At 34.2% G+C, this 72,089-nt stretch overlaps 1 protein-coding gene across 21 annotated transcripts; it reads right to left on the bottom strand.

The window, feature by feature from the left end:
- Positions 1-47,055: 47,055 nt before the first annotated feature.
- LOC116132453 (putative disease resistance protein RGA3) lies at positions 47,056-56,872 on the bottom strand. 21 transcript variants are annotated; one of them, XM_031418103.1, is made up of 11 exons: positions 53,945-56,402; positions 53,332-53,599; positions 52,717-52,866; positions 51,264-52,309; positions 51,124-51,173; positions 50,952-51,027; positions 50,740-50,831; positions 50,077-50,131; positions 49,674-49,745; positions 49,410-49,534; positions 48,803-49,337 (listed from the first exon to the last, which is right to left on the bottom strand). In XM_031418103.1, the coding sequence occupies exon 1, from the start codon at positions 56,324-56,326 to the stop codon at positions 53,945-53,947; it is 2,382 nt and encodes a 793-aa protein (XP_031273963.1). In that variant the 5' UTR covers positions 56,327-56,402; the 3' UTR covers positions 48,803-49,337; positions 49,410-49,534; positions 49,674-49,745; positions 50,077-50,131; positions 50,740-50,831; positions 50,952-51,027; positions 51,124-51,173; positions 51,264-52,309; positions 52,717-52,866; positions 53,332-53,599. The 21 variants fall into 21 exon arrangements, 19 of the variants coding, with proteins under 19 accessions (XP_031273964.1, XP_031273965.1, XP_031273963.1 ...); XM_031418104.1 differs by adding an exon at positions 47,056-47,247 and having other exon boundaries at positions 49,141-49,337; positions 50,740-51,173; XM_031418105.1 differs by adding an exon at positions 47,598-47,960 and having other exon boundaries at positions 49,141-49,337; positions 50,740-51,173.
- Positions 56,873-72,089: the final 15,217 nt, after the last annotated feature.

The following is a 72,089-nucleotide window of genomic DNA, read 5'->3' as shown; positions in this document are numbered from 1 at the left end:
GCAGTCAAGAACATTCCTAATACCTGAAGAGGACTAAGGATATATTCTTGGTTTATAGAGGAGATGAGGAACACACGATAAGAGGATACGTGATGCCGGTTTTCAAACTGACAGAGATGATTTTCGATCACAATCAGGTTTTGTCTTTTTTCTCAATTGAGCTATAGTAAGCTGGAAAAGATCAAAGCAAAGTATTGTTGCTGACTTTACTAGGAATCAAAGTACATTGTGCTGTCAAAAGTTGCCAAGAGGTAATTGGATCAAAGTTCATTACTGAACATGGAGTGGTTCCAAGCATTGTTGATCCACTACATATTTTTGTGAAGCAATGGGGGCCATTGCTTAGGCCAAGGAACCATGGTCTCATTAGAGATCTAAACACATTCTTAGATGTTTTCACGTTATCAGGAAAATGTTGAGAGTGGAGATGTGCAAAAGCAGAGTACCAGCCAACGATAACATCTTAGATATGCTTACTAAAGCTCTGTCATAGCAGAACCATGATAGGCACTTGGCTCATTGGTATTAAATAATAAATGATTGGCTATAGGTGCAAGTGGGAGATTATTAAAGTACGTACCACAAGCCAGTCATATTGTTGTAGTTGACTCTGTAGATCATGAATATTCAATATATAAAAGGCATTGATTACATTATGTAAATGTAAACCCCCCTCCAGTCAGGTATCCTCTGAATACCCTCCATGAGAATCCCAAGGAACATGTCTGGAGAACGAGTTGTATTTAGAAAAACTATAAGGATAATAATAATAATATCCAAACATGCATATAAATATCAGACAGGATCTAAACTTATAATTTACAAACTTTAAGAAATTACAAGATCAAAAACATATTATAGGGTGGAAGCTTCCAAATGTATTTCACAAATATTTATCATTTACATGTTTACATCAAGATAAAAACATCGAGATGATAATAAATCATCTCCCCTCACGTGTTGTCCCGCTGTCTCTAGCATCCCTCGCTTCTAGTCTACCTGCAAAGCAATCAACAATGAAAGGGTGAGCGCTAATCGCTCAGTAAAGAATGATCCGTTTATCGTTAACACATCACTTTTTTTTTTTTTTTACATCTAGGGATACTTCCTCTTTATTACTAATTCATAGGCTTTTCATCATTTTATCCCATGGCTATATAAACATCAATGTGTCACAACACATCACATATCATGACATAACATCTAAAATCATCTAACATGAGTATAAATCATCTCATGATGTAAATAACATCATAACTCTGTAATGCAACTAAATGCATATGAAACATTTAACATCTAGCCGATCGGACCTTTCTTAGCATCTTAAGCACTTCATATCATCTAGTCTCAAATTTCATCTAGAGCTCATATCTCGGGAGGCGTGCTTACGCGTTTTATTAGCATCTAAAGCATATATTCATCTTTCCTCAACCGTATACGAGGATATGCTTACGCGTTTTCCATCGTGTCTAATGCATCTCTGTCATGTCTATTTGCATCTCTAACATCTTATGGCATGTAAATACATATTTTGTGAGCTTAATACTTTTAATCATCTATGGATTTACAACCCATTTACAACCTCTTGCTCACATACATCATCTTAAAACATGTATTACATTGCATCTTCATGCCATTCCTAAATTAATCATGCATTGACATCATGACCATGTATATCTTTCAAAGATCATCTAACTAATGGGTAAACATTAGTACATGGCATAATTACAATAATACGTTATAATCAATTCATAATCATAAGAATTGATTTGTTAAATCTTAAACTTAATAACCGTTTATGCTTCAGGCCATTTCCATCCTTTTCTCAAACGAATTGGCTCTTGGCATAAACATAAAGTTATAGGTCTGTTCTTAGCTTTCTAATGCTTCAAGAATCATCTCATTTCGATTTTTATAACTCAAGTTATGGTCGAAATACAGAAGCAGGGTTAACAAAACCCCTAAGCCCATTAAATCCGAATTTTCATATTAACTATGCCACATCAATTCCTATTGACATTAACCAATAGGTTAACTTGTGGATCAAATAAACCTCCCCTTAATAGTCTTTAACATCTTAAAGAAAGTGTAAAGTCTCATTTCCATAATCATCCATTATTGCTATAACATTGTAAGCTAATGCAAACACACACAACACTTCTAATAGCAACCATTCACCCTGTGGCCTCCAATACTACAATTTTTGCCACAACAGTACCACACTTCATTTTCTTCAATCAAACTAACAACCATAAAACATAAAGAGCAATAACTTCATGTATAATGAATTCAGGCAATAGTAGAATAAATGAGTTCAACTACACTTGCCATCAACTAATTCTATCGCTTAAAGCCTTAATTTAAGGTTTCATAAAAATCTACAAACCCTAGCAACCCTAAAGTCATGGGAGGTTCTTCCTTCCTTTTTAAAAACTTCCTCCACAAATCATTTGCCTTTGACTTCTTTTACACCTTAATCCTACCTATATAACATTATACCTCAATATCTACCTCAAATCTTCAAATACATCAAAACTAAAGTTTTAATCCTTACCTTAAACCCTTCAATTGAAGATCCAAGGCTCCTATCTGTTCTCCTTGAAAAATTATGCAAAACTCCTTGAAAACCTAGAGAAGAAAGCTTATTTCATGGAAGATTTGAGAAAATGGAAGAAATGTGAAGAAAGCTCTCTCCTTTGGCTTGAACGAATTTCATCTCATTTATAGAATATTTCATTTATTTCCAAAATTATGCAATTGGCCCAATTATTTTATTGTATAACTCATAAGTCCTTAATTCTCATATAAGGGCATTTTGGTCATTTCACACTAGACATAATTATTACTTAATTGTGCCATAAATAATGAAGCCTACTCATCCTTGACTTTTTCAATGCTTTCCATAGGCAAAATAACCATTTGCCCCTAAGCCTTTATGGATAATTGATTCATACCTTCCAAATGATTGACTATTTTGCCTTAGTTAGATTTTATGCTTTTAACATAAAATAAACATTTAAAGACTATTTTGAGTTAGGAACATACCTTTGACATCTGGGTATTACATAACATATTTCAAATGTATGTATTAATATCTTTTTTTAAAACCCAGACTAAAGGGCAACCCGTTTTGCTGCCTAGGTCACGGGTCACCTGTAACGCCCCACTTGAGGTTGTTGTTATTGTTTCCTCTTTCGCCCTTAATCAAGTTGGTTTTTGTTATTATTGTTTGTTTAGTGTTTTTGTTGAATTGCCCTGAAATTGGTTGAAAATAGAAGAATCTTAGTGAACCAAGCTCGCCGGGGCGAAGAAGAATCTTCGCCGCGGCGAAGTGTGTTGAAACCAAGGGTGAAACTCTCTGGACAGTTTCGCCGCGGCGAAAGAGGTTTCTTCCGCCGCGGCGACAGGCCGAATAAATGTTGTTGAGTTTTGGTTATTTTCTTCCCTAACGGCATTTTGACCATTCTACCCCTAATTAGCAGAAAAGTGGGGAGTTAATTGTAAGGATTTTTCATGGAGAATATGTTGAAATAGGGTGAGTTGTAATGAATCAAAGGATATGGATGGAATTTCCAAAGATGAATAGGGCAAAATGGGAATGAGTGTGTTTATATTTCATTAAAAAGGATTAGAATCAAAGAAACCCCTCATTTTCTTCTTCTCAAACGCAACTCTCCATCTTCACTCCTCTCAACTTCTCTTTTCTTTTGATCAAGGATTTCCAAGGGATTTTTGAAGTGATTTGGGGTAGAAAAGCAACCTGAGGCTTCCTAAGGTAAGGATTTCTACTTAGTTGTGTATTTGGGATTTTAACCCATATTGAAGTTTGAGGGTCATTCTTTTGGTTAGATTAGAGGGAAAGTCAAGCTAAACAGTGAAAGAAGAATTGTGAAGTTTCCTCCATAACAAGGTAAGTAAAACCCAACCCAAGTTGAGATTCATGAATTTCTTGATTAGGGTTTTGATAGAATGATATGTATTGATGTGCATGTAATATGCCATGTATGGAGTATTAATGGAGATTTCTCTGCTTTGTGAATGTTAATACCTTGCAAATATGAGAAATGGTTGTTGGGTTACAAGGTAGTTGAGATGGATTTGAAGGGGTGTTATGAAACCCTTTTGGAAGTGTCTTGTTTGACAGGTTTTCATGGCTTTGTGAAGGGGTTTTTCCCCATTTGGATGGTTAAGAAAAGTTTTAGAATCATGGCCATAATAGAGTTTTATAGTGCACATGAGTTGTATGATGAAATGCCTAATAGAGGTTTGAGTGTGAGTAATGACCTTAATTCTTGCAACATTGCATGTTGGCATCTCATAAGTCTTGGTGAAGTTGAACCATTCATAGGCACTAGTTGTACATGGAAATGACCTAAGAAAGTGTAAGAGAATTGTGTGTGCAAATACCCTAGGAGTAGAGAGCTTGGTGAGTACAACTACTTTAAGGGTAGAGAGCATTGAGAAATACTCAATAGAATGAATTAGAAGAGTAGTATAGTTGGGATATGCTTTGTGATCATCACCCGACGTTATGGGAATCGGATCGATGCTTTGTGATCATCACCGATAGCCCTTAGGGATGGTCGATGCTTTGTATCGTCACCCAATGAGTATAGAATGGGGTAGATGCTTGTATCACTATCCGATTAGTTATTAGAAAAGTGGTTGATGCTTTGTGATCATACCAACAGTTAGTAGAAACGGGTTGATGCTTTGTGATCATCCCCCGATAGTGACTAGAGACGGGTAAATGCTTGGTGAACGTTACCCAAAATTCATAGGAACGGGTAGGTGCTAGGTGATCTCCACCCGATAGTTAAGAAGAATCGAGTTGGTGCTTAGTGATCCTCACTCGGTAGTCACTAAGAACGGGTTGGCACTTTGTGAATTCCACCCGATAGCCATAGAGATGAGATGGTGCTGAGTGAACGCCATCTGGCCGTACCTCCTGTAAGATGGGACATGGTATTTAGTATAAACATAAACAACTTAGAAAAGGAAAGAATTAAGAGTTACACACGGGGACAGACAGTTAGAGAGTTTTACTTACTGAGCATTATTTGTGCTCACCCCGTTATTTTCCTTTGTGGATGCAGGTTCTAGGTGATGATGCAGTCGGAGGGGCGTCGGCAAGCGAAGAGGAATAGCTACACTGTTTCCCCTGTTTTGTCTTTTAAAAATGCATTTTGTAAACAGTACTATTTGTGTATAAAAGACATATGTATTATTAATGAAAAGAAAACTTTGGGCCCAATTTTACATTGTTATTATGCATGCATTGTACTAGTTTTCAGTAGATGTTACACAACCGGTCTAACCGGTTAGACCAGCCGGTTGGACTAATGACATCAGCAATAATTTTATTTTTAAAAAATTGCATATTAATCCCTTAAATTTTAGTATATTTTAAAATTATCCCTAAAAATTTAAATTAGTCCCTAAAATTTTTATTTATTTAAAAAATACCCCAAAAAATTACCAATTAATCCCTTAACTTTTGACATATCTGCAAAACGCCCCTAGAAAACTATAAATTAGTCCCTATAAATTTGAAATATTATAAAAAACCCCTAAAACCTGAACCAAACTGGAGAAGTTGTCAGGTCCTAGTCAAACTGTCCGATCCGGGTTTTAAAACAGAGATTAATATATGCTCTTAGAGTGGTTGAACTGTGACAAGGGAATCAAGTAGTGATAAGTCCTAATTGTGAGATCCCTATGGTCACTTATGGTGGTCATTTTAGAAATGTTCGTATTCGAAGTATTATCCTGACCTAGGGCACAAATAATATGGTAAGTCTATCATAGCATTGAATGACCCTACCGAAAGGTAGTGACTGATCTTACATGTCAAGGTTGTTTGGTGACAACTTGGTGCGACACATGAGTGCTCATTATTCATGTGTTCACTGGACTAACCCATCAAGGGATTCCATATAGATGGTAACACTAATGTCCATAGGATAAATCCTCTAACAAATGGTGGTGTATGTGGTCTTTAGACTTGAGATCATTGGAGCATCGTGTGTACCTATTGGTGTAGTTTGAAACTTAACAAACATAATCATGAGAGGGTTATTGGTACGGGAGTGATTGGCTGCATCGAGAAGTACATCCCGACTATGGTGGATCAACAAAGGATTCATCAATGCTATGTACAGGAGATATTATCTCGATGAGATTCCAGTGAAGGACAACAACATTAGAATTTGTGGCCACAATAGAATTGAGTTGAAGCTCAATTGGTCGATTAGTCCAATAACCGAAATTGAACATGTCAAGGTGGTTTATACTTGAAGCCCACATCACTACTATGCTTCAAACCTTGATGTGATAATAGATGATGAAAGGACTTGATTGCACGGTAACCATACTATTGACAGGTAGCGATTACGCTAAATCCGAATTTGTTGGGTAGCCATGATGTCTTACTAGGGGCCAATCTTGGTATGTGTGTAATGAAACGATTGATTGGGTGTCGATCGTGATATTACACACTACCAGTATAATGAGGAGCCTTTGGGTCACACACATAAAAGGCAATCTAAAGAAGATAATATGTGAGGGGTATTTTTGTCATTTGTTGACAAAGGGGTATTTTGGTAAATCTTTCGAAGCAATTAAATTTGCTGGAAAGGTTATTGCCTGGATCAAATCCTGTATTGGATTTAATATGTAAGATTGGCTATTTATTTAAATATGTATATTATCGTATATATATTGTAAATAAATAACCCGTCAATATTTGAATATATATATATCGGTATATATATGTTTTAAATATTGAAAGAACTTTATTAAAGGATAAAAATAATAATGGCTCAATACCCGGTATATGATTTTATTCCAAAATCATAGACACTAATTATTTAATTAGTGGAAGGGCATAATAGTAACTAACCCTTCAAGGGATTTTTAGGGCAACCCTATAAAAGGGGACTTTTCCAGAAAAATTAATCAAATAATCTCTCATTCACTCCCTCTTGGCCGTCAATACAAAAGGTTCATTGAGAGAATTTTTCTCTCAATCCTATATCTCACTCATCTTCTTTGGACTACACAAATTACCTAGTAAATATTTTGTGTTGAATATCCTACACTTGGATCATGAGCGTTTTTCATTCAAATCCAAAAAAGAGGTGGAGCCTGCAAACCTTGGAAAGATTCTGAATCATTCATGGATCTTGATTGATTTATAGCATATGAACATCGTTATACTCATTTATGGATTTTAGGGCTTATTGTGTTCAATCGGTAAATTTTTTTTTTTCGTTCTGTTTATCTCTGATTAAAACAGTTACAGTTTGGTGCATTTGCCTTTAGACCTAGTATTAGTTAATTTTGGGTTTTGTAATTTCAATTTAAATAAGGCCTGCGTGCCTTGCCTTTCTTTATAATCTCTTGTAAATTCTTTCTCTCATCTTACTCCCCTCGCATGTAAATCGAGGTTTCTTATTATTCATATAAAGTTAAATTATAATTTATTTTAATTTAATGTAATGACGGAGAATAAGAAACGTTGGATTGAAGAAGGCATGTTTTTAAATTGAAGACTCCTCTTGTATTTTCTATTACCTAGGTTGGCATAAATATTCCTTTGGGCTTGAGGAATTTTGTTTAGTTAAAGTAATGCACCAACACGTTTATCTTTATTGCTTAGTTTGTATGCTAAGGGTGAATGTTATGGATATAACATGTTAATAATGATAATAAAATAATGAGACTAAAAGAAAAAGATATTAAGTCCTAGTCAACCCATTGTTCGTTGTAACCTTGTTCACATTAGCGAAGGGTACACTCCTACTAGTGGGAGGCCAAGTTGCATTGGAGTTTTTCCTTAATGGTGTTGGGTTAAAACTCAACTAGTAGTTTGGCTTGTTCAATCAATAAAGGTTGAAAACGTACTAGAGGCATAGTAGAGAAGTGCAATCTAATGATGCACAAGTTAATATGTAGTATCTACTCTACTGATCTAAGAGTTACACTTGAGGTCAATGGCAGGTGCCATTGAATTGTGTAATTGGTTTATTTGCCCAATTTATATTTGAGGATTAATGGTTGGTGCCATTAGCTGGTATAGATTGAGTTTGTGACCTACCTAAATCAACCCTTTTTGACTTGATTCGATCAACAAAGGTTTAAAATGGAATTTATGGGATCTTGGCCGACTAGGAAGACCAAAGGGCCTTCCCAAGTTTAATAGTGAGGGCTATTAGAACTTGAGTAAAATAGTAGGACCGTTTTAATTAATTAAAAGACCTTAATTAATTAAATCATAACATGATATTAACATGCTTTATTTTGCACTTGTAGACTCACAAAATGACTACCAACACACTGTCATTGTGATCGATTATCGAAAAAGGGAACCAGTTTGATGGTAATAATTTTATAGTGTTAGTGTAGGTGCCCCTGAGCCAATCATATTGTTGTATTTGACTCTGAGGATCATGAATATTCAATATATGAAAGGCATTGATTATATTATGTAAAGCATATTTCATATGTATGTATTAATATATGCCCTTAGAGTGGTTGAACTGTGACGAGGGAATCAAGCAGTGATAAGTCTTGATTGTGAGATCCCTATGATCACTTATGGTGGCCATTGTAGAAATGTCTATAGCCAGAGTATTATCCTAACCTAGGGCACAAATAATACGGTAAGGCTATCATAGCATTGAACGACCCTATTGGAAGGTAGTGACTGATCTCACATGTCAAGGTAGTTTGATGACAACTTGGTGCGACGCTTGGGTGCTTGTTATTCACGAGTTCACTGGACTGACCCATCATAGGATTCCAAATAGATGGTAACACCAATGTCCATGGAATACATCCTCTAACAGATGGTGGTGCATGTGGTCCTTATGTTTAAGAGCACCAGAGTGCCATGTGTACCTATTGGTTTAGTTTGACACTAGCCAAACATAATCCTGAAAGGGTTATCAGTATGGTAGTGATTGGCTATATTGAGAAGTACATTATGACTATGGTGGATCGACAAAGGGTTCACTGGGTACAGGATTAGAGTTTATGTAAGGGACAATGACCTTGAAATATGTGGCTAAAGTGGAATCGAGTTGATGCTCGGTTGGTCAATTGGTCTGATAACCGAATCTGAATATGTCAAGGTGGTTTATACTTGAATCTGACATTACTTATATGCTTCAAACCTTGATGAGATAATAGATGATGAAAGGATTTGACTGCACGGTAACCATACTGTTGATAGGTAGTGAATACGCTACTTCCGAATCTGTCGGGTGGCCATAATGTCTTACTAGAGACCAATCTTGGTCTGTGTGTAATGAGACAATTAATAAGGTGTTGATCGTGATATTACTCACTACTGACATGATGAAGAGTCTACGGGTCACATACTTAAAAGACAATTTAAAGAAGATAACGAATGACGGACGTTTTCGTCATTTGTTGACAAATGGCTATTTTGGTAAATCTTACAGAGCAATTAAATTTGCTAGAAAGGTTGTTGCTTGGATCCAATCCCGTATTGAATTTAATATGTAAGATTGGTTATTTATTTAAATATTTATATTGTCGTATATATATTATAAATAAATAAACTATCATTATATATATATTGGTGTATATATGTTTTAAATATTGAAAAATTATTATTAGATGAATACAATAATAATAGCCTAATACCCAATTTATGATTTTGTTCGGAAATCATGGATACTAATTAAATGATTAGTGGAAGGGTATATTTGTTATACTAATCAAGGGAAATTAGGGTGTGCCTATAAAAGGGGACTTTTCTCTAAATTTCCCTAAGAGCTTCATTTGGCCACCCAAGAGAAATCCTTGAGAGAGATTTCTCTCAACTTTTCTCACTCACATCATCTTCTTTAAACTTCACAAATCAAACTAGTATAGTGATTGTGTGTTGATTCTTGCCTTTGTGTGGATATTGTGGGTTCACTCCTAACCTTGGAATGTGAGCGTTTTTCATCGGTTCAAAAGCGGTGGAGCCATCAACGTGGGTAAGAATCTAAACCTTGTATGGGTTTTTGATGATCTATAACATGTAAATATCGTAACACTCATATATGGATTTTGGGGCTTCTAGGGTTTTAATTAGTAAATTTTTTTTTTTTTTATTTTGCTGCCTATTTCTTTAATTAAATCCTAACAAAGACCACATCCTAAAACCTCTAGAGTCTCAACATACTCGATCATCTTGAGCATATGAGGTCTAACTTTGGCACCTTTGTACATTTTTCACCCGAACAATTCACGTGACACCTTATACCTCTCTTTTTGTTGAAGAGTCAAGACCATGATGGATAAATCCATGTTCTCATACTACTTTTGCAGTTCGGATGTCATTGATGCTAACATAAGGTACGTTACACGATTGATATTAGTATGATGCAGATGTTGTGAATAAACGTCTATTTGTTCTTGGGTGGAATCATCATCAAGCTCTAAAGCTTGCTCCATGGTATATAATTTATCTTTAGACTCAACTACAAAGTGAAGTTGTCTATACTAGTCTATATGTTAGTGTTTTAATGAAAGATAAATGCAACGGAAAACAAAAATTTACTGATTAAACACTATAAGCCCCGAAATCCAGATATGAGTATAATGATTTTCATATGCTATAAATCAATCAAGACCTATGAATGATTCAGAATCTTACCAACATTTGGAGGCTCCACCTCTTTTTCAGATTTGGATGAAAAAAACTCATGATCTAAGTGTCGGATCGAACCAACGATATCAACACAAAGACAAGATTCAACACAAAAGTTTTACTAGATAATTTGTGTAGTCTAAAGAAGATGAGTGAGATAAAGGGTTGAGAGAAAAATTCTCTCAATGAACCTTTGATTTTCATGGCCAAGAGAGAGTGAAGGAGAGATTATTTGATTTTTAGGGAAAAGTGCCCTTTTATAGGGTCACCCTCAAAATCCCTTGAAGGGTTATTTATCATAATGCCCTTCCTCTAATTAAATAATTAGTGTCCATGATTTCGGGAAAAAAAATCATATACCGGGTATTGATTTGTTATTATTTTTATCCTTTAATAACATTCTTTAAATATTTAAAACATATATACACTGATATATACATTTAAATATTGACGGTTTATTTATTTACAATACATATACGACAATATCCATATTTAAATTAATAACTAATCTTACATATTAAATCCAATATGGGATTAGATGGGATTGTTACTATAAAATCGAATCCATTCATCATCTATTATCTCATAAAGATTTGAAGCATAGAAGTAATGTCAACTTCAAATATAAACCACCTTGACATGTTTAGATTTGGTTATTAGACCAATCGACCAATCAAGCTTCAACTCGATTCCACTGCGGCTATAGATTCAAAGGTTGTTTCCTTTACCGGAATCTCACCAAGGTAATTTCTCCTGTACATAGGAGTGATGAATCATTTGTTGATCCACCATAGTCCTGATATACTTCTCTATGTAATCAATCACTCATGTACTAATAACCCTATCAGGATTACGTTTGGTTAGTTTCAAATTACACCAATAGGTACACACGACGCTTTGGTGATCTCAAGTCTAAGGACCACATGCACCACCATCTATTAGATGATGTATTCCATGGAAATATGTGTTACTATCTATATGAAATCTTCTTATGGGTCAGTTCGGTGAACTCGTGAATAACAAGCACCCATGTGCCGCACCAAGTTGTCACCAAACAACCTTGACATGTGAGATTAGTCACTACCTTCCGATAGGGTCATTCAATACTATGATAGCCTTACCGTATTATCGATGCCCCAGGTTAGGATAATACTCTGATCATGGATGTGTCTAGAATAGCCACCATAGGTGATCATATGGATCTCATAATCAAGACTTATCACTACTTGATGCCCTTATCACGGTTCAACCACTCTAAGGGCATATATTAGTACACACATATGAAATATGCTTTACGTAATATAATCAATGCCTTTCATATATTGAATATTCATGATCCTCAGAGTCAAATAAACAATATGATTGGCTTAGGGGCACCTACACTAACACTATAAAATTATTTCCATCAAACTGGTTCCCTTTTTTCGATAAGCAATCGCAATGACAGTGTGTTGGTAGTCATTTTGTGAGTCTACAAGTGCAAAATAAAGTGAGTTAATATCATATTATGATTTAATTAATCAAGGTCTTTTAATTAATCCCTATTTTACTCAAGTTCTAATAGCCCTCACTATTAAACTCAGGAAGGCCCGTTGGTCTTTCTAGTGGGCCATGATCCTATAAATTCCATTTTAAACCTTCGTTGATCGAATAAAGTCAAAATGGGTTGATTTAGGTAGGTCACCAACTCAATCTATACCAGCTAATGGCACCAACCATTAATCCTCAAATATAAATTGGGCAAACAAACCAATTACACAATTCAATGGCACCTACCATTGACCTCAAGTGTAACTCTTGGATTAGTAAAGTAGATAATACATATCAACCCGTGCATCAATAGATTGCACTTCTCTACCATGCCTCTAGTACGTTTTCACCCTTCGTTGATTGAACAAGCCAAACTGCTAGTTAAGTCTTAACCCAACACCATTAAGGAAAAACTTCAATGCGACTTGGCCTCCCACTGATAGAAGTGTACCTTCGCTGACGCGAACAAGGTTACGACGAACAATTGGTTGACTAGGCCCATGGTGTTGGAAGGCATGAATTAGACTTAATATCTTTTATGAGGGTTTTTGTTTTTCTTTTGGTCTCATCATTTTATTATCGTTATTAACATGTTATATCCTATAACACTCACCTTTAGCATGCAAACTAAGCAATAAAGATAAACGTGTTGGTGCATTGCCTTAACTAAACCAAATTCCTCAAGCACAGATGAGTTTTTATGCCAACCTAGGTAATAGAAAATACAAGANGAAAAAACTCACTTTATTAGCCCAAAACTTGATCAATGATCCTAATCAAGTCTACTAATAAGGGTGCAAGAGATTGGGCCTTGAAGATCTTGCAATTGGATCCAATAAGGGTTCAAGTGGACTTTCCCCTTTGGAATGAGAATTGGGCCGAATGGGCTTACTTCAACACTTGGGCTTCTCTCTTGGTGGACTTGAGCTTCCTTTGTTGGGCTTGGACTTGGAATGGTTTGGGCCGAAGTGCTTGGGCTCTCTCTCCCCTTGGGACTTGCTTGGGCCGAATCTCCTCCAATGCTTTCCACACTCCACAATCCAAGTGTTTTAGGACTTGGAATGAAATTCTTTGATTCAACCGAATTAACAAGTGTTTTAGGACTTGTAATTCCTTGTCCACTCATGTTTACAAGTGTTTTAGGACTTGTAAACGTATCACTAACCATGGTGGAATACATGGTAATATGCATGAATGAAATGCATGTGCAATAACGCATAAAAATGCGTTTTCTTTCTTCTTTCTATTTCTTTTCTTTTCTTTCTATTCTTTTCCTTTCTTCTTGTTTGTCTTGCTCAAGCTTCTCTTTTCTTTCTTGTTTTTCTTTTATCTGCTTGTTCAAGCTTTCTCATTCTTTCTTATTCTTATTCTTTCTTTTCTTGTTCTTTATTCTTGCTTATTCTTTCTTTTCTTATTCTTATTCTTTGTCGATCGGTCTTGATTGATGCATGGATTTAGAACCTTGGCCGTGTGAGTGAGTACAGTCCTCATCTACATGCACTCTTGCGGACCATACAAATTCTTTCTTTCTTCTTAGGCTACTCAATTAAGGTGGCGTGCATATAGGAATTCTTCTTGGTACAACCCTCATCCACATACACTCTTACGGGTCGTAAAATTCTTCTTCTTCTTATGCCACTCAATTAAGGTGGCATGTATGTGAGAATTTCTTCTTAGCACTCACGGTTCCCCATCGCACAACCTATTCTTTTCTCTTCTTTAATGCTTTTCTTTCTTTAATTCTTTAGTGCTTATTCTTTCTTTCTCTTTATTCTTAAAGTGTTTTATTCTTAAAATTTTTTATTCTTTCTTAAGTTATTACACAAATACAAATATATGCATATCGATGGCTCATGCTTAGAACTCTTACTTAAATGCACTCATGAAATGCAAATATGCAATGTTGTATAAAATTAAAGTTTCTACTCATACTCATACTTCTCTTAGGCATTTCATCAAACAATAAATGTGCATATACAAAGTTTACTTTAATTATAATTCTCTTTGTTTCTTTAACCATCCAAAATGAGAGTCAAACTCCCATGTATCCTCATAATCCCTACACGGCAAAACACTCCCAAAATTCTTCCAATTCCAACCGAATTTCAACCCATCATATCATACAATCAAAAACAATTCTCATACTCAAATATATCCAACAACAAGCATAAATAATCATCAATCTCATTTCAATTTCTCAAGAATCATAACATATACATGCTTAAAGAAATCTCTACTTAATTGATTTCTTAAACCTTAACTTGAGTTTGAGTTTGAGTGGAATTTACTTACCTTATACTCAAGTAGTCTCCACTAAAGCTCTCTACTCTTGTTGAATTCAAACCTTCTCTTAACCCGAAGCATAAACTTAATAAGAATTCAACTTCTACACAAATAAATCATATATATAAAGCAAGAATTCTTACCCCTTGTTGCCTAGGATCAAAACCTTATTAAATTCCACTCAAAAGCCCTCAAAATCCTTGGAAAATTGAGTGAAAATTTGAGAGAAAATGGAGAAGGAAAGTGGTGGTGGGAGGAGAGAAATAAGGGTTACACACCCTTAATATCTTATTTTATAAGCATACTTTCCCATTTTGCCCTTACACTTTCTTAGAAATTTCATCTATGTCCCTTAGTCAATTATCATAATACCCTCATTTTTATTACATTTTACATGAAATTCTCTCTCTTTTCACTTCCCATTTTTTCAACTAATTTTGAGTGAAAAGACCATTTTACCCTTATGCAAGTTTTAAGGCATTTTCTTCATATTCTCTTAAAATAACTTTAACAAAAATCAACTAAGGGCTATAAAAACATAAATTAAATTACATACCTTCGTGTGGGCGTTACAGTATTTTGGTCTTTATACTGTTTATATCTGTCGATTAACAGATTTTACTAACTGATCTTAATGATGGATTGTAAAGTTGTATTTTGAAACTTTTTTAGTGAAAAAGTTTCATAGGCCCACCTTGGGTAAGAAAAGATCGTTTACTCTTAAGTAATTTTTGAAACTAAACGACTGTTTGGGAACCTTTTTGTGTTTTTGTTTGGAAAGTATGAAACAAAAATGGAAATAAGCCATTTAATTATGTATTTTAGAATTTCGAAGTGCTTACGCTTGTGCTATTACTTATTAGAAATAATTTTGAAATGAAAAAAGAAAATTGCAATGTTGAAATCATAAAAATATATTTTTAGTACGTGAAATTGGAACTAAAATAAATATGTTTCTAATGTAATAAGTTTAATATCTTATTAATATTCTTAATAAAAAGCAAAATTTAAAACTCAAAATTATTCGGAAAATATTAATAAAAATATTATGAGTAATTAAAAAAAATCTCTTAAAGAAATGAACTTAAATACTAATATAACAGAGGAAACTCAATCGCTTTACAAATTAAGAAATGCATTTATATTTTTAAAATTAATTAAATTTTATAAAATAAAATAGTTATCTTAGCTAATATATATGCATTTTGCAAGTCATGAAATAAGAAAATATATAGCACGCGCTCAAACATAACAGTTTGAGAATTTGTAACGGCTGCCTACTTCCAGATGTGACAGAATGATTCATGAATTTATAAAGGAAATAGTACAGTCGGCAGCGGTCAATAACACGTAAAGCTCCAATAACTTATCAAACTTATTGATACCCCAAAACGTTCTTAAATAAGCAGTTTTACCCTAGAGTAACTTTATTCAATGTTTTAAAACCTAGCCCGGTTTAACTGGTATAAACGGTTTGAATAGGACCGGGCCATAAAAATCGGGGATATGCATTCACCTGATATAACCCGCGGTTGGACCGAGGTCACTATAGTTGACCACCTGTCCAACCAGTTTTGAGGCAAAATCTTGTTTTCAACCCTTAAAATGCTAAAATTGATTTTTTTCCGGTTTTCCGCACTTCTTCTTCGTGCATCCTTCAATTTCCAATTCTACATCTTCAATCTAAAGAAGATCGAATCCAAATCCTAAATCTCCAACAAAGCCAACAACTGAAGAAATAGAATAAAGCCTAAGATTTTGTCACCTTCTTCTTCATCAAAATCCAATTAAAATCTCAATCAAAATCTAATTTCTCTCTATAAACTTCCAGGCATACAACAACTGAAGAAATTGAATCAATAGACCTTCAATCTTAAAGCAGAGCCATATCTCTTCTTCTTCTTCTTCTTCTTCATCATCAAAATCTCGTTTGTCTATATAAACTTCCAGACATACAACAACTGAAGAAATAGGATAAAGCTTGAAATTCTGTCAACCAAGTAAATAGACCTTACATACTTGCTTAGATCTCATTGAAAATTTTACGAGAAATCATTTTCTCACACAAACCAGATTGTTTTCACTTTCGATTAAAAAAAATATGACTTCTCTGTTTTTATTTTAACCTTTAATATAGTCTAAAATAAGAGTAGGCAAAATTTTAGGGTAGAATTGGAATCGATGCGTACCTGAGTGTTAGTTCCGATTCCTATCCAAAACCAACTGTAACAAGTTCAATTTCGGTTCCAAAAAATTGGAACTGATACTATTCGGTTCTGGTTCCGCTCCTTTGATTTGGAACAGAAACCAGAACCGAGAACCAAGATTAAATTGAGATAATATTAAAGAATGGAGGATTTTTTTATATTTTGTATGTCATATAAATATATAAGAAAATTTTGGTTTTTTATATTAGTATCAAAAGTCTTATTAATTTTCACCAGTTCTTCAAAATATTCTTATTCATATTTAAATTTCACTTATTACTTAATTAAGAAACTATTGGTTATGGGTGGGACACCCATGATGGGACCCATCCAAACAACGTTTCAAGTGGAAACTGTCAAAGGCAATTTTCGCCTAAAAAAACTGCTTGGCAACTGCCGCCCATATATAAGTGAAGAAATTTCTTTTAGTTTTTTTCTTCTCTCTAAAAAAATTTGCTATAAAGAAAAATACATTGTGGTTTTCTCTCAAGATTCAATTTTTTGCTTTAGAGTTAAGGAGAATAGGTATTTATGCTATGAACTTCATTGTAATTCGTTTATGTAAAATGTGATTACAATGGGTGACTATTAACATGATCTTGGGATTAATCAGAATATTTGTTATTCTGACTTTTTCCAACATTGTTATCAGAGCAAGGTTTACATTTTTTTTTAATTTCGTACTATTGTGTTAAAGCATTTTGCATGTTACTTAAATGCAATACAGTTCTGAAATTTCATTTTTTTCATGCTCGTAGAGTTGTCTTTCTGGTAATAATAATTAGACTATTATATTCCTTATGAAATTATGAAGAAAATGGCTTTTGAATCTCAAAAAACGGAGTTAAAATGGCTTAGTTATGTCTCTTTAAAGATTCGGGTTTGTATGGGTTGTTTTCCAAGTCAGGTACCAAGTTACAGACCCGGACAGGTAGAAGATAACCATAGACCGACAAGTAGTTTTAATTTCAGCCTTAGAAACGACTTGTCATTTGTTTTTACTCACTTTTAATAATAATAATTAAAAAAAAAAAAAGAATACACAAAAAGCATTGTGACTTGAACTCGGGCCTATCAAAGCTATAACTAACCATGAACCATTAACCATTTGGGCAGATTTTGGATTATATTATAACTTCCACCGCATTTGTTTTATTTTTTAAAGGCTACTGCATTTTGTTTATACCATAGGTGAAAAGACAATGTGGGTGCTGAGACTTGAACCCAAGTCTCTACGTAAAAGGCAGATAAACTTAACCACTGGGCTACAATTTCGTTTATGATAGCCATTCTTACAAATCCAATATATATTCATTTCAGGTCCAACCCAAAAACAAAATAAAATGGGTCAAGTTGACCCACGTATTCGACCCAGAACCTCAAATGGGTTAGTCAAACCTAGTAATGGTCAACCGACCCTGTCAACCCAACCCACATGACCAAACAGGTTAGTCAGACCCGATCAACGCCCGACCCATATGGTCAAACAAAGTCAACAGGTCAAATCGGGTCAAATTAACTCTGTTAAAGGTGAAACGGGTCAAATCGACCCGAAGTTTATGTGAGGCGCGTGCCTGCGTGTGGAGGACCCTGGCTAGCGCGTGGAAGCATGTGGCTGCTTCTGCCGGCGCATGGCTACACGTGGGGGCTTCTAGGTGGTGCGTGAGGGCGCGTGGAGTGTTCTAAAATTGTTCTTTTCTTTGCTTTAAAGAGTAAACTGCATACTTGGTATGTTATTGGGAGTCTATTTTAGTTATTAAGCCATAAACACATATATAATATTTATCAAATATAGTCAACCTTTATTTGATAAATAAATAGTTTTTTTTTTTATATTTGTTATAGAAAAATGTTACATTATAGACGTGCAATGGCTGCTAGAACACCCGCTCAAAAAGAAAGGGTTATGAAGATGATTAGAACTCTACAAACTCACACCTTAATACTAAGAGACACAAAGGATGAGTTGGTGCAACTCGTAAAACATTTGATTCATGTGAATGAAAAGATTCAGGAAATTGTCTAGAAAGGGGGATTAAAGGAAGATGAGTTGAAATACAAAGTCCTTAAAGAGACTCTTAATTACCCTAGTCTCGTTGGTTTCCTTGATATGGTTCGGAACAAGCTGAAAGTTCAAAATCTTAAAGATTTTAATAAAGATTATAGACGTTTAGTCAACAACTACATCAAGGAGTACATAGATTGGGGTGCAAAAAAGACAGTTGGTGCATCTATAGGTAGATTGGGGTGCAAAAAAGACAGTTGGTGCATCTATAGGACTGTCCACTCGTAAAGGACATCACAAAAAACTGGGAGTTCCCTTGCCTAAGGTTACTTACAAGTTAGATAAAGACCTTAGGATAAGGATTATCAGATCCTTCCCAGTTTATGGGATGTGGTAGTACACTTAGTTTTTTTTTTTTTTTTTTTTTTGGAAATTGTTTGTTTTAATGTCACTACATATTGAATTTTATTTACATAATGGAATCAATATTATTTATTTATTCATCTTTCATTAAAATTTAAATTTTATGTGAATTTATGTTGAATTATAATTATATGATTGTGTCTTAGTATTATTTTAGAATTGCAATTAATTATATTTATGATAATTGGAGATTAGAATTTTGGATGATGATTGTTGATATAGTTAACTTTTGATTCCAAATCTAATATACAATTATTATTAATATAATTAATTAAATATACGTATGTTCCGAGCATTGAATAATATGCATTATCCAATGTGTAATTTTTTTAGAAATGGCATCTGCATCTAAGAACATTGTCGCAAAACGTAATAAAGGAGAAAATTTTAACAATGAAAATTATGAGGTATGGAGCATGAAAATCCAATATGTCTTGGAAGAACAAAAAGTTCTTGAAGCTCTTACCACAACCATGGAAAAGCCTGAAAAAGGAGTCACGGCTCAACATAGAAGAGATCGTGCGACTTATGACATGTGGAAGAAGAAGAATTACAATGCTCGCATCACTTTGTTGAGCAGCATGGACAATGATATCATGAAAAAGTATCGGGATTACGAATTAGCAAAGGACATGTGCTCCGCCCTTGCTACGAAGTTTGGCGGTACATCCATTACAAAACATTGGTCACTTACAATCAAGTTTGACACATATAAGAAAAAGCCTAAACATACTATGAGAGTACACTTAAGGCACTTGTCAAACATGATTAGTGAGTTGAGAGATGCAAGTCATGTCCTAACTGATGAACAACAAGTTCAAGTTGTCATAAGATCATTGCCTCAAAATTGGGAACACATGAAGATACACCTTACCACAATGAGGGCATAAAAAATTTAGAAGAGGCCACATGACATTTGGAACTGGAAGAAGATTGCCTCAATGCGAGTAAGGCAAGTACTGATGTGTATATGACTGGTTCCAGTTCACATGGTGGGAAGGGATTTAAACGTAAATTCCAAGGTGGATCCCAAAGAAAAGGCAATACTGATAAGGCTCAAGGGAAGAAAAGAAAGTTTTATAAACACGGAAAAGGAAAACATCCTGCCAGGAAGAGAAACATGGCAAAAGTGAAATGCTATAACTATGGCAACAAGGGACATTTTGCTCCTAATTGTAGTGAGCCGAAGAAGGTAAATTACTTGTTTGCACAAGTAAGTTCTATAAATGTTTCCAGTTTTGTTTTTCTAACTGAATCTCATCCTTTGTGGACTGTAGATTCAGCAGCAACAGACCACGTAGTGAAAGACGGGAGTGCTTTCGTGGAATTTCGATGAATACCACAGAAAACAAAATGGATATATGTAGGTAACAATTCAAAAGTGGAAGTTGAAGGGATCGGCACATGCAAATTTATCATGCGTGGAGGTCGAATCCTATAACTACATGATGTGTTATATGCACCCGATATTCGTCAGAATTTGATTTCCGTGTTAGAACTCATTAAACTAGGTTTTAATTTAAACTTTTCCAATACCGGTGTCCATTTATTTTTGGACACAACATACTATGGTTGTGGTTATATTTCTGATGATTTTATCATACTTGACATTGCTCATAATTATAGTAATGCTTGTTTTTCCTTCATTACATCTTCCAATAATGATGATGTGAATGTATGGCATGCATGGCTTGGTCATATTGGCCAACAACGAATGAATATACTAGCAAGAGAAGGTTTCTTAGGAACCTTAACAAAAGTAGACTTGACTACTTGTGAACATTGCCTAGCTGGAAAAACAGCAAGAAAACTATTTGGAAAAGCGATAAGAGCTGAAGTTCCATTGCAACTAATTCATTCTGACATATGTGGTCCAATGAATGTGAGGGCTAGACATGGGGCTATTTATTTCATCACATTTATAGATGATTTCACTCGATATGGTTGTGTTTTTTTTATTTCTCAAAAATCTGAAGCTTTAGAATGCTTTCAGAAGTTTAAAAACTTAGTTGAGAATCAATTAGATAAAAAGATAAAAGTTCTACGAACCGATCGAGGTCATGAATATTTATCTGATCGATTCAGAAATTTTTGTGATGAAATGGGAATAGAACGTCAATTAACTATTCCAAGAACTCCGCAACAAAATGGTGTTGTAGAATGAAGAAACATAACCCTACTTGAGATGGTGAGGTCTATGATGGCACAAGGAAACTTGCCCATCACCTTTTGGGGTGATGCCTTATTGACTGCCACATATATCCTCAATCGAGTACCCTCCAAATCTGTTACTACTACACCATATGAGTTATGGACAAATCAAAAACCCGATTTGAGTCTCTTGAAGCCATGGGGATGTGCTGCCTATATTCATGATCCTTCCCATACATATGGAAAATTAGGTCCAAAGGGGAAAAAATTATATCTTCATAAGATACTCAGAACTTTCAAAGGGATACGTCTTCATAAGAGAACAAGAAAGTGGTAGCATCACTGAGTTTGAATCACGAGATGTCACATTCTTAGAAACCAATTTTCCTAAGAAAGGCGAGATAGGTCAAGACTTGTTTCTATATGAAACACAAGACCAAGGCAATTCTGTTGTCGAAAACTAGTTGGTTATACTACATCCCAGTGAGAGTGATATGGAAGTTGACGAATCAGTTTCAGATCCTCTATCATTCCCCACTGACGATCCAACTATGATAGCTGGTCCAAGTGGGAGTAACACCAATCAATCTCCAATACGTCGATCAAACAGGAAACAAGTTCCAAGTTGATGATTTGAAGTTGAGGGGGAAATTTTTCTAGTTACTCCACAAGATGAAGAAGAGCCAAGGAATGTAAATGAGGCTCTTAATTGCCCTTCTAAGAAAAAATGGATGAAAGCAATGGAAGAAGAATTGGAGTCTATGAAATCAAACCANTTTCTCTCATCTTACTCCCCTCGCATGTAAATCGAGGTTTCTTATTATTCATATAAAGTTAAATTATAATTTATTTTAATTTAATGTAATGACCGAGAATAAGAAACGTTGGATTGAAGAAGGCATGTTTTTAAATTGAAGACTCCTCTTGTATTTTCTATTACCTAGGTTGGCATAAATATTCCTTTGGGCTTGAGGAATTTGGTTTAGTTAAAGTAATGCACCAACACGTTTATCTTTATTGCTTAGTTTGTATGCTAAGGGTGAATGTTATGGATATAACATGTTAATAATGATAATAAAATAATGAGACTAAAAGAAAAAGATATTAAGTCCTAGTCAACCCATTGTTCGTCGTAACCTTGTTTACATCAGCGAAGGGTACACTCCTACTAGTGGGAGGCCAAGTTGCATTAGAGTTTTTCCTTAATGGTGTTGGGTTAAAACTCAACTAGTAGTTTGGCTTGTTCAATCAATGAAGGTTGAAAACGTACTAGAGGTATAGTAGAGAAGTGCAATCTAATGATGCACGAGTTGATATGTAGTATCTACTTTATTGATCTAAGAGTTACACTTAAGGTCAATGGCAGGTGCCATTGAATTGTGTAATTGGTTTATTTGCCCAATTTATATTTGAGGATTAATGGTTGGTGCCATTAGCTAGTATAGATTGAGTTTGTGACCTACCTAAATCAACCCATTTTGACTTGATTCGATCAACAAGGGTTTAAAATGGAATTTATGGGATCTTGGCCGACTAGGAAGACCAACGGGCCTTCCCAAGTTTAATAGTGAGGGCTATTAGAACTTGAGTAAAATAGTAGGACCGTTTTAATTAATTAAAAGACCTTAACTAATTAAATCATAACGTGATATTAACATGCTTTATTTTGCACTTGTAGACTCACAAAATGACTACCAACACACTGTCATTGTGATTGATTATCGAAAAAGGGAACCAGTTTGATGGTAATAATTTTATAGTGTTAGTGTAGGTGCCCCTGAGCCAATCATATTGTTGTATTTGACTCTGAGGATCATGAATATTCAATATATGAAAGGCATTGATTATATTATGTAAAGCATATTTCATATGTATGTATTAATATATGCCCTTAGAGTGGTTGAACTATGACGAGGGAATCAAGCAGTGATAAGTCTTGATTGTGAGATCCCTATGATCACTTATGGTGGCCATTGTAGAAATGTCTATAGCCTGAGTATTATCCTAACCTAGGGTACAAACAATACGGTAAGGCTATCATAGCATTGAACGACCCTATTGGAAGGTAGTGACTGATCTCACATGTTAAGGTAGTTTGATGACAACTTGGTGCGATGCTTGGGTGCTTGTTATTCACGAGTTCACTGGACTGACCCATCATAGGATTCCAAATAGATGGTAACACCAATGTCCATGGAATATATCCTCTAACAGATGGTGGTGCATATGGTCCTTAGGCTTAAGAGCACCGGAGTGCCATGTGTACCTATTGGTTTAGTTTGACACTAGCCAAACATAATCCTGAAAGGGTTATCAGTATGGTAGTGATTGGCTATATTGAGAAGTACATCATGACTATGGTGGATCGACAAAGGGTTCACTGGGTACAGGATTAGATTTTATGTAAGGGATAATGACCTTGAAATATGTGGCTAAAGTGGAATCGAGTTGATGCTCGGTTGGTCAATTGGTCTGATAACTGAATCTGAATATGTCAAGGTAGTTAATACTTGAATCTGACATTACTTATATGCTTCAAACCTTGATGAGATAATAGATGATGAAAGCATTTGATTGCACGGTAACCATACTGTTGATAGGTAGTGAATACGCTGCTTCCGAATCTGTCAGGTAGCCATAATGTCTTACTAGAGACCAATCTTGGTCTGTGTGTAATGAGACAATTAATAAGGTGCTGATCGTGATATTACTTACTACTGACATGATAAGAGCCTACGGGTCACACACTTAAAAGACAATTTAAAGAAGATAATGAATGACGGACGTTTTCGTCATTTGTTGACAAATGGCTATTTTGGTAAATCTTACGGAGCAATTAAATTTGCTAGAACGGTTGTTGCTTGGATCCAATCCCGTATTGAATTTAATATGTAAGATTGGTTATTTATTTAAATATTTATATTGTCGTATATATATTATAAATAAATAAACTATCATTATATATATATTGGTGTATATATGTTTTAAATATTGAAAAATTATTATTAGATCAATACAATAATAATAGCCTAATACCCAATTTATGATTTTGTTCGGAAATCATGGATACTAATTAAATGATTAGTGGAAGGGTATATTTGTTATACTAATCAAGGGAAATTAGGGTGTGCCTATAAAAGGGGACTTTTCTCTAAATTTCCCTAAGAGCTTCATTTGGCCACCCAAGAGAAATCCTTGAGAGAGATTTCTCTCAACTTTTCTCACTCACATCATCTTCTTTAAACTTCACAAATCAAACTAGTATAGTGATTGTGTGTTGATTCTTGCCTTTGTGTGGATATTGTGGGTTCACTCCTAACCTTGGAATGTGAGCATTTTTCATCGGTTCAAAAGCGGTGGAGCCATCAACGTGGGTAAGAATCTAAACCTTGTATGGGTTTTTGATGATCTATAACATGTAAATATCGTAACACTCATATATGGATTTTGGGGCTTCTAGGGTTTTAATTAGTAAATTTTTTTATTTTTTTTATTTTGCTGCCTATTTCTTTAATTAAATCCTAACAAAGACCACATCCTAAAACCTCTAGAGTCTCAACATACTCGATCATCTTGAGCATATGAGGTCTAACTTTGGCACCTTTGTACATTTTTCACCCGAACAATTCACGTGACACCTTATACCTCTCTTTTTGTTGAAGAGTTAAGACCATGGTGGATAAATCCATGTTCTCATACTACTTTTGCAGTTCGGATGTCATTGATGCTAACATAAGGTACGTTACACGATTGATATTAGTATCATGCAGATGTTGTGAATAAACGTCTATTTGTTCTTGGGTGGAAGCATCATCAAGCTCTAAAGCTTGCTTCATGGTATATAATTTATCTTTAGACTCAACTACAAAGTGAAATTGTCTATACTAGTCTATATGTTAGTGTTTTAATGAAAGATAAATGCAACGGAAAACAAAAATTTACTGATTAAACACTATAAGCCCCGAAATCCAGATATGAGTATAATGATTTTCATATGCTATAAATCAATCAAGACCTATGAATGATTCAGAATCTTACCAACATTTGGAGGCTCCACCTTTTTCAGGTTTGGATGAAAAAAACTCATGATCTAAGTGTAGGATCGAACCAACGATATCCACACAAAGACAAGATTCAACACAAAAGATTTACTAGATAATTTGTGTAGTCTAAAGAAGATGAGTGAGATAAAGGGTTGAGAGAGAAATTCTCTCAATGAACCTTTGATTTTCATGGCCAAGAGAGAGTGAACGAGAGATTATTTGATTTTTAGGGAAAGGTGCCCTTTTATAGGGTCACCCTCAAAATCCCTTGAAGGATTATTTATCATAATGCCCTTTCTCTAATTAAATAATTAGTGTCCATGATTTCGGAAAAAAAATCATATACCGGGTATTGAGTCGTTATTATTTTTATCCTTTAATAACATTCTTTAAATATAAATATTTAAAACATATATACACTGATATATACATTTAAATATTGACAGTTTATTTATTTACAATATATATACGACAATATACATATTTAAATTAATAACTAATCTTACATATTAAATCCAATGTGGGATTAGATGGGATTGTTACTATAAAATCGAATCCATTCATCATCTATTATCTCATAAAGATTTGAAGCATAGAAGTAATGTCAACTTCAAATATAAACCACCTTGACATGTTTAGATTTGGTTATTAGACCAATCGACCAATCGAGCTTCAACTCGATTCCACTGCGGCTATAGATTCAAAGGTTGTTGTCCTTTACCGAAATCTCACCAAGGTAATTTCTCCTGTACATAGGAGTGATGAATCATTTGTCGATCCACCATAGTCGTGATATACTTCTCTATGTAATCAATCACTCATGTACTAATAACCCTATCAGGATTACGTTTGGTTAGTTTCAAATTACACCAATAGGCACACACGGCGCTTTGGTGATCTCAAGTCTAAGGACCACATGCACCACCATCTATTAGATGATGTATTCCATGGAAATCTGTGTTACTATCTATATGAAATCTTCTTATGGGTCAGGTCGGTGAACTCGTGAATAACAAGCAACCTTGACATGTGCCGCACCAAGTTGTCACCAAACAACCTTGACATGTAAGATTAGTCACTACCTTCCGATAGGGTCATTCAATGCTATGATAGCCTTACCGTATTATCTATGCCCCAGGTTAGGATAATACTCCGATCATGGATGTGTCTAGAATGGCCACCATAAATGATCATATGGATCTCACAATCAAGACTTATCACTACTTGATGCCCTTATCACGATTCAACCACTCTAAGGGCATATATTAGTATACACATAGGAAATATGCTTTACATAATATAATCAATGCCTTTCATATATTGAATATTCATGATCCTCAAAGTCAAATAAACAATATGATTGGCTTAGGGGCACCTACACTAACACTATAAAATTATTTCCATCAAACTGGTTCCCTTTTTTCGATAAGCAATCGCAATGACAGTGTGTTGATAGTCATTTTGTGAGTCTACAAGTGCAAAATAAAGTGAGTTAATATCATGTTATGATTTAATTAATCAAGGTCTTTTAATTAATTAAAACACTCCCCCTATTTTACTCAAGTTCTAATAACCCTCACTATTAAACTCAGGAAGGCCCGTTGGTCTTTCTAGTGGGCCATGCTCCCATAAATTCCATTTTAAACCTTCGTTGATCAAATCAAGTCAAAATGGGTTGATTTAGGTAGGTCACCAACTCAATCTATACTAGCTAATGGCACCAACCATTAATCCTCAAATATAAATTGGACAAACAAACCAATTACACAATTCAATGGCACCTACCATTGACCTCAAGTGTAACTCTTGGATCAGTAGAGTAGATAATACATATCAACCCGTGCATCAATAGATTGCACTTCTCTACCATGCCTCTAGTACGTTTTCACCTTCGTTGATTGAACAAGCCAAACTGCTAGTTAAGTCTTAACCCAACACCATTAAGGAAAAACTTCAGTGCGACTTGGCCTCCCACTGATAGAAGTGTACCCTCGCTGACGCGAATAAGGTTACGACGAACAATTGGTTGACTAGGCCCATGGTGTTGGAAGGCATGAATTAGACTTAATATCTTTTATGAGGGTTTTTGTTTTTCTTTTGGTCTCATCATTTTATTATCTTTATTAACATGTTATATCCTATAACACTCACCTTTAGCATGCAAACTAAGCAATAAAGATAAACGTGTTGGTGCATTGCCTTAACTAAACCAAATTCCTCAAGCACAGATGAGTTTTTATGCCAACCTAGGTAATAGAAAATACAAGAGGAATCTTCAATTTAAAAACCCGCCTTCTTCAATCCAACGTTTCTTCTTCTTGATCATTACATTAAATTAAAATAAATTCTAATTTAAGTTTACATAAATAATAAGAAATCTCGACTTACATGCGAGGGGAGTAAGATGAGAGAAAGAATTTACAAGAGATTATAAAGAAAGTTAGGGCCTTATTTAAATTGAAATTACAAAACCCCAAAATTAACTAATACTAGGTCTAAAGGCAAATGCACCAATTGTAAGTGTTTTGATCAAAGATAAACACAGCAAAAAACAAAAATTTACTGATTGAACACAATAAGCCTTGAAATCCATATATGAGTATAACAATGTTCATATGTTATAAATCAATCAAGACCCATAAATGTTTCAGAATCTTACCAATGTTTGGAGGCTCCACCTCTTTTTCGGATTTTGGATGAAAAACGCGCACTTGCCAAGTGTAGGATCGAATCGATGATATCCGTACAAAGGCAAGATTCAACACAAAAGATTTACTATATAATTTGTGTAGTCTAAAGAAGTTGAGTGAGATACAGGGTTGAGAGAAAAATTCTCTCAATGAACTTTTGGTATTCACGGCCAAGAGAGAGTGAATGAGAGATTATTTGATTTGTAGGGAAAAGTCCTCTTTGATAGGGTTGCCTTAAAAATCTGTAATGACTTCTTTCTACCAGTATACTTTAGAACATATACAATAAAAATATACATACTTAGCATATAAAAAATAGTTAGGCCCAAATTTTCTTTACTTATAAAATATAATTCTTTACATATACCAAAATAACAAGTACAAAAACTTGAGCAACGGTGGACAGTAATGCCAATTCTCTCCGCTTGTCGACTTCCTTCCGACCACTGCTCACTTATTTCCTAGAAAACATGGAAAAAAACAACAGGGTGAGCACAAAAATGCTCAGTAAGTAAATCCCTTATATCTTCTCCTTCTTTGGTTCTTTCCTTACTTAATTCTCTTCTTCTTTCTTTCGTTCCTAGTTCTTTCTCTTTTCTTTCTCTGTTTCTAATTCTTACTGTTCTTTCTTTCTTCCTAATCTCGCTGTTCTTTCCTTCTCTCTGTTCTTTCTTTCTATTTTTTTCTATTCTTTCTAACCATGATGGAATTCATGGTAATATACATGAATGATATGCATATGCAATAATGCATAAAAATGCATTTTTCTTTCTTCTTTCTTTTTCTTATTCTATTTCTTTTATTTTCTTTCTATTTCTTTTCTTTTCTTTCTTGTCTTGCTTGCTCAAGCTTCTCTTTTCTTTCTTGTTCTTGTTCTTTCTTATTCCTTCTTTTCTTATTCTTATTCTTTCTTATTCTTTCTTATTATTTCTTTTATTATTCTTTGCCGATCGGACTCAGTTGATGCATAGATTCGGAACCTTGGCCGTGTGAGTGAGTACAGTCCTCATCTACATGCACTCTTGCGGACCATACAAATTCTTTCTTTCTTCTCAGGCCACTCAATTAAGGTGGCGTGCATGTAGGAATTCTTCTTGGCACAACCCTCATGCATATACACTCTTACAGGTCGTATAATTCTTCTTCTTCTTACGCTACTCAATTAAGGTGGCGTGTATGTGGAAAGTTCTTCTTAGCACTCATGGTTCCCCATCATAACAACCTATTCTTTTCTCTTCTTTAACACTTTTTCTTTCTTTAGTTCTTTAGTGCTTATTCTTTTCTTTCTCTTTATTCTTAAAGTGTTTTATTCTTAAAATTCTTTATTCTTTCGTAAGTTATTACACAAATACAAATATATGCATATGGATGGCTCATGCTTAGAATTCTTACTTAAATGCACTCATGAAATACAAATATGCAATGTTGCATAAAATTAAAGTTTCTACTCATACTCATACTTCTCTTAGGCATTTCATCAAATAATAAATGTGCATATACAAACTTTACTTTAATTATAATTCTCTTTGTTTCTTTAACCATCCAAAATGAGAGCCAAACTCCCATGTATCCTCATAATCCCTACACGGCAAAACACTCCCAAAATTCTTCCAATTCCAACCGAATTTCAACCCGTCATCATACAATCAAAAACACTTCTCATACTCAAATATGTCCAACAACAAACATAAATAATTATCAATATCATTTCAATTTCTCAACAATCATAACATATACATGCTTAAAGAAATCTCTACTCAATTGATTTCTTAAACCTTAACTTGAGTTGGAATTTGAGTGGAATTTACTTACCTTATACTTGAGTAGTCTCCACTAAAGCTCTCTACCCTTGTTGAATTCAAACCTTCTCTTAACCCTAAGGCATAAATTTAATAAGAATTCAACTTCTACACAAATAAATCAAATATATATAGCAAGAATTCTTACCCCTTGTTGCCAAGGATCAAAACTTTATTAAAATCCACTTAAAAGCCCTCAAAATCCTTGGAAAATTGAGTGAAAATTTGAAAGAAAATGGAGAAGGAGAGTGGCGGTGGAAGAAGAGAAATAAGGGCTACAAACCCTTAATATCTTATTTTATAAACATACTTTCCCATTTTGCCCTTACACTTTCTTGAGCATTTCATCTATGTCCCTTAGTCAATTACCATAATGCCCTCATTTTTATTGCATTTTACATGAAATTCTCTCTCTTTTCACTTTCTACTTTTTCAACTAATTTTGAGTGAAAAGACTATTTTACCCTTAATACAAGTTTTAAGGCATTTTCTTCATATTCTCTTAAAATAACTTTAACAAAATTAAACTAAGGGCTATAAAAACATAAATTAAATTACATACCTCCGTGTGGGCGTTACAAAATCTGTTGAAGGGTTAATTACTATTATGCCCTTCCACTAATTAAATAATTAGTGTCCACGATTCCGGAACAAAATCATATATCAGGTCTTGAGTTGTTATTATTTTTATCATTTAATGACGTTCATTCAATATTTAAACCATATATACACTTATATATATGGTTTGACTAAGCCCATGATGTTGGAAGGTGTTAATCATAGACTTAATATCCTTTATAAGGGTTTTTGCTCTTTTGGTCTCATCATTTTATTATCTTTATTAACATGTTATATCCATAACATTCAACCTTAGCCTGCCAACTAAAGAAATAAAGATAAACTTGTTGGTGCATTGCCTTAACTAAACCAAACTCCCCAAGCCTTGGGGAATTTGTATCTCAACCTAGGTAATTAAATTACAAGAGGACTTTCAAATTAGAAACCCACCTTCTTCAATCCAATACTTCTTCTCTCGACCATTACATTAAATTAAAATAAATTCTAATTTAACTTTACATCAATAAAGAGAAACCTTGATTTACATTTGAAATGAGTAAGATGAGAGAGAGAAATACAAGAGATTAAAAGAAAGGCAATGTGTTAGAGTAGGTGCCCTTGAGCTAATCATATTGTTGTATGTTGACTCTATGGATCATGATTATTCAATCTATGAAAGACATCATTTATATTATGTAAAACATATTTCATATGTATGTATTAATATATGCCCTTAGAGTGGTTAAACCATGATGAGGGAAACAAGCAGTGATAAGTCTTGATTGTGAGATCCCTATGATCACTTATGGTGGTCATTCTAGAAATGTCCATAACCTCAATATTATCCTAACCTAGGGCACAGATAATACGGTAAGACTATCATAGCGTTGAACGACCCTACCAGAAGGTAGTGATAGATCTCACATGTCAAGGTTGCTTGGTGACAATTTGGTGCAATGCATGGGTGCTTGTTATTCAAGAGTTCAGTAGTTGGCCCATCAGAGGATTCCATATAGATGGTAACCCCAATGTCCATGGAATACATCCTCTAACAGATGGTGGTGCATGTGGTCCTTAAACTTTAGATCGTCAGAGCGTCATGTGTACCTATTAGTGTAGTTTGACACTAGCCAAACGTAATCCTAGTAGGGTGATCAGGATGGTAATGATTGGCTTCATTGAGAAGTACATCATGAATATGATGGATCGATAAAATATTCATCACTAGTGGGTACAAGAGAAATTATCTCATTGAGATTTCGGTAAAGGACAACAACCTTGGAATCTATGGCCACAATGGAATCGAGTGGATGCCTGGTTGGTCGATGGGTCCTGTAACTGAATCCAAATATGTCAAGGTGGTTTATGCTTGAAGCTGAAATTACTTCTGTGCTTCAAACCTTGATGAGATAATAGATGATGAAAGAATTTGATTACACGGCAACCATATTGTTGACAGGCAATGAATATGATGAATCTGAATCTGTCGGCTGGCCATGATGTTGTTAGAGTAAGTGCCTTGGAGCCAATCTAATATTATAAATTGACTCTTTGTAATCATGTTTTATTATCAATAAAGGCATTTATCTATATCATGTAATCTGATTATATTCCTATAAGAAAATGACATATGTCCTTAGGAAGGTAGAACAGTGACGAGGGTATCGAGTGTTTGAAATCTCAATAGTAAGAACCTTATGAGCACATATGGTAGTCATTCTAAAAACATCTATAGCCCTAGTATTATTCTGACCAAGGACACAAATAATACGATAAGGCTATCATAGTGTTGAACAACCCTATCGTAAGGCAGTGACTAATCTCACTTGTCAAGGTTGTTTGTCGACAACCTAGTGCAACACATGAGTGCTTGTCATAGGCGAGTTCACCGAACAGACCCACCAAAGATTCCACATAGACGGTAACTCTAGTGTCTATGGAATAAATCCTCTAACGGATAGTGGTGCATGTGATCCTTAGACTTGAGATCACCGAAGCACCTTGTATACCAAGTGGTATGGTTTGACACTAGCCCAACGTAGTTCTACTCATAATTATTAGAACGGTAGTGATTGGCTATACTGAGAAGTGTGTCAAGCTATGGTGGATAGATAAAGGATTCATACTCCCAGGTACGGGAGAAATTATCTCTTTGAGTAATTTAGTAGATGGCAACAAAATTAAATCTGTGGCCACAGTGAGATTGAGTTGTAGCTCAATCCAATCTATTTCGGTCATTGGTCCAACAACCGAATACCGAGATGTCAAGGATATCCGAGGTTGACACTACTTCTGTGCCAATCTTAGTTTGTGTCTAGTGGGACGATTGATTGATTATCAATCATGATATAATTCACCGCCGATATGATGAGGAGCCTTTGGGTCGCACACATAGAAGACAGATTAAGAATAAAATTAGTGAGAGGGGTGTTTTCGTCATTTATGATGAAGGGCATTTTTGTCTTTTAAAATAAAAGGGCATTTTGGTAATCTTATAGTGCAATTAAATTTGCTGAGGTTATTGCCTATACTTAATTTCATATGGAAATTAAATTAGTGAGATTGTATATTTAAATATTTGGTTTATATATATATATTTAATATTTAATATTTAATATTAACAATTGATAATATGGAATTCAAATTTGATTTTATATTTTGAATTAAAATGCTTTGTTTGGTATTTGGAATGTTGCTAATGTAAATATGGAATAATTAGATTGCTATTCCTTATTAGATTAGGTTTTTAGTGTGCACTATTTATGTGCAACTAAAAATTAAATGAGATATTCTTTTCAAATAAAAGAAAACCTAGCTACCCTCTCTCTCCCAAAAATGCCAACTCCATTGTTGGGTGAGCAGAATTTTTGCTTAAAAAATTATGCTGTATTTTGTTCTTAAAGTTGAGGATTTTTCTAGCCAATAAAATCCCTCAACGGCATTCGTCTTGTCTTTGTGTGGATACCGTTAGTGCACTCCTACCTTGGAGTGGTAGCAATTCTAATCTCATTGAAGGAGCCTCCAAACACAGGTATAAGTTTTGAAACGTTTATGTTTATTGTCGATTTATATTAACGATGTAAATTAAATATAAGGTTTCGTAGGTTCTATGTTGTTGTTTGGGGATTTTGATTTTGTTTTCCGCCGCGTAAACCCCTCCAACAACTTATAATGGTATAAGAGCCAGGTTTAAACCTTTTACGTTGTTATTCGACGTTTGGTTGAATTGATTTCTATATGTATCGATTGTGGTTTTTGCATGTTGCGTAAAACTGAAATTTTTGTTGTAAAAATCTGTTGTGGTTGACATGTTGCAAATCTGATTTTGTGCATCTGTTTTTTGTGGATCGAAATCAAATAAAACTTGATTTCAATTAGAGGAGGATGCTGCCATGTATGGTGGCGTGTTGCTACTGTGTGCTGCTGCGCACAGCAGCAGCAAGAAGCAGCAGCGGCAACGCAGTGAGTGCAGCAGCTCCACTGTTGCGCGCTGCTGTGCATGGGGATGTGCTGGCCACATGCTCCAGCATGTGGCCTTGGGCTATGCCACCGCTAACAACACAACAGCAGCCTTGTGCAGCAGCACAAGACTGTTGCCGCACCAGCAGCAGTGCATTTGAATGTGCTGCTGATGCCCCCCCGTTGGCTGCTGTTTTTGGGCTGTCCCATGTTGGCCAAGTGCTTCTGGCACTTGGCCTTGGTTGGCACTTGGTTTTTCAGCCAAGGGCCTTAACGTGCACCAAATCTGAATTTTTGGGCAGCCCACGTAAAGGTGCAGTGGGCTGAATTTTGGGCCGTGATCATGCTGTTGCGCGATATTTTTTAATCCATAGTTTTTCTAAAATGTTGCTGCATGTTAGAAACATTCTGGAGGCCCAATTGAGTGAGGCCCGTTAACAAAGGACTAAAATACAAATTTTAAAACTTGTTGGACTTCAATGCAACACTATCGAAAATCAAGGGGTAACTGTTATTTACCAACCTAATCAAAATTTAATTTTGATTGTTTATGTATGATTCTTGTTTTGAATATGCATGGCACTTGGTGCATAAGCCTACGGACCTAATTTAATTGTTTTGGGTTATGTAATTTAAAATAGGGCCTATGTGCCCTGCCTTTCTCTATTATCTCTGTTGTACTTCTCTCTTTCATCTCACTCCCCTCGATTGTAACTCAATGTTTATTTTCAAATATGTAAAATTAGATTTGTAATTTTATTTTGAAAGTTGTGTAATGTTCGAGTAGAAGAAGCGGAGGAAGAAAAGGGCTAATTACTTAAAGAATCCAAAGTTGTAATTAAACCTAGGTTGACCTGCTGTTTCCTCTAGGCTTGAGGAATCGGTTTTTAGTTAAGGTCATACACCAACACGTTTATTTTATGCTTAGTATGCATGCTAAGGGTGTATGTTATGACTATAACATGCTAAACAAGATAAAATTGGTGAGATACACAAAATAAAAATCCCTTGATAAAGGATATTAAGTCGTTAATAAAAGCCTTCCATTACCATGAGTTTAATCAAACCACTATTCGTCAGAACCTTATTCGCCAAAGTGAAGGCCTTAATGGTGATGGATCAACTTAAATGATATGTTTTGCTTATTCACCAAAGCCAAGGTTGATAAGCATATCATAGGCATAGTAGAGAAGTGCACTTTACAAGTGTACATGGTGACATATAGTATCCACTCTGCTGATATCGAGAATTACACTTGAGGACAATGGTTGGTGCCATTGAATTGTGTAATTAGCTTATTAGCTTGGTTTACATTACAGGTTGGTAGTTGGAGCTATCAACTGGTGTAAGTTAAGTTTGTTGGCCTATCTAATCAACCCATTTTGGCTTGTTCACCAAAGCGAAGGTTTGAAATGGTCTAGATGGGATCTCAATCCACTAGGAAATCCAACGGGCTTTCTCGGGTTAATGGTGAGGACTATTAGCTTAAGGAAAATAGTGGGAGCAATTATTTATTAAAAGACCTTATTAAATAATAATAATAAACATGATGGTAAAGTTGGTTTTTCTGCACTTGTAGAATCCTAATATGAGCAACAATAACCTTATAATGCGTTCGATAATCAACACAGGCTAGATGGTAGTAATTTTTCACATGGGTAGAGAGATCTTCGGATTTTACTTGAGTTTGAAAGTAATATGTATACCATCAATCAGGCTCTACCTCATGAGCTTGGTGATGACATCACCCAAAACAGCGAGATGTTTGCCAAATTGTCTCCATGATACTAACATTAAGTTAGCATCAATAACACCTAAATTGCAAAAGCAATATAAAAACATGGATCCTTTACCGTGATTTTATACCTTCAGCATAATGAAAGGTATGAGGTGTCGAAACAGTTGTTAAGCTGAAAAATGGATGAGGGTGCTAGAGTTGGCCCTTATGTACACAAGATGATTGGGTACATTGAAAGGTTTGAGACTTTGGGTTTGAACAATGACTTGGCAATTGTCTTAGTCTTGTAGTCCTTACTTGATTTTTATACTTAGTTTATAGATAATATGAGCATGAATTAGAAGATTCTTCCTAAGCTCCTAACCCTTTTAAAGACTATAGAGCAAGACATTAAAAGTCTAAACCACTGATGTTAGTTGTTGCTAACACTAGTAGAGGGGCAGTCAAAAGTGAAGGTAAGGCTAAGGCCAAACCCAAACCTAAGTCCAAACCTCAGGATGCTCTTAAGTCAAGGGGTGACATCAACAAAGGTGGGAAAGGTAGTTTGCTTCTATTGTGACAAGCCTGGCCACTGGAGGAAACACTACAAGGTCTTCCTAAAGAATAAGAAAAAGAAAGCCTCTTCTTCTAAAGATGTGTATTGAGATTTATCTCCTATTACATCTTGGGTCATTGACATTAGATGTGGTTCTCACATTTGTGTAAAGGGACTACGGCAGAGTAGATTGCTCGATCAAGGAGACGTGGACCTACTAGTTGGAAATGGAGCACATGATGATGCATTAGCTGTGAGATCTTATTTTTTGACTTTGCCTATGGACTTGTTATTTGGAACTTGTGGATTATTATTTTCCCTCAATTGTTAAAAATAATATTTCTATGTCCACTTTGGAAAAATAAGAATATTGCTTTTATTACTAATGGATTGTTGTCTTTTAGTATAAATTATATTCTTTATGGAACTATTTCATAATAATTTTATATGTTCTTGAAATAGACAATATGGATATTCTCAAGGTAACAACTATGCCAAGCGTGGCATGTTGAGTTAAACATACCTGAAGGAGTGTGGGATAGTATCACAAATCATTCCTCCATATACACCAACATAATGGTGTGTTTGAAAGGAGGAATAGGACCGTACTTGATATGGTTAGGTCTATGATGAGTTTTAGTGATCTACCCATCATTCTAGGGTTATGCCCTAGAGACTACGACTCATGTACTTAATCGTACGCCGTCAAAGTCTATAGATAAAACTCCATATGAACTATGGAGTGGGTAAAAGCCCAACTTGTCTTATCTGAAGATTTGGGGTTGTGATGCTTATGTCGAGAAATTGATTTCAAACAAGCTAGGTCCAAAGTCTTATAAATGCATTTTTGTGGGGTATCCTAAAGAGATCAAAGGATACTATTTCTACCATCCAAAAAGTGCAAGATTTTTTTTTTTTTTTTGCTTATACTGGTGTCTTGTTAAAGAAGAAATTCTTCTAAGAGATACTAGTGGGAGAAAAGTAGAACTCGATGAGGTTTTAGTACCACAAGATATAATAGACGAAGGACGGGGTGATGTGCCATAAGAAGTGGTTAAACATCGTGAGGAGCTTACTTCACAATATGTGGTCAAAGTGAACCACCTCAAGTAGCACAAGAGCTACATAGGTTTGGAAGAGTACGTCATAAGCCCGAGAGATATGGTTTTCTTGTGACTCATCATGGCAATAAACAAGTCTACCAAGATAATGAACCCAAAACCTACGATGATGCTATATCATATCCAGATTTCATTAAATGGCTTGAAGCTATGAAATTTGAGAAGGACTCCATGTACCAGAACCAAGTATGGTCTCTAGTGGATCCACCTGAAAGGGTAAAACCCATAGAGTGTAAATGGATCTTCAAGAAGAAGACTGACATGGATAATATGGTGCATACCTATATGGCACGACTAGTTTCAAAGGTTTCAAACAAATTCATGGCATTGACTATGAAGAAAGCTTTTTGCCGGTTGCCATGATTAAGTCTATTCGGATTATGTTTGCGACTGCTGCATATCATGACTATGAGATTTGGTAGATGGATGTCAAAATAGCTTTGCTGAATGGAAACCTTGAAAAGGATGTATATATGATAAAACCCGATGGTTTCATTCTTGATGGACAAGCTGATAAGATATGCAAGTTGCAGAGGTCCATTTATGGACTCAAGCAAGCTTCAAGGAGCTGGAACATTCGTTTTGATGAAGCCATAAAAGAATTCGGTTTCATCAAGAACGAAGATAAGCCTTGTGTTTACAAGAAAGTAAGTGGGAGCGCAATGGCATTCTTGGTGTTGTATGTCAACGACATACTTTTCATCGGGAATGGTATACTACACTTGCAGTCTGTAAAGACTTGATTATCCAAGTGCTTCTCCATGAAGGACATAGGAGAAGCAGCCTACATCCTCGGAATAAAGATATGTTGTGATAGATCACATAGGTTACTTGGCCTAAGTTAGAGTACGTATATAGACAAGGTACTGAAGAGATTCAGTATGAAAAAATCCAAGAAGGGATTTCTTCCGATGTCACATGGTGTTATCTCTCTAAGGATATGTGTCCTAAAACATATGATGAGAGAGATAGACTAGAAAGGATCCCATATGCGTTAGCAATTGGATCCATCATGTATGTCATGTTATGTACTCGGATTAATATCTCATCTGCATTGAACATTTGTAGTAGTTATCAATTAGATCTAGGTGAGTGTCACTGGACACTGTTAAGAATATTTTGAAGTACCTAAAAAAGACTAAGGATATGTTCTTGGTTTATGAAGGAGAAGTAGAACTAACTATTAGAAGATACAGTGTGTCAGTTTTCAAACTAACAAGAATGATTATCGATCACAGTTAGGGTTTACATTTTGTCTCGATATATAGAGCTATAGTAACCTGAAAAGCTCATAGCAAAATACTGTAGCAAATTCTACAACCAATGCTGAGTATATCGCATTTTCTAATGCTATCATGGAGGCGGTTTGGATCAAGAAGTCCATTACTGGACTTGGTGTGGTTCCAAGCATCACTAATCCAATAGAGATCTACTATGACAACAATGGAGTCATTGCTATGGCTAAGGAACCACGATCTCACCAACGATCTAAACACATACTTAGTTGGTTCAATCTTATCTAAGAAATTGACTAGAAAAGGGATGTGCAGATTTGTAGAATACCTACTAACCCATTGTTGAAGTTTTTGTTGCAGTAGAAGCATGATAGGCACGTAGCGTCATTTGGTATTAAATACATGAATTATTGGCTATAGTGTAAGAGGAAGATTGTTAGAGTTGGTGCCCTAGAGCCTATCCAATATTATAAATTGACTCTTTGTAATTATGTTTTATTATCAATAAAAGCATTTATCTATATCATGTGATCTGATTATATTCCTATAAGAAAATGATATATGTCTTTCAGATGGTAGAGCCGTGACGAGGGTATCGATTGTTTGAAATCTTGATAGTGAGACCCTATGAGCACATATGATGGCTGTTCTAAAAACGCCTGTAGCCCTAGTACTATTATAACCAAGGACACAAATAATACGGTAAGGCTATCATAGTGTTGAAAAACCCTATCGTAAGGCAGTGACTAATCTCACTTGTCAAGATTGTTTGCCGACAACGTGGTGCAACACATAGGTACTTGCCATAGGCGACTTCACTGAATGGACCCACCAGAGATTCCACATAGATGGTAACCCCATGTCTATGGAAAAAACCCTCTAACAGATGGTGGTGCATGTGATCCTTAGACTTGAGATCATCGGAGTGCCTTGTACACCAATTGGTGTGGTTTGACACCAGCCCAACGTAGTTATCCTCAGAATTATCAAAACAATAGTGATTGGCTACATCGAGAAGTGAATTAAGACTATGGTGGATCGATAAAGGATTCATCACTCTAGGGTATGGGAGAAATTATCTCGCTAAGTAATTCGGTAGATGGCAATGACATTAAAACTGTGGTTACAGTGGGATTGAATTGTAGTTCAATTCAATCTATTCCGATCGTTGGTCCAATAACTGAATACCGAGATATCAAGGATATCCGAGGTTGACACTACTTCTATGTCTCGACCTTGATGAGATAATAGATGATGAAAGAATTGAATTGCATGGTAACCATATCGTTGATAAGTAGCAGTTTCACTAAATCCGAATCTATCGGGTGGCCATGACGCTTGGCTAGAGGCCAATCTTGGTCTGTGTCTAGTAGGACAATTGATTGATTGTCAATCGCGATACGATTCACTGCCAATATGATAAGGAATCTTTCAGTCGCACACATAGAAGACATATTAAGAATAAAATTAGTGAGAGGAAAGTTTTCGTCATTTATGATGAAATGGTATTTTCGTCTTTTCGGATAAAAGGGCATTTTGGTAATCTCACAATGCAATTAAATTTGCTGAGATTATTTCCAGAAAAATAAAGTAAACGATAGGAAGATATTGCAACCCAGCTACTCAGCATGGGACAAGGACCTTTAAGAGGTAAGAACCAAGTAATGATATTAGGAACATATATATGCTTGCACATTTAGAATAGGGTTTGAATAAAGATCATTCTATTAACATCCAAAATTGGTACAAGATATCTATTTACAAAAGTACGGAAAAGTCAAAAGGCAGTAGTCCTTGAAAAAAAAATTGAGAGAACGTTATTTGTGTTAGTGTAGGTGCACTAGAGCCAATACTATTTGTATAATTGACTCTTGTAATATTATATTAAATATCAATAAAGGCATAAATTCCTATTTCATGTTAATTATTTATGCATTGATATATAACCTTAGAATGGTTGAATTGTGACAAGGGAATCAAGTGTTTCAAATCTTGATTGTGAGGACTTTTGATCACATATGGTGGCCATTCTAGAAATTTTCGTAGTCTTAATATTAATCTGGCCAAAGACACAGATAATATGGTAAGGCTATCATAACATTGAATGACCCTACTGAAAGGTGGTGATAGTTCTCACATGTCAAGGTTGTTTGGTGACAACCTAATACAACGCATGGGTGCTTTTTATTTACAAGTTCACTTGATTGACCCATCAGAGGATTCCATGTAGATGGTAACCCCAATGTATATGGAATATATCCTTTAACTGATGGTGGTGCATGTGATCCTTAGACTTGAGATCACCAGGGCGTCGTGTGTAAATATTAGTATAGTTTGACGCTAACTTAACGTAGTCTTTTTTAGGGTTATCAGTACAATGGTGGTTGACTACACTGAGAAGTACATTATGGCTATGGTGGATTGACAAAAGACTCATCACTCCTGGGTACAAGAGAAATTATCTCACTGAGCTATTCGGTACATAGCAACGACTTCAAATCTGTGGCCACAGTGGAATTAAGTGATTGCTCAAATCTAAATTTATATGGTCGTTTGTCTGATAACTGAATGCAAATAGATCAAGGTAATATATGTGAAATTGACACTATTTCTGTACTTTAAGCCTTGATAAGATAATTGATGATGAAAGGATTTGAATTGCATAATAACCATACTGTTGAAAGGTAGCAACTTCATTGAATCTATATTTGTTAGGTAACCATGATGCCTTGCCAGAGGCCAATCTTGGTTGGTGTACAGAAGGCTGATTATTTGATGCTTAGTTATGATTCCAGTCACTGCCAACATGATAAAGAGTCTACAGATCAGACACATTAAAGGTAGTTTAAGGTGAATGATAAAGGAAGGGTAATTTCGTCATTTAGATGAAATGGGTATTTTGGTAATTTTTTGTGCGATTAAATTTGCTAAGGTTATTGCCTATATTCAATATTTATATTGAAATTAATTTAGCAAAAATTATAACTGTACTAATATTAATTTGAATATTAATATAAATATGGAATATATTTAATTGAATTTAAATAGATCATAAAATACCAAAATTGAATAAATGAATAAATATATATATTTATATTGCATTTATTAAATGCTATTCCAATTAGGAATGGTCTTATTTCTATTACAAGTGAGGGATAAGATATCCCTCACTATACAAAGAAAGGAGAGAGAATTAATTTTTAATAATTCTCCAATTTTGAAAAACCCTAGCTACCCATTGCTTTTTGAGAGAGAATTTTTTTCTCTCAAAATTGATTCACATCCTTTGCAATTAAAAGTGTCTAGCAGCGTTTTAATTGTGGATTTTTATTCCTGCTTTTGTGTGGACTTAATTGGAGCGATTCTTCGTTAAATCGGACTGCGAAAACTCTTTGGAACCGGAAGAGCCATCAAATGCTGGTATTGGATTAATCACTCTGTTAGATTAATTTCAATTATATGTTAGACTATATATGTCAATCCTAATCTTGGGACTAGGGTTTTGTTGCATAAATTTTTTTATTTTATTACACAACAATATTCAATGAAACCCTATTCGAGTCCTATAGTCATGAAACCTCGAGATGACTCATTGCCCTCTCTTGAGAGAAATTTGTGATCCTTTGCTCCCTCAAATCAATCCCTCAGAGCAGCTCATGGTGTTCTTGGGAAAACTTAGCCTAAGACGTAGCAAGGCACCCCTTCAGCTCTGCAATCTCCCTTTCGGCCACTTGGATTCGAAGCTAGATCGCCCCTTGATCTTAAAGGGCAAAATGGGCCTCCAAATGAAGCAGCGTCATCAAAGAAAAAAACTGCGAAAAAGGAAAATAACGATAAATAACGCAATTGTCTCCACAAAGGATCAAGAGAAGTGAGGAAACGCCAACCTGAGTCTGATCATGGGCCATTTTCTGTAACAAGGCCGCTGGAGAGAGCCTCTGAAGAATGGTCCAGGACTTTTCAGGGACATCTCCGTTGAAGGCGCACATGGGAACGTGAAGGTGGTTCGCAAATTGCCCAATCACTTCCTCAGGGTCCGCCCTTATGGGAGCTGAAGACGAGCCCTCTAATACCTGCCTCACCATGAACGACGGGGGAATCACTCTCTACCTTCTCCTCCACGGAGAAGTCGACATCGAAGCCTTCCCTTAGCTGTCAATGGCCCTCATCGCCCTAACACATAGCCGATTGAGAGAGGGACCTTTGACAAGAATGGGAGAATCATGCCCAGCCCGCTCGTTACAGGCTATTAGGGTAGTTCCCGCGTAATCAAGGCTCGAAGTGCGGCGCTCCTGTGTGTCATGTGAAGGGGATGAAGGCCCCCTAAGGAACCCACTACGGCTGGCACGCCATGCATTAAACCTATCGAATGACAACGAGTCAAATGACATTTGCTAAAATAAAGGAAAGCAAGCCGAAAGTTACGACAAGAGACAACAGTTAGAAACACAATTAAAGAAGAGAATAAAAGAACCTTGTTAGAACAACGACGGTGACGAAAAAGTAAGCCTGCGAAAAGGCAAGAAATTTCCCAAAAAAAGAGAGGAGAGTGAGCGACAATAAGCCGTGAGATAAAAAACCTAGGTGGAAAAAACAGTGATTTATAGGTTCAGAGGAAGGCACATCAATAGTCTCCTAAACAGCCACATACGGTTCCCAAAGCATACGTGGGGAAGAGAAACCAACATTAAATGTGCCATCAAAATGCATGACAAAGATCGCATGAAAACTGAAGAAGCAGTTTACTCGTGCAACTGTCAAACCCGACAAGACCCTCATGGGCCCTACTCAGTCAACTCGAATCGACGAAGCTGAAGTTTTCAAAGCCCACCGCAACCTTAAAAAACTGGGGTAGATGTTGTGTGGGTAAAAAACACTAGCTTGAGCCCAAATAAAGCATAGGAATCCCAATTCGGGCACTGCGCCAAGCAAGTTGAAGAAGACGTCCGCCCAAGATAAGTGTCAACTCGCGACGAGACAAGCCAGGTTTCGACTGCTTCAAGCCCTATCGCGACACCTGATAGGCCTACCAAACTGCATGGCTGCCACGTGCAGTACATGCAGTAGCTCCTCCTAACTACCTTCCAACAAACTCAAATTAATTAAAGATGTGACTAGGATTAAGCATAATAATGCCCTGACGTCTTCGATCGCCCAAAATCTATCAGGCCAAACAACAATCATTCCACTGACGTAACCCCCACAAACGACCACCATTATATCACCTATAAATACCAAGCTAAAACCCTGAAAAAGGGAACAAAAATATATAAGGGGAAATGTTTCAGTTGTTTAAATGTTTGAATCATGGACGTAAGCACATTCTGTTGGTCAGCGGAACCACTTTAAAAGCTTGTCTCTTTATTGTTATTATCAATTAGGGTCGCCCACGTCTCTGATCTTGTCCTAACTACACGTAGTTATTTTTGTTGTTTCCCAGGAATTACACACTCATCTTACTCGGTTCCCCTTACAATCAACCGAGTATCTCTAATTGACGCATGTTCACATCTCAACGTTTTAGTCAGTACATAATTTTGCATCAACATTCCCAAAAGAGGCAAATACTCACAATTGTAGCAATTAAAAAGTCTTAACTCTCTCAACTGAGTTAATGATACTATCTAATTTGGCTTTATAGATTTATTTACCTCCATAATTCTTTAAACATAATTTCACTAAATTTGGAGGTGCTTCTAAGGCCTCAACAACCATTTCATCTCTTCATCCATTTTCATTCGGTCAACTCGAGTTGTAAAATCTAAAAATAGAGAGAGAAGGTTTTTCTTATTCTTAAGGTTTGATCGCTTAACTTTACCCACATCTCCCACATTTTCTAACCATAAAATACCAAGACACCAAAGATTTATCAAGTTTTTCAAAGTTTCAATACTCCATGCTTTACTGCCATGGCTATTACTACTCAATACAAAATTTTCCAAAGTTCGAAGACAAGTTAATCCTTCAATTCCTTTTGATATGTATTCTATTATAAGAGAATTAATTATAAATTGCCTCAAGTTGATTAACTTTCCCATCTCTTGAGGTAATTTGTTAGACAATAACAATTGGCGATGTTTAACATTTGTAGATTAAATAAATCACACAATTCCTTTGACAATTTTTTTAAATTCTCATTATAAGGTAAAGCAAGATACCTCAATCGTATCATCTGTTTTATTTCTCTAGGGATTTCTTCAATATCATCACCCAAAGAAATGCTATTTTTATCATAGACACCAAATTATAATTATCGTAGACTTAAGTTATCAAATAATTTGGACGGAGTCAATAGGCGGCTCTCATCTTGATACTAACCAAAAGACTACGCAATTTTTGTTTTCATTATTGATGCCTATGGGAAATAAGTGTCGTCCTCTAAGTATTATCATTGACTATCAAGCATTTTGAAAAGAAGACTTTAACGGTATACGTCCCAAAATATATTCCAAAATTCATATCCTATGTGAAGTGTCATTTATCAAATCACCATTTCACTTGCATCTCAACACTATGATGCTATGTAGAATACACATATAATTTGGGAATGAAACTTTTGAGGTAACTTTAAGATGTATATTATTACACTCAAATTATAAAGTATATGAGCTTAGAGATAGCATATATCGTTATAAACTTTAATAAATTATCTAAGAATAATGTTATGCTTAAAATTGAATCATATAATCAAGCATACAATCAAGCAAAAATTTTACAAAATTCATGTAAAATTGATACTTTGTCCTATGTTTTTTGTCTGGTTGTATGACTCAGTTGTAAGCATAACATTATTCATTATCCAAAGTGGGATTGTTTTTAGGTTCACCATTTGTGACATATGTTATGCATTAATAACAAATTTTCTTGTTGCTAATTAAGGATTACATAAAAGGAAATTCTAAAGTCTAGAATTCAAATGGTGAACAGTTTAATATAAAGCCTAGAATAGGAATAAAATTTTAAAAAACAAACTCAAGGACCTGAATTCGCAAGAATCACAACATATTGAATCGTATACATATTTATTATTAGCCCAGCCGTCGAAACTACTTGGACCTCTTAATCTTCCTTCATCTCATCATACGTTGGCCAAACTCCAATCTTATTTTTATAAATTTACAAAATAAGAGTAATAACGCAAGCCATGGTTTAGCCATTTCATCTTTCAACCACCTTCTGAACATAAAGCTGTTCACCCAAATGTAACGTTTCAAATCAAAAGAGTAACTCAAAACTCATCCAAAATAGTTCACTATCAGCATCGAAAATGGAATATCAAAAACAGATGCAATAGTAAAAACTGTAAAGGTCAGTTATTGAGCATGTGTTTATGACCTTTATATTGAAGAGAGAAAACTAAAACAGTTTCCAACAACTAATTAGGTCTAATATTTGTAGATTATATAAATCACACAATCTCTTGGTAAAACGAGTTTTGTTTTCCAAATCTTCCCATTATGTGTTGGCCATTTTTGTAAAAGAACTTTCCTTGAGACCCGTTATAATTAGGTCTCTGCACTAAACCATTCATTTTCTATAAGAAATTGAGCAAAGTCATGCACTATTTCATGCATCTTAAAACTTCTTATGTTATCATCAAATTTATTGTTTTTAAAGTGTTGAAAAAAATGAGCGTTTTGCTAAGTCTTGGGTGTATTACTCAAGAGGTATTGAATTCAAGTCATCCTTGAACCTTAATATTAACCAACTCTGGATGGCCGAGTGACTGGACAAAGACTCTTGGGTATATTACTCAAAAGGTCCTGAATTCTAGTTACCTTGATTACTAATAGAGATGGTTGCTAAGAGGAATGGCCACTGGAGGGTATACCCGATCGTTAACTTTAGGACTCTAAGAAATTAGTCGAGGTGTACGCAAGTTGGTCTAAATACCCCTGGTTACAACCAAGAAAGAAAGAAAAAAAAGAATATATATATACCCGATCGTTAACTTTAGGATCCTAAAGAATTAATCGAGATGTACGCAAGCTGGCCCAAATACCCCCGATTACAACCAAGAATATATATATATATAGGATCCTAAAGAATTAGTCGAGATGTACGTAAGCTGGCCCAAATACCCCTGGTTACAACCAAGAAAATATATATATATATATATATATATCATAGTAGCTTAAAGGTGGAAATAGCCCTCCTAATGTTTTTAATAGCAAGAGGCAAGCCCTGACATTTAGCTACAAATTTTCTACTAATATCTTCTGATCTTTCACTAGCTTCACCAGAAAATGCAATTTGACAATATAGTGACCAAGACTCTTTTTCTGCCATTGTCCCTAACATGATCGTGTTGGTGGCTCCTATAATTTTTGCCTTTTGGATTAACGAATTGATGAATTGTGAATGTCCGTACAAAGAAAGTATCTGATGCAAATAAACAACAGGTTTAAATCCCAAAAGATTTATTGAAAGAATAATTAAGCTAAGCTTTGCTTCATGGGTGCTCATTCCTTTGTCCATGCTGTAGTTTAGTTAACTATTAAAAACCTAATAGCCATGCGTACAAGTTTTAGTATTTATACAGTATATGCTTAGGGAATTGATCTCTGCTTTACATTAAAGAATTGATTTAAGTAATTTAGCATAATTGGGGTGATAACCAGAAAATCCAATAGTAGATGTATAAAGCTATAAAAAGAAATTAAATTTGCAACCCATTAAGCCTATATTGTTATTGTTGGCCCAGCCCTTTAATTGACTTGGGCTTAATGGGTTTTTGTATCACCATGTGTAAGCCAGAGTCCACTTGATTTCACGGCTAGCCCATTTGAAGATTCCTCTTGTATCTGCAAATTATTTTCAGTGGAAAAAATTAATATCACCACTCAACAAAAGCTTCAACTATAAAGCTCACACATAGTCTAGGGGTGTGTAAATCCAGATATCTGATCCCAATATGGCATTTCCTGATCCAATCCGAATTTTTGGGTCAGACTATACCTTGATCCGATTCCAATCCGAATTATGCGAATATCCGGATTTACGGATATCCGATTATTCGGATCAGATATCCGAATGTGATCCGAATTTTACAATTTTCCTTTTAAAATCAAATAATTCTAGAAATAAAATTGAAATTATAATGCCCTTACAATTACATGATAAAAGTATCTAAAAAAATTAACATGAAGCATAAAACATTTAACTAATGTTGTCCAAACACTGTCACAGCCTAAATGACTATGCTATCTTCAATTCTTCATTGCCAAATCCTACTCGCCTCACACATGGTTTCTTGTTACCAGATTGACCATTGTATCTGCACTCTCTGGTTGACAATGATTGTGATTTTGAGCCACTAACACCAGCAGATTTGGACCAACATGCCATCAAACCGCGCAGCAGGAAGAACATGAAAATATGAAATTGTTGGGCGTAAGGCTCCACCTGATGTGTCAAATTATTAAAACAACTAGCTGAATTGACCAACTGCCTAAATTGCTATGCTTATCTTCATATCAGATGGCTTTGTCTCCCTTAACTACTCGTCATCATCCTCCTATACAAAACAAAACAAATTAAAAAATGTTCAGTTTCTCATAATATTCCTTTTCTACTTTTCTATCACCAACCATGCTTCCTTCCACAATAAACAAAGCCAGGAAAATTCTCTAGTGGATTAGATTTAGGGGTCAAACTACAATACCCAGATACTTTTTTCGGTGATAAAGATTAAATTATAAAAATAAAGTTTTATTATAGTCAAATTTGTAGATTCAATATTTATTGTAGCCTTGGGGATATATGACATGAACAAAATTCAGCAACTCTAAATTCTAAAGAAATTAACTTACGATCGATTTGGGGCTTCAATCGTTAGAGAGACTGAGATCTGACAGAGTTGAGCAAGAGCCACTGGCCGTTGTGCGTGTTCGAGCGAGAGAGACCGAGAGAGTCGAGCGAGAGAGACCGAGAGAGTTGAGCGAGAGAGACTGAGATCTGAGTCTAAGAGAGTTTGAGTGGCTGACTGTGTGTCTGTCTGTATCTGTGCGTGTTAGAGCGAAAGAGACTTAGAGAGTTGAGCGAGAGAGAGTGACTAAGTGAGAGACTGAGCTGAGATCTGGTCTGAGAGTTTGAGTGACTGTGTGTGAGACTGTGAGGTCTGTGCGACTGTGCGTGACTACGTGTTCCAACGAGACAGCAAGAGCCGAGAGAGACTGAGAGTGAGAGAGACAGAGAGTGTGTGAGGTCTGTGCTGTGCGTGACTGCGTCTGCGTGTTGCTGTGTTCCAACGAGAGAGACTGAGAGTGAGAGACAGGCTTCCAGCGAGGGCCGAGAGAGACTGAGACGAGTGAGAGTGAGAGAGACAGAGTCGAGTAATTGAGTTAATTGTGTTAGACTTAGGGTTATTGTTAGTTGTTACACTCAAAACGACATAATTTTGTAAAATCCGGATCGGATTTGGATATCCGAATTTTTAAGATTCCCGATCCGGTATCCGATCCAAATATTCGGATTTTTTAAAATAACGATCCGTATCCGATCTGAATTTTCGGATATCCGGTTTTTTCGGATCGGATCCGGATCGGATATCGGATTTTTTTGCACAGCCCTAACACATACCATACAAAGAGTCTAACCTGTTTACAAAATAAATTTCTTCCCAAATTGTACTTAAAAACATTCTTAAATAAAGAATTACAATATTATCAAATGAGTTTGAGCAACTTCATTACCACCTGGCCAACAACATTTTGATGGTCACAGCCACGGCTTCATCACTTTCAAAGACTTCCTTCTACCATAAAAAAATGTTCCATCTTAAACATAATGATGCATATGTTTAGGAGGCAATACTTTTAACAAAGCCCAGCTTGCTTTTATATGCTTTCAATGATGGAACTAACAGTGTATATATTCGCAAGCCGCAGCAGTGCTGGAGAATAAAGAAAGCTACAATTAGTTTGAGAGGTTTATCATTCAACAAAAAGAGTAGTTATATTTATACCTAAATGTGACATACTTGATTCACCACCTTGCTTGCAGCCAAACCATTTAAAGATTTCAATGTCTATGAGAACAGTTCATTCTGTTGAATTATTTGATATCACATCACCTTTGCTATATCATCTCCTGTTAAGTCCACCAGATGAAAATTTGGATTGAAATAAACGTATGAGTGTCAAATTCAAAACTTAAATAATTTAACCACAAGAATGGAACAAGAGACTTTATATAGTTATCCATAGAAGTTTCACCGATTTAAATATACCATCTTCCAATCCTTCACTTCATTTTTGTCATTAGTTTCCAATTTTGATCCTCTTTTAAATTCCCCTGCCTTCTACCAAGACATTACAAGATGAAATTAATAATTTTATTACAAACAGTAGAACGATAACAAAACTCAATGTACTTGCTTAACAAAATAATACACCATTTTATTTATGCCAAACTTGTTTTGTACATCAACTCCTGACATTAATTGGTTCTTCAAGCAATTCATGAAATGTTTAAAACTTGCTTTATACTAATTACTTTATAAAAGAAATAAATAAATAAAAAGGCTTCTGCATAAACTAATTACCTGAATTTACAATAGTCGTTTTAAAAAAGTCATTCTCAATATAAGCAATATCTTACCAATGACAATCCCTCTTGAGAAAAAAAGTTACCTCAAATTTTATCCATTACTCAGAAAACATTTGATAGCAGTATCGAAATGGTCCCCTGAAACACAAACAGCCATTTCATCTTTCAAACACCTTCTTTGCATAATTCTGTTCACCCAAACGTAGTTCAAATCAAAAGAATAATTCAAAAGAGTAGTTCAATATCCGCAACAAAAATGGAATACACAAAACAAATGCAATAGTAAAAACTGAAAAAAAAATGCCATTTTATTTAATCTTTTAACAACCCTGTTCACCAAAATGTATAGTGTCAAACCATGCTGTCTCTATGTTAATTTCATCTAGTGTAAAAATGGACTATAAAACAATTGCAATCAAAAAATATAGAGACGTTAAACAATCTTATTTAGGTTGAAAAACTGCAAAATGTTTAAAAGTTAGTTAATGAGCATTTGCATCTAGTGTTTCTTACTTGTATCTTGAAAAAGAAAACCTACCATAGGAAATGAAAAATTAATATTGGTTAATGAACAAAAAATTACAAAGCTAAATACCTGACTACTAACTGGAATCATTCATAGTTATTGGGAATACATCCAGCACTTGTTGACGAAACCGACAAGAAATTTGTCTCTTAAATAAATAAAAGAAATTGCTTTATAAAAGAAATAAATAAATAAAAAGGCTTCTGCATAAACTAATTACCTGAATTTACAACGATCTTTCGAGGAGAATGAAAAACTAAGGTTAAATATAAATTCGTGCAATCAGCAAGCACATAATACTGGAGCCAAAGACTGGCAAGATGAAAGAAGATAATCAAAGTGTTGAATGGAACAGCTAGAAAAACTATACAAGCCATAATTCAATCAAGCATGCAAACCACATTTTGTAGAAATAAAACTCTGTTCCTCCACCTTAAATTTTGGGGTGGCCATGAGTTTCTAACAATTTGGTCCTCCATGAAACATCTTCTTTAGATGGAATTTGATCCTATTTATTCAATAAAGCCAAAAGATAAACCAAATAACTTAACATGAGGTAGTATGTGTAGATGTAAAATGTAAAATTCAAAATGAACCTCATTACTTTGACAAGATTGTGTAATTTTCTTGTGGCTTAGGAACAAAATCCCATACCTGCAGTTCAAGGGAAATAAGGATTAAAAATCAACATGAATAAAGTCAATTTTGAAAAACAAAAATGGAATGTAACACCAAACCTTATACCTTCTGAATATCTTTTCTTAGAGTGGGTTCTAAATTTTCCAATGGTGTCTATCAACAAAGAACAGACAACTATAAATTAGAGCTCACTGTGAATGAAAATGATCAAGTACAAAATCAAATTACCTAAACAAACAACTTGAGATATCTAAAGCTACTGAATAAAATTCAATAGAAAAAGGAGTGTACCCGTGTTTTACCACGTACGACAAACATCAAAGTTATTTTACGCTGACTAAACAATCACATCATGACCTGGAAGCATATTCCACCACCAATTTATAAACTTAAAATTTTTATGATGCCAAATACCATAGGGGTATACAGACGTGGATTACGTGGAATACAGTCTTTAAAAGTGGTTTATTTGCAGCTTGCTCACGGCCAATGTCTTGACACCACCTACATTAATATGCTTTAAGAAGAGTACAAAAATACAATATACGGCCAACTGACCAATGAAAAGAAAGTAACATAGAAAGCTATACACTCAAACTAGTGCACCCTTCTATAGCCAGATACAATAACATACATGTTTATGAGCACTATATCTGAAACAGCAAGGGCAAAGAGGGCACTTTTCTTCTCAAAAGCAGTATCATCTTGAGAGGAAAACCAGATAAAATTCAGCAAGCAATATATATCTCGTTATCTTCTCAAACCAAAAGTTCATTTCCACATCCCAGAACCTGAGCTATTTAAATTCAGATCATACAACTGAAAATATGTGCATGCAGGATAATCACATTAATTAATATGGGATGAAGTTAAAAAGAATATGGGCAAACAAAATTACCTCTCCCCTTTCCCTTCTGTCAGTACCCACCAAGTCCATTACAAAAGTACAAGGCTCAATGCTAGCACATCTTTCTAACCATATACCTTGGGTCGTTTGAGACCGGAAGAGAACCACATTTTATAAGTCATTTTATCTTCCATCAACAAAAATTTTAAGTACCATGAGAATATCAAGAGAAGATGCCTTCCTTTAAATGCATCCATTTCCCCGAAGTTAGTACCAAACAAATGATTTAACAGTGTGCCTTTCCCTGTAATTATCATCGACAACAAAGTGAAACTCTTTAAATTTGCGTATGCTTCAACTTATGCAAGCTATAATAAACCAATTAACAATTAACAAACAAACAAAACAGAAAGACAGGAAAGAAATATCTTAAGAAGTAAAAATAACCAAAAATTAAAAGAGATGGCGCACAAATATCATACAGGAAAAGTAATTCCGTTTTCATATCAACACAACTACTATGCTATCAGGGAAAGATGAGCTAACTTATATCTCAGCATGGTTCAACCATTTCTAATTCACAGGGCTCATACTCTTCTAACATGCAATGCCCATTCAAATTGCGTTTGGTTTGAGAATAAATGATTAAACCCTTGTTTCAAAATGCATCGTTTGCAAAACATAAGTCATTAGCTCTAGGAGAACACATACCGCTACTTTGTGGTCCCATGATGGAGACTACAGCATATGAAAGCCCACAATCACCCAATTTTACATCCTTAATAAAGTACTTAAATCCAGCAATATTAAATGTACCATCCTCATCAATAAGCTGAGTTGAGCAAGATTCTCCACTATTCACTGGAGAAGCAAAAGAGTTCACATGTTAGCAATTGATCAAATGAACAGCTTATAAAACTTCAAATTTGCACATAAATATAATAATTTTCATTGACAAATCATAAATTGCAAAGAACAATAATAACTTATAATTATTTATCTTTAATCCAAACTTTAAATCATGCCAATCACACTTTAATGAACAAAAAATTGCAAAGCTAAATACCTGACCACTAACTGGAATCATTCATAGTTATTGGGCATACATCCAGCACTTGTTGACAAAACCGACAAGAAATTTGTCCCTAAAATGCTTGGAGAAGTATTTGATAGTGTTTATAGTAGCCCAATGGACATGAGGATTCAATAAAAGCCTACAACAGGGCATCCTATGTTTATTTAAGAGATGAGAATGACTTAGCCAAGACTTATGAAATCAACTCCTACATTATATAATACAAAGCAATAGTTGGTGAAGACTAATACCTTTGGTTGTGAAATAATGGCCAAAGCATTGAAAGCCGTATGAGGATTATGCCACCTTAAAACAGCTAAGAATAACGTAAATGCATCCAAAACATTCACAGGAAAAACTTTCCCACATAAGCCGTCATCCATCCTGTCCATTGCTCTTTTCATCAATAATTTTAAAAGGTCATTCTCAGTGAAAGCTAGAATGCAATATCCATAGGGTCCCCTGAATCGCGAGCCTTGGTTCATCCATTTCATCTTTAAACACCTTGCATGCATAAACCTGGATTATTTAATTTTATCAACAATGGATTATTTTAAAAGAAATACTATATTATATTATAAAGTCAACAAAATAAAGCACAACAAACATTTGAAAATAAGTTAATCTAGGAAAAAGAAAGGAAGAAGACGTATACAAGTAATGTGAAAAATGATTGTTAATTGGTATATATCTAAATAAGTCGCTTTAATTTGGAGCAAAGTTGAAGCATCAAAGATGAATATGATCATATTGATTTGGAAACAAAACAACATCATACATCAAGACAAAAAGTTGGTTAAATTCAACTTTGTGGTTTCTTTTAATTGTAGATAACAACAAAATTTAAAATGGAGAAGAAATTACCTATGAGAAGAAGGTGACGTCAGGAATGTGAGAGATCTTGTGCCAATCTTCACCTATCCCCTTCTCGTAACGTGGACGTAGAATAGGGCAATGCTCTATCTCTAATTGTTTTAGTTTTGGAGATTGAAGAATGTAATTGGGCAGCTTTTTTAAGTAGGGGGCGTAAGAAATGTTCAAGTAATGAAGAGATGGCATGATTGTAGTAACTAATTCATCTCCTTTCAAAGTAATATCATCCCACTCTTTCCATTCATACATATAATTAAACTCAAGATTTTTTAATTTGGGAAAGACAATAGAAGATCTGGCAGTGGCATCACTTTCTATTCCCAAAAATTCTTTCTCCACTTTTTTTACACTATAAACCATTCCTATAAAGAGTGATTCAAGAGATGATAATTTTCCTAAAGGAGACAAATACTCACAGTTGTAGCATCTAAAAAGTCTCAACTCCTTCAACTGAGTTAATGATACTATCCAATTTGGCCATATAGTTTTACCTCCATAATTCTCTAAACATAATTTCACTAAATTTGGAGGTGGTTCCAAGGCCTCAACAATTATTTCATCCCTCTCAGACGACCCATTTCCAAAGTCTAAAATTAAAGAGAGGAGGTTTGTCTTATTCCTAAGGTTTGCCCGCTTAACTTCATCCACATCTCCCACATTTCCCAACCCCGAAAAACCAAGACATCGAAGATTTGTCAAGTTTTTCAAACTTCCAATACTACATGCTTTACCGCCATGGCTACTACTACTCAATACAAAATTTTCCAAAGTTCGAAGACAAGTTAATTCTTCATTTCCTTTTGGCATGTATTCTATTATAAAAGGATTAATTATCAAATGTCTCAAGTTGATTAACTTTCCCATCTCTTGAGGTAACTTTGTTAGTTTATAGCAATCGGCGATGTTTAATGTTTGTAGATTATATAAATCACACAATTCTTTCGGCAATTCTTTTAAATTCTCATTATAAGATAAATCAAGATACCTCAAATGTATCATCTTTTTTATTTCTCTCGGGATTTCTTGAATATTCCTTAGAGAAATAAATTGTAATGCTCGCAGACTTGAATTGTCAAATAATTTGGCCTGAGTCAACTGGCTTCTCGGATCTTGACTCTTAACCAAAAGACTACGCAATTTATTTTCATTACAAATGCATGTAGGAAATGAGTCTCGTTCTGCTCTAACTATTATCATTGATTGTTGAGCATTTTTTAAAGAAGACTTTAATTGAGACTCATTGTAATTATCAACCTCTACAATAAAACATTCCTTTTTGGTAAGAAATTGAGCAAAATCATGCACCATATCATGCATCTTACAGCTTTCTATGCTACCATCATATTTATTTTTCTTGAAGTCTTGAAAAAAAGAGCGCATTGCTAAGTTTTCAAAGTATTCCTCACCAATTAATTCCATGTCCTTGTTTCGCTCATCCTTAAGATAACTTTGAGCCATCCATAATTTAATTAATTCATCTTTTTCTATCTCATGATTTTTTGGAAAGATAGCACAATATGAGAAGCATTTTTTCAATGTAGAAGGCAAATCATAATAGCTTACTAGTAAAGGTGGAAAAATCCTTCTTTCTACCTCTTCTATTTCCCACATTTCACTGTGTAGAACACTTTGCCACTCTCCACTATTTGTTTTGAAACGCAAGAGGCTTCCTAAGGTTTTTATAGAAAGAGGTAAGCCCTTGCATTTGGCCACAATTTTTCTACCAATATCTTCTAATTTTTCATCGGCATCACCTGAAAATGCAATTTGTCTAAATAACGACCACGACTCATTTTTTGATAATGTCCCTAACATGATCATGCTGGTGGCTCCTATAGTTTTTGAAGCATTTTCCTTACGTGTGGTAACTAGATTTCTACTTCCTTGAGAGCCACACTTTAAACAATCTTTTATTTGTTCCCAATTTTTGGAATCTTCAGTCCATACATCATCTAGGACAAGAAAAAACTTCTTCCTATCAAGATATTGACTTATATGTTGCAATATAGTTTCCAGTCCAGCTAGTTTTGATGCATCATCTCCAAGAGATTCAAGGATTGCTTTTGAAATCCTAATCTCATCAAAAGGCTCCGAGACACATACCCATATTTTGTTGTCAAAATGGGTTTTCACCTTATCAATATTAAAAACTAATCGAGCAAGAGTAGTTTTACCGATCCCACCCATCCCTACAATAGAAACAATAGAGATGGCTGGCTCTTGACTACTCTCATTCAATAACCTGTTTAATAACTCCTCCTTAACAGCTTCTCTTCCATGAACCATAGATACATCATTAAAAGATGTAGTCATTGGTGGTCTTATTTCTATAGTGCGTTCTGTCAAACTGAAGCCAAACATATTTTTTTCCATACAAATAACATCTAGCGTTCTATTTAGACGCTTTATCTGGCGAGCAATGGCACAAGGCAGGATAACTTTTGTAAAACAAAAGCGATAACAACAGATGAGGGAACATACCTTTTTGATCATCGGCTTGGAGGCATTTCTAAGTTCCGTAAGTTGTAATTTCCCAATAGAAAGTGTTCCACTCATCCAACACATCATCTATATCATACGATGCCTCTTTAAGCTTATCCAGCCAATCCCTCACACCACTATCCATGAATTGTCTGTTCTCTGCATCTTCAAGGACAACCCGAATGGATCGGAAATGGCTGGTGAGCTTTCGGACTTGGTCATCAACACCCGCCACCAGCATTAACTGTTGGTCAAGTTGTTGACGAGCGATTGAAGCCAACTGCTCCAAGACAACAGAAACAAGTGCTTCAGCCATACTCAAAGATGGAAACGGATCGAAGAAAGATGAGAAATTATATTAAACTAACTCTTTATTGAAACAGGTGGTGTTTAAAAAATCAATTAAAGCTGCTGGCCACCTTCCCAAGACAGCTGTTATGCAGAATGCAGTAGTACGGCAAAATTTCAATCTATTTTCTTACGCATGGAAAACATTTCCCAAAGACAAATGTTACGCATTAATAATAATATGCTTTTAAGTTCCAATTTCACAACAGGACGTTATTAGTTAACTCGTAGATAGACGGCGAGATCTATACAGGCAGAACCTACTTTACGACTTATTAAATATTAAATTATCATGCTGAGATTATGAAAAAAAATTATGGGATTGGATTTTGAATCTAATATTATTATATTCTGTACGTCAATATTCAACTCTAATTTCTCAATCGTTTTTTTACTTTTATCAAATTTTTGGTTAATAATAATTTTTCCACTTAAAATAAAAACCTTAATTAAATAAGGAAAAAAAATAACTCATTTTGAAGGGTGTGTTCGTTTTTTTATTTTGTGTATTTATCTTTTTTTTTAAATATTAAAATTGATTGAGAAGACTGAGAAATGAAAATGTATTTGGACATATTTGTCTAAAAATGTATTTTTCAAAAGGTCATTCTAAGTGACAGCACAGATTATATTTGTACGCAACAGCTTCTTGAAAAGATGAGGCCATCTACACTCTTGAGAACATTTAGTAGCAATATCCACAGGGTCCTGAAATGCAAGCCTTGGTTCATCCATTTTATCTTTCCAACACATTGCGTGCATAAACTTGATAACTCAAATCAAAACCTATATATAATAGTTCAATATCATCAACGAAAATAGAATATACAAAACAAATGTAATAGTAAAAAATTAATGAGAACCCAAACAACAAAAGAAAAGAAAAAAAATTACCAATGAGTGGTAGGATGAGTGATGTTATGGGTACTAATCTGTGTACTAACTAAAGCATAGTACTCATACTATGTATATAGTACTCGTACTATGCTTTAGTTAGTACACAGATTAGTACCCATCCATTAATACCCAAAGTATTATTTGTGGTAGGATTGAAAAAAAAATTACCAAAAATCGAACCAAATCAAAAAATTGAATCGAAACCGGTTTTTCAAAACAACTGGTTCGGTTTTTGTTTTAAAAAAAAAATAAAAAAAAACGGTTCCGTTAATGGTTTAACTGTAGTTTTGAATTATTAACGGGAAGCCATTTTTCCAAAATTTTAAAACTTAAACCAGAGGGGGAGAGAGAGAGAGTGAAAAAATAAGAAACAAAAAAGTCAGAAAAACTGACAAACAGAGATGCAGGCCTGCTTTGCATTTAATTCCTTGAAACTCTCACCATTAATTAAAACTTAAAATACTCATTCACACTCACGTTTTGAATACTCCAACACCGCCGCCGGGCGGCCCCCACTTATATTCACTGCTTTGTCTCCTACAACTACAAACACCCTTTCCCCATACAATCAACCAATTAACCCGTGTTCACATCTCGACGTTTTAATCAGCAATAATATTTTGGGTACTAATGGATGAGTACTATTAATATGTGTACTAATTAAAGCATAGTACCTGTACTATGCGTATAGTATGAGTACTATGCTTTAGTTAGTACATATATTAGTACTCATCCATTAGTACCCATAGCATCACTCTTTAATCAGTGTGGAATTTCGCATCAACATTTCCACAATGGAGGCAAATACTTACGGTTGTAACCATTAAAAGTCTTTTAACTCTCTCAGCTGAGTTGATGATACTATCTAACTTAGGTTATATAATTTTAACTCCTTTTAATCCTTCAACTCCTTTTGGCATTTTGGCATGTATTCTGTTATAAGAGAATTAATTATAAAATGTCTCGAGTTGATTAACTTTCCCATCTCGTGAGGTAATTTATTAGACAATAACAATTGATATGTTTAACGTTTGTAGATTATATAAATCACATAATTCCTTCGACAATTTTTTTAAATTCTCATTATTAAATAAAGCAAGATACCTCAAACGTACTATCTGTTTTATTTCTCGAGTGATTTCTCCAATATCATCACCCAAAGAAATGTTATTTTTATCATAGACACCAAATTGTAATTATCGTAGACTTAAGTTATCAAATAATTTGGACAGAGTCAACAAGCGGCTCTCATCTTGATACTTAACCACAAGACTACGCAATTTTTGTTTTCATTATTGTTGCCTATGGGAAATAAGTCTCGTCCTCTAAGTATTATCATTGATTGTCAAGCATTTTGAAAAGAAGACTATAATGGTATACATCCCAAAATATATTCCAAAATTCATATCCTATGTGAAGTGTCATTTATCAAATCACCATTTCACTTGCATCTCAACACTATGATGCTATGTAGAATACACATATAATTTGGGAATGAAACTTTTGAGGTAACTTTAAGATGTATATTATTACACTCAGATTATAAAGTATATGAGCTTAGAGATAGCATATATCGTTATAAACTTTAATAAATTATCTAAGCATAATGTTTTGCTTAAAATTGAATTATAAAGTCAAGTATACAACCAAGCAAAAATTTTACAAAATTCACGTAAAATGAATACTTTGTCTTATGTTTTTTTCTTAGTTATATGACTCAGTTGTAAGCATAACATTATTCATTATCCAAAGTGGGATTGTTTTTGGGTTCACCATTTGTGACATCTGTTTTGCATTAATAACAATTTTTCTTGTTGCTAATTAAGGGTTACCTAAAAAGAAATTTTAAAGTCTAGAATTCAAACGGTGAACAGTTTAATATAAAGCCTAGATTAGGAATAAAATTTTAAAAAAAGAACTCAAGAACCTGAATTCGCAAGAATCTCAACATATTGATTCGTATACATATTTATTATTAGCCCAGCCCTTGAAACTACTTGGACCTCTTAATCTTCCTTCATCTCATCATACGTTTGCCAAACTCCAATCTTATTTTTATAAATGTACAAATTAAGAGTAATAACGCAAGCCATGGTTTAGCCATTTCATCTTTCAACCACCTTCTGAACATAAAGCTGTTCACCCAAATGTAACGTTTCAAATCAAAAGAGTAACTCAAACCTCATCCAAAATAGTTCACTATCAGCATCGAAAATGGACTATAAAAAACAGATGCAATAGTAAAAACTGTAAAAGATCAGTTATTGAGCATGTGTTTATGACCTTTATATTGAAGAAAGAAAACTGAAACAGTTTCCAACAACTAATTAGGTCTAATGTTTGTAGATTACATAAATCACACAATCTCTTGGTAAAACGAGTTTTGTTTTCCAAATCTTCCCATTATGTGTGGACCATTTTTGTAAAAGAACTTTCCTTGAGACCCATTATAATTAGGTCTCTACACCAAACCATTCATTTTCTATAAGAAATTGAGCAAAATCATACACTATTTCATGCATCTTAAAACTTCTTATGTTATCATCAAATTTATTGTTCTTAAAGTGTTGAAAAAATGAGCGTCTTGCTAAGTCTTGGGTGTATTACTCAAGAGGTCTTGAATTCAAGTCATCCTTAAACCTTAATATTAACCAACTCTGGATGGCCGAATAGTTGGACAAAGACTCTTAGGTGTATTACTCAAAATGTCTTGAATTTAAGTCACCTTGATTACTAATAGGGTTGGTCATCGGAGGGTATACCCGATCGTTAACTTCAATATCCTAAGGAATTAGTCGAGGTGTACGCAAGCTGACCCAAATACCCCGAGTTACAACCAAGAAAGAAAAATATATATATACGCAAGTTGACCTAAATACCCCCAGTTACAACCAACACTATAACAAAAAGGGCTTTTAGCTACAATTTTGTTTGCGACGATTTCAAAATTCATTGCCAAAGGTAACTATTAGCGACGAAATATGAAATTGGTTGCCAATAGTTTTGCGGAATTTCTAATACTCTCACAAGATGGCGGGAAGCAAATTGGCGACAGACTTAGCGACGACATAATTCATCATACAATATTTTTGCCGACGAAAATAAAAAAAGCCACACCCAAGTTTTTTTGCGACGTAACTATATGTCGCCGTGGATACTTTTAAGAGACAAAAATAATACAAAACATAGCCAAAAGTATTTAGCAACGCAAATGCATGGCGCCATAAAATGTTTTTGGCGACGAACATATATAAAGCGACGCCAACGAAGTTTAGCTATGCAACAAAAGGCCCGTCGTAATACCTTTTCGGCGACAAAAATATAAAAAACAAAGCAGAATCTATCTGGCTATGCAACAAATTGTGCATCGGGAAACGTTTTTGGCGACAAAAATATAAAAAATGATGCAAAATCCATCTGGCTACGCAACAAATTGTGTGTTGGGGAACGTGTTTGGCGACAAAAATATAAACAACGATGTAAAATCCATCTAGCTACGCAACAAATTGTGCGTCAGGAATGGTTTTTGGCAACAAAAATATAAAAATGACGCAAAATCCCTCTGGCAACACAACAAATTGTGTGTCGGGAAACGTGTTTGGAGACGAAAATATAAAAAACAATGCCAAAAACGTATTGTCGTGAAAAAATTTTGGTGTCAATTTTCTTAAAATCATTGCCATTAGTTTGTTAAAATTTAATTTTTAATATAATTTTATATTTATATGTCAATAATTGAAAACATAAAACTAATCAGTAATTAATAAAAGAAATCAAAATTATTATTATAATTATTTATTTTGTAAATACGAAAAGCACCATGGGGTAAATTGTTTTTCAGGTTTCCATTGTTGGCAACTTAAGCTTGGTACTTGTTTGTTGCTGTTTAGAATCATTATTATTTATTATTGTTATTATTATTAGGTTATTGTTAGTATTATTTTTTTATTTTATTCTAATAAATTTATAATATTATTTAATATTTATATTTAAATATTAAATTTAGTACATTAAATTAATAATATAAAGCAAGCAAATCAAAATTAATGCACAATGAAGAATCACATCACAATTATGCCAATTAAATTTGGATGACAATAATAAATATTATTAATTCTCAATATCATCTTTAACTTATACATCTTCACTTTCATCACTCATCTCATCGTTTATGAAACTGGTATCATCGTCACTAACTCTATTACTTGACTCCACAAATTAAACAACCTCTGGTTCCACATCCACCCTATGAAGTTCTTCTTGTTCAGTAACATCTGCATCAACATAAAAACTAAATTCATCTAAATTATTGGCTTGATATGCATCATGCATTGTCGATTGATCTTCCACAATGTTATCAGGAATGTTGTATATATGCCTATGTTGCACCTTCTGTATAACTTTCCAATTGGCCCCTAACTTAGGATCATCGATGTAGAAAACTTGTTTAGCTTGATATGCTAACACATAAGGATCATTGGCATACCATTTGTGACTCACATTAATGCTTGTAAAGTGAAAATCCTTTCGCACCCATTTCTTTTTAGGATCAGTGTCAAACCAAGTGCATTTAAACAAAATCACACTTCTGTCATAAATATAATTCACTTCAACAACTGAATCAAGAATCCCATAAAATTCCATCCTCTCATCATCACCACCACCATTATCATCATCTTCAAGTTCCTCATACACTAAAACACCACTATTTTGGGTTGTGAGTCGATCTTCACGATCTTTCACAGTGAATCATACTCCGTCAACAATACAAGCAGTATATTTAGACACTCGTCTATTAGGCTTACACGCTAATGAATACAAATCATCAGTAGCCTCCACTGCTTCTTGAGAACGTAACACTTTCATCAACAAAAAAAAAAAAAAAATTAAAATATATGATCAATATAAAAGTTGAAAACCATAAACCACTGCTTTAGCCGGTTGGAGGTCATTTTCGAGGTCAAAATCCACCGTTTTGGTGAGTTCGGGGCTGTTTTAGTTATTTGCATGTTTTTTCCTATTTTATTTCAGATTTTCTTGTTTTAATTGATTTAATTTTTGTTTCCTTTTGTTATTAGGAGTCTTATTAGGATTGATTGTCACCCTATATAAACTTATTTTTCGTTTTAGAGACCATTCAATGCATTATTCGGATTTTTCTTTAGATTTTACAGTTTAAATTTCTGGATTAAGACTTGTTTATTAGTTTTAAAGGTGTGGTCGAGTGCTACCCTTGTCTATTCATGCTAACTCGCTGTGTCATTTTATATGTCATGTTGACATTAGAATGACATCATCACGCTGACATCCGCATAAACCGGTTCGACCGACCAACCCGATAACTGAACCGGAGTCACTCCTTGGGTCGGATTTTAAAACCTTATCAATTATCAATAGTAACAGTTGGATTCTAGCTAGCATGGGTAATATCAACATTCCATTTATACACCCTATTTCTATTACTTCATAATGTAAATTAGGTCTACCAATATGAAGATGTACACTAGTAATTAATCCAAAAGGATAAAAACTATAAACCCGCCACTCAATTGATATCTTAATAATATTATTAATATTATTTAGTTTTAGGTTAATATAATAAACCTACCATAAAACAAGATAAAACAATAAATCTGCCACTGATGAATTGATATCTTAGTATTATTATTATTTTTTAGTTTTAAGTTAACAAAATATTTTATACAGCAGCCAACCAAATCACAATGCCCATAAACCCGCCGCCTATAGTGATCATGATCTCTTTATTAAAAGAGAAGTTACAAGTGCGCCATTATAATATTACTCTTCCTCCAATTTTTTCCAGCGCCATTATAAAATTATTCTTCCTCCAATTTTTTCCCTCCCACATATTTTATCTCAAACTCTCCCTCTCTCTCTCTCTGTGGCAGTTCAATTCACATCTTTTACGTCAGACTCTCCCTCTCTGTCTCTCTCTCGGTGGCACTTCAATTCATTAAGGCACCAATCTGCATTGTTAAGGTTGGCAGGGAAACACAGCAAATTAAGGTTAAACTTACATTTTATTTTCGTTTCAAAAAAATCTGGAATATTAATTCTTCAATTTTTTTTTCCTGCTGGATTCAATCCATAGTTTCGACATAGATTTCATTTGCAAGTTCTAGAAACCTAGGCACAAAATTGCAATCTTGTACCATGTAAAATTTCCTTACTTTTGAGCTAATGATATATATTTGAATAACAAATATAATATTCTTTAGCAGAAGCAGAAAAGTGATTGTTAAGTCGGAACAGTGAAATTATCATGGAATAAAATTTTAGGAACTGAGAACAACAAAGTAAACGTAATTGTGTAATTGAATTAGGGATTTGTAATTTATTTTAAGAAAATTGTGCATTTTAATTTCCATTTTATGGATTAAATTCATTGTTTTAACATTGTCAGAATTATGTTCATTAGATTAAGCATTTGATAGAATATAAACTTCATTCTTGATTTGAGAAATTAGAAGTCAGAATTATGTTCATTAGGTTTGTTTTTGTTTTTTTATTATTGGTGACTCACTTGCAGCATAAGTTTTGCAAACCTAGGTTAATTCCACTTTCCACTAGATTAAGCATTTTTTTAAGTATTGTTTGTGCGCTTGTTAACCTTCTTTGTTTTTACTATAGAGATAGAGATTGACTTCCTTTCATGGTTGGGAAATCTGAACCTATTAGTAAGCTAGTCCCCGAAAAAGGACATTTTTTCTAGCTACACTTGCCTCTCACAATTTATGTTAAATATTTCATGAACACAATTTTTCAAGTACTAGACTAACTAGGTCAGCTTTATAAAACTATCCATGCATGATTAGTTAGCCAAAAATTTGATATTATTTTATTTATCTATGTTAGATGTTTAATAAGAATAGGAACAAGGGCAAAAAAAAATCGACACCGACCATGAATACTTCTCATAATACTCATATTTCATCAACTCCTACGGCATCTACCTCTCCGGCATGGACTCCTCAGACATTGAGTCCTTATTCGACTCCTCCGACTTCAATACATATTACACCTATCAGTCCTATTGGAGATGATAGTATATCAGGTAGTATTTGTATATGTTAATGTTTGAAATTATTTTATTTTATTCATGATAATATTGAATGTAAATTTTTAAATATTGCAAGAGCCTCCTCCTTCAAAGAAGAAAGTACGTATGACAAAACGTGGAGTAGGCACCGAAAATATTGTCAAGGTCTCCGGGAAGATTAGGATTGTGATGGATCCTGAAACTAGGAGACCCACATGTGAATTAGCTTCAAAGCAACTATCAAGTGAATGTGGGTTTTTGGTACGAACCATGGCTCCACATCAGGCTAAAAAGTGGATGAAGATTGAACTTGATGATAAAAAGTTGATTATGGCTCGTTTATTGGTAAACTTGTTTTTAATTTTATTAATTACAATATATTGAATAATTACTAATATATATATATATATATTTTTGGTAGACAAAATTTGATATTGATTTGAATGATCCTTTAGTCCTTGAGTACCTTAATAGTCTTATGGGTAGGGCTTATCGCGATAATCGTTATGATCTTGCTGAGTATTTTCGAGGCTTTGAGGATCCTGAAGAAGCACGACGAAACCCTTATAAAGATGTGCGACCAGAAGATTGGGATTGGTTATGCACATTTTTTGCTAGTGAAGATTATCAGGTAATATTTTTTAATATTTATGATTTTTACTAGTAATGTTACGTGGATGATTTATACTCAGTTGCTTAGTTATTATTTAATGCTTATTATTGAAATATTATCTAATATTTATTTTGGCGTAACTAAAATATTATTATATATTTCATTATGCATCATGATTCAATTTTCAGAAACTTTCGAAAGCGAACAAGGCTAATCGTGCTAAGTTGCCATACAATCATTATGGTGGGTCAAAACCCTTTGTTTTTCACCGAACAAAAAATTCAGAGGTTTGAAATATTTAAAATGTATATTTTAATTGTTATTTAATTGTTAATTTTTTGAATATTAATTATCTTTTATTTGTTTATTTTTTAAATATTAGGATCTTCCTGAAGGCCAGCTCCAAGGGGAGGTGCATTTATTCCATGACACTCATTTTAGCAGTAAAAGGAATACTTGGATAAATGATGAAGCTAAGGTTCGATATGTAAGTATTATGTAGTGTATTTTTTTTTTTTTAAATAAAAGTTTATTATATTTTTATATTATAACCTAATACCTTTTAATTTTTAATTTAAAAATTATGTTGTTTTTATTTATATATTTGTGCATATGGACATATATATTATTTTTGTAGGAACAAATGGAGAACATTCTCAATCAGGAGCGTGAAGAAGGTTCTCAGCCACCTACTCAATTAGAGATCACTCAACAGGTCTTAGGAAAAAAACCTGGTTATTATCGTGGATTAGGTTATGGTCCAAAACCACCTGCATCTTCGAAGACTAGAAAGCGAGCCGATCAAGAAGTTTTAGAGGAACTCACACACTTGCGTGAGGAGGTGCAAGAACTACGAGGCATAAGGGAAGAATTTGACCAATATAAGCAAACGATGGAGAAGATGCAGCAGTTCATCTCAATGAATATGGGTTCTCGATCTAATGGCTCACAAATATTTTCGGGCCAATTTCCACCGGATCTTCCACCACCTGCAACAATTTGAGTTTTTATTTGTCACTTTTTGTTGAACATTAAAAATTTAGTCAACTTTATATATTTTTAAATTTTTATTTAAAAACAAACATATATAGTTCTATAATATATTTGGTTCGATATATTTGTTTGATTTGAATTAATTACATTTACAAATTGATATTTACGTTTTAGAATTAAATTTTAATATATCTAGGATAAATTATATATATATATATATATGGGCGACCACAATTATATTTCGACGTTGTAGACTTTTAGCTATGAAATACATTCAAAGTTGAAAATTTTTGTTGACGACTTTTACGTTTCATCGCTAATAGTTTCAAGTGACAAAATATAAACTATTGTCATGTTATACTTTAAACGACACATATAGAGATTATGTCGCTATTAACTTTCGGTGACAACAACTCATACTTTATCGCACTACATGTTAGGCGACAAAACGTCATATTTTGTCGCTGTATACTTTAAGTGATGCATATAATTATAATGTCGCTATTAACTTTATGCAACAAAAATGCACATTTCGTCGCGGTATATTGTAGGCGAGCAAAATTCACATTTCATCGTGGCATACGTTAAGCGACAAAAACATATATCTTGTTGTGGTATAGAGTAGGCGACACAATAGAGAGTACGCTGCTATTAACTTTAGGCGACGACATTTAATATTTCACCAGTAATTAGTTTTAGCGACAAAAATGGTATAGGCGACAATTTTTTGGTTTGTCGCCAGAGTTAGCGACGAATTTTAACAAATTGTCACATAAAATCAAACGCGACATGCCTACCGCGACGATCATAGCGACGATTTTTTTTCGTCGCTAAATGTATACGGCAACAATTTCTAGGTTTTTGGCAACAAAAAAATTCGTAGCTAAAAACCCTTTTTGTTGTAGTGAGTTGAAGCATTTGTTGTTTGCTTTCTCTCCAATCAACTTCCCTGCTTCATCAATGATGGAATCCGCTTTCTTCTGCCAGTCCGTAACAGTCTGTTTGATCTTTTCCACATTGTTTTCAGCAGCATCAACCTTAAACTTAACTTCATCTCTTGCATCCTTGAGCCTCCCAACATCTTTTTTGAGTTTGCTAAAGTTGGTCTTGTAGCTGTACAAGTACATAAATGGACGCCCAAAGCACTTGCCAACATCGATAACAGCACTCACAACACCCGCGACAGTAGCTACTATTTCGGCCATTTTCAGAACAAATAATAAAGCTGAATCAAAACAAACGTAAACAAAACAGAGAAAACTAAAGGACAACAGGGGAGCAAAAACAGAAAAAAATAGTGACGCAACGAGATCACAAAGCGAAGTGTGTCTTTGAAGGAGTATGAATTCAAACAGTGGATATAGGATCAGATTAAAAGATATGAAGTAATTTCAAGCAAATAAACGAAAGATCTGGTGTGGGATTTTGCTTAGAGAGAAAGAGAGAGAGAGAGAGAGAGAGAGAGAGAGGATAGATTAAAAGGAAGGAAATTCAGAGATCTCTATAGCAGAGTGAGGAGAGAGATGATTGTGAACTGTGAATTTCTGGTCTCATGTGCTCACCAGTAACATGCCAACAAATTTCTGAATTGTTGAATGTTTAATTAGTCAGCACATACAATTAAATCAGTAAATCTATAAAAACATAGTAAAAAATACGATAGATCAAATATTAACTGAACTGTTTCTTGCTTTTTTTTTTTTTTTTTGTTTGAAGAAGAAGAAAGATTTGGTAAATATCAAAAGTTGAAGTCTTCTTAAGTCAGCTGAAAGACAAAAAATTGAAATTAACAAGGCAATATCATGAACATTTTGCTAAAAAGTGTTAATTCCACAATCAATTGAAAAAAAAAAAAAAAAAAAAAAAAAAAAGGACTTTGCAAAACTTTTTAATAACACATTGAAGTGGTACACTGGTAGTCTTGTCTTTCATATCAATAATTGACACATATCATCATCTTGAAAGCTCTTATGCTGGGCAACCGTTTAACATAAAGATAATTACATATAAACAATAGTTTCATTCATATATCGCCAAGATTTCACCCCAAGTGTGGTATACCTTTCATACTCTATTTTATTCTATTGTCCTATCCAATTCAGTAAAAAATATGTTTGTTTTAATATTGACTATTCAATTCAAAATTTAATCATATTCTATTTAACTCAAAACATTTAACAATTAATTTTTATAATAAAAGTTTATAAATTAACAAAAATACTCTCACCCATCCAAGCCATTATCACTTGTTAGCACCACTGCCAGAACGATGCACGATCGATTGGATTTGGCCGATCGTGCACTGATCTTGCCTTATTCACTTCGATATCTAGATGTTGATGAAGGTCAGATCCTGACTGTAGATTTGGTCTTTTCCGACTAGAGCCACGGTAGATATAATCGAAAAAGGCAAAATTGGCACACGACCACCCAAATCTAGCCGATTTTGTGCCATTTCGTGATTGATGGGTACCGTTAGATGATGGTGGTCAGCTACTGGAAGTCGATTGCATGGGCAGGGGTGTTTTTGTTAATTTATAAATTTTATTGTGGGGGTGTTTAGCTAAGTTAATAAATATAGAAGGTTAAAAAATAATCTAAATATTTTCAGAAAATGTTTCGTACCAAACATATTTTCATAATCTTATCCTAAAATATATTCAGAATAGGATTTTAAAAATCCTATTAAAAAAAGTGTACCAAAAGCAGCCTCAAACATTTGAAAGACTGAAATATGAACTATATGATTTACAAAACAAAAAAGTTATCTAAAACAATAAACTTGGAAACACAAAACAGTAACATATAGATTTTTCAAGTTATGATTGCCACAGCATAAACAAAGAAATATTTTATATATTTCTATTTAGTCCATTACTTAAAAAAAATTATTGTAATTATGAAAACATTCAAAATTTAGGCATATATATAAAACTGAATAGACTTATTGCGACTCCAAGATTTCGTCGCTATATGCTATTTATTATTTAAATATATAAACATATATATATATAATATATATTTATGTGAAAAAAAAATCTATAACAACTCAAATGGCGTCTTAATAACCTACTACAACCAGCCTAATGCGACGCATGATTTCACCTTGTGATAAGGTTTTTGTAATGCAATTCTGATCTATTGCAATGAATTTTGGCGCCAGAATTAGGTGTTTCCCTTGTAGTGTTATACGGTAAGTAATACATTAATTTTTGTTGGTACAGATTAACTGCTGTTTTTGTTATTGGTTACTAGAACATAAACTCCCACTATTAACTAATATGATCTTTTTATGAAAGCTGTTTCGGATTATTTTTTATTTTTTTAAAATTAATTATGTTCATATTTGTGGAAGAAAAATCCGCCAATGTATTTCACATATTTAAAAGTAATAAAATTGTAAATTTTTACATCAATATATATAATTAAATTTATTGTTGTTACATCTATAGAGGATGATAAAATTCAGGTTGGGATATATGCACCTAAATTTATACTATTACCAACTGTTTTGCTAAGTTTTGGTGTATGACCATAGTGAAGCAAGAGATCAGTAGGGATGGAGTAACAAGTGGTGGCATAATGTAGTTTAATAACCAAATTTACAACCACACATTTTGAAAAATTTAACTCTAATACCAAAAACAGACACACATTTTGAAAGCAATTTACAACCACGCTATGAATAAAAAATTTAATTACCAAATTTAAAGGATGAGTAGGCATGAGCCAAGTCTTGTATTCTGTGATCACGATCGATATTAAGGAATTTAAAATGACCGACAGTAACTAGTGGTGGCCATGACTGCATTGAAATTAATGACAAAAATGTGAAAGCGGGAAACAAAAGAAATGCAAGTTGGTAATAGAATTATGAAGAAACACTAACCTATGTTCTCTTTTTACTCAATGAAGAGTATCGGCTTTCGCATAATGTTTCATTATATATTTTTATATTATAATGCCTTTACAAATTCACCGAATTCATTTTTAATTCACTGTGGCAGAAAATGAAGATTAAAGTAATTATACACTTTTTTTTTTTTTTTTTTTTGGAAATTTGGGTGTTATGTTTGTGGCATATCACTAAAATAATGCCTATTACCCAAAATCACTTAATCAATCAATCCCCGATTGATGTAGTTACATTGTTGTGATTGACAATCACCCAAAATCACTCAATTAATTAATTCTCTAATTGAGTATAATTATTTTTTTTTTTCCTTATTGTATAGTTTATTTTTTGTATAAATAGTAATATATTCACAATTCAAAATAATTTAATACAATACAATTGAATTCATCTAAAGATATTTTTCAGATATATTCGAATCTTTCAGTTATCTCTCTTATCCTCTCAAAGATATCTCTTAAGAATACTTTGATATTCTTCTAATGGTCTTACTTGGCTTCTCAATTATGACAGTTTTGTGCTTAACATAATATTGCAATAACACGTGGCTGATGAACAGTTGGTTTCCACTTTCCACTAATTCCCCTTTAACAATGCAATAACATGTAGCTTTGGCCTTTCATAAAATTTTGAAAGAGTAAACAATGAACTTCATCTGCATGTCGTCTTTATTATGCTTGGAAAGAGTAGGTAGTAAAAAATGACGGTTGTGATTCTCTTACAATAAACATGGAAACAAAAAGTTTCTAATAGAAAGTCAATAGCTCTACAGCCGAAACAAAAACAAAAATTTTAATCAAATTAATACAAGGCACATGCCAGGTCTTGCTTGTCAAATGTGACCCGACAATATATAAGGAGTTTAAATAAAAAATGAACTATAATAAATCGTCAAGTGGTGGCCTTGGTCCGCATCTAAAGTAAACGACAAAATGTGAAAGCGGAAACAACTGAATGCATGTGCCAAAGAAGTAATATTTGGCACATTCTTGTACAAACAGTTCAAAGACGTAGCTCCAACACTTTCATAAGATTCTACTAACATTAAACACTAATTGGTAATATTTAAATGGTACTGAAATAATTTTTCAGGTTATTGGTATATTAAGGAAAAATTTTGATATCAAATTTCATTGATTAATAAATGTATAATACTCATGAACAAATCTAAGTCGCATAATTAAAGGATTCGATTTTGAGACATTTAGTTCTAATACTATGTTTAAAAACCACTTAACCTAGAGTTTAAGTAATTAGGTAATGGTCTAATTAATGTTAATATTTAAGTTAGACATTTATAAATATAAAATTTAAATTTTTTAAATCCAATTTCGTTTAGTGAATTAAGTTATATGTGTGAATAAATTTTATTTTATTTTTAATTTTTAAATATTTTTATGTATGTAAAATAAGTCATAAAATATTATTAATATATACTTTGGTTAGTGTTTTAAGCGGAGTACTTAGAAGTGTCGGGTTTTAATCTTGGAAAGAGAAAAAATAATTTCAAATACATTGAAAGTTAGGACAAATTAGTAACATTATGTAAATTACAAATTACAAGTTAACGGAATTGGATGGCATTAGGCTTCATGGGTGGCTTTTGAATATATACATATATCCGAGATGACATTGCGATAGGCTATTTATTATTTAAATATATATAAATATATATTTTTATGAAAAAATAATCTATAACAACTTAAATGGTGTTGCAATAGCTTATTATGACCTGTCTAATATAACGCAAGTGGGACACATGATTTCGTGTTATAATAGGGTTTTTGTGACACAGTTTTACTCTATTGCGATGAATTTCGGCATTGAAATA

This window comes from Pistacia vera, unplaced genomic scaffold (assembly GCF_008641045.1).
Source record: "Pistacia vera cultivar Batoury unplaced genomic scaffold, PisVer_v2 Contig253, whole genome shotgun sequence".
Lineage (NCBI taxonomy): Eukaryota > Viridiplantae > Streptophyta > Magnoliopsida > Sapindales > Anacardiaceae > Pistacia > Pistacia vera.
The sequence above is the reverse complement of the archived record's forward strand: the minus strand, read 5'-3'. Positions and strand labels throughout refer to the sequence as shown.

Bases quoted from the DNA above. Each gene is read 5' to 3' on its own strand.
- LOC116132453 (XM_031418104.1), bottom strand. From the start codon at position 56,326: ATGGAAAAAAATATGTTTGGCTTCAGTTTGACAGAACGCACTATAGAA.